Below are 59264 nucleotides of genomic sequence, written 5' to 3' on the forward strand. Positions count from 1 at the left end.
AGTCTTTACATTCACAACCATATCAACTTAACACCACACCACACTATTAGTTAAGTTTTTTATCATATACATAATATGTCAGTGTCGTAAATAGCGACAATTTATTTAACTTTAAACATGATTACTAAAATATTTGTGAATTAGTTTTGAACAATTGAATTTGAGATATAAAATTAAGCATAGTATATAAACGGATCATTCCCTTATTTATTATACAATTTTTAATTTGAAAATTATGTCTTATACATTTTTTAAATATTTTTAATAAAAAATAAATTGTACATATAATTAAATTTTTTTATATGTTAAAAAGAGATACACTTAATAAATATTGTATATGTGTACTACATATTTAGTTAAGTTATAATTAGCGTATTTCGATTTATTTCGAATTCAAAATTAGAACTTGACCAATTTTTTAAAAAATACTCGAAATTTGACTAAATGACGTGCCTGTAAATCACGTCACTAGCTGGGTTTAATTTAAATTACGAGTTCGACTAGACTATCTTACCAACAAAGAAAATTTTTGTGATATCTTATGTTGGTAAAAATTAATATCTTTGAGATTTTTATAAAAGCAATTTAATTGATAATATGTATCAAAATTACTAACTTCAAAATCAGAATTTTACCCATTTTGAAAAAATACTCGAAATTTGACTATATGATAAGCCGAAAATACATCATCACTATCTATGTTTAATAAATTTAAATTACGAGTTCGACGAGAATATCTTACCAATAAGGATAAATTTTATAATATCTTATATTAATAAAATTAATATTTTTGAGGTCTTTATACGATCAAGTCAATTGATATTATGTATCATAATTACTAACTGGCTGGTTTTATAATATTTACATCTGGAACTTGACCCAATATTTAAATTTATATTATTCAATTTGATATGGTTATTATAAATAATCATATACATAAAGTCCCTTTTTTGGAGTTCTCGAGTCCAAAATCCTAACTTTATATTACAATCCAATCTAATGGTTCATGTTTTATGTTTCCAATAATTTAAAAACTAAAATAATAAACTACATAACGTAAACGTGTGTTACATCATTAATGTTCAGCAACTTGAATATTTACTTTTTTTACAACGTGAATATGTATGTTCTTCAAACTGATCATATTTTATAAAATCATATGTTCTACAATGTTCAACCTGTCAAATGTATAAGATTTGCAAGATATTTATTAAAAGTGATATTTGTAGAACATGATTCACATTATAATACATTTTACAAAAAAAATTGTACTATTTTACTTGCAGAACATATATGGACTCCCATACTCAACCAAAAACAAAGACTCAATAGAACTTAACTCATATATATATAAATAAGAAACTTGAAAAATTATAGAAATCAATATTTTGAAAAAAAAAATTTAAAATTAGCAATAATAAATTTCAAAAAAAATATTTAGTGTTGGAAAATATTGTACAACTATTTTCAATTATTTGAAAAAGGTTAACACTATAATGTATTCTACTATTTGATTTAATCCATGTTATGCTATCTAACTAAAAAAATAATATTAGTCGATATTTTGAAGGATTAACAAGTTCAACTAATATTTAAAAAAATTCATCAAATTGAAAATATTTAATTTTATAAAAATAATATACAATGTTATCAAGTTACAATAAAAATAAATATTATAATCATAATTGAAAGAAACATCAAAATAATTTGAATGATGATATTATAACAAATTTATCTTCATATTCTTGGAAAAAACTTCTGAATATCAGTAGTTAGTCTTTGCGATATATGAATTATTTTTATGTCACATCCATGACTGATGCTCTGTTGAGTAAAAATATATATGTATGATTGTCAGTGCTACTACGACTACGGTATATAAATAATTAACGAGGTCAGGGATGAGGCCAATGCCTACAATGCAGAGCATCAACGAAGAGCCTCCCTTTATTACAATAGACGGGTTTAAGAAAGGTTCTTTCAACAGGGAGATATGGTTTTGAGGAAGATTGAGGCATCTGGAGTAGGGTAGGGAGGAAAGCTAGCCCCCAACTGGGAAGGACCTTATAAGGTCAGGAAGACACTGGGACGAGGATCATACAAGTTAGAGACCATGAATGGTGATGAAGTGCCTCGCACTTGGCATGCTTCAAACCTGAAGGTTTATTATGTTTAGGACATTCACTACAGGTTCCCAGTACTTAGTATTAAGTTTATAAATAAGGTCGACGAAACCATCTTATGTAAGGGTTGAACCCATTTCTTAGAGATATTATCTATGCAAGTTTATTTCTATCATCTTGTCTACCAATTTATTTAAGTACGAGCATATAAAGAATGCAAATCCTGAAGGACCAAATGCCGAAAATAAAAGATAAGTATGAAATGAAATTAAACGAAGTGCATAGATAAAAGATCCCAAAGGATCATAAGTTAGAGTCCCGAAGGACCAATAAGTTATAGACCAATAAGGTTCAAATCAATGAGTTCTGAAAATAAAAGCCACGTATAGCAATCAAGGCCATGCAAGGCCACGTTATTCACTCATCAGAAGAATCCTCCCCCTCGACATCCGAGCCTTCCTCAGAAGAAGAACCACTACTCCCTGGAATCGGCTCCGCAATCTTCCCATGAAGGGCTGCTCTGAGTTAGGGCTACCCGAGGGGGCCTTACCCTTAGAACCGGAACCGGAACCCCCGTGACTAGAACTCGATTGAGACCTCATACGAGGAGTCGAGGGCACAGATCCAGAAGCTTGTACGGATAGATCCATGGTAGGTAGTTTCCAGGGGCAAGATAGAAGGCTTGGATCAACCACATCCGTCCATACGCCTTGAGCGTCTTTGATTCCCATATTCCAACCCATGGCCATGTTAACAAGACGCATCTCATCATCATGTTCGTCCATCATTTTGGTGAACCTAGAGGATCTGTGATAAGCTCCCTTGAGGTCTTTCCATTCCTTCTTCCTCTTCTCCTCCGAGCTAGCATATTTCCTCTCCATAACGGCGAGCTTTCCCTCCACTTCATGAGCCTTGGATTCCCACTCCCCCACGGAGATAGTCATTTTGTTCATGGAAGTCTGCAGTGCAGCATAGTCGCCTCTCATCTTGACAGCCTGAGTAGAGGACGCAACGAAGTAGGCATTGGCCTGACAAAGAAAGTATGAGTATAGTTATAAAAAATTTAAGTATGAAGGGCCGAGCCCCCAAGGAGTGATTCCTATAATACTTTCCAAGTTCTAAAAAAAGGAAAACTTAAATAAAAATTTACCTGATAGAGGGCGTGAGCCCCCAGCATCTCGGCCTCAAGAAGCTTCTCACCAGAAGAGATGAATAGGAGGTCAGGAGGAGTGATTCAGTTCCTCGACCACTCAAGGGCAAGGCCCGGGATGCCGAATACGGAGTCGCTGGAAGAGATACCCCATCCCGGCTCAAAAGGGGTCCTGGCACTCCCGTCAAAATCTTTGGTTCTCTTCTGACCAGATCCCAACGCCTCAAGGAATGCTGGAACCTTAGGAATATGGTTGGCCTTTTTATTTGCATCTCTGGCCATCTTGCCCGTAACAGCATCGCTCGGCTTGCTTTGGCATCGAGAGCCTCTACAGCTGAAATAAGAAGAAAAGAAAGCAGATATTAAAACAAACTTGCACAAAGTTAAGGAAAACAAAGATAAATAACCTCAATAGAGAGGGAACTAAGGCCAGCTCCACAAGCTTGACTTCTGTTATGAACTCCCAATAAGGGGTTACCCCATCATCTTTAGTGAGTAGATCTCTGGCTAGAAGCTCGGCATCAGAAAGGTTGAGAATTAAGTGAGAACTATCAACTGGGCTGCTAAAGTCACGTCTGAAGTATGCCCCCCAGTCTCCATCCTTCCGCCCAACGACCACAAACTTCTTGTTTCCTTTGTGGTTCAAGTCATTGAGAAAACTGGTGTTCAACATATGAGGAATGTGGGCTCTGTGTTGTATCACAACCCAGACAGGCTGATTCAAAGGAGAAGGCTTCATCATGAAGATAATACGGAACATCGTCACACTTAAGGGGATGCCTAAGTCAAGACATCACACTATGAATCAAATTATAAAAGACCACTCATTAGGTAGAGCTGGCATGGATGAATCTTGAGTTTAGCTAGAAGTCTCAGAATGAAAGGGTGCAGGGGAAACCTTAGCCCGGACTTAAGGGCCGCCTTGAATAGAAATAGCCTTTGGTGGCAAAGGTTACAAGCCCTCTCACTTGGCTTAGCTTTACGAAACCTTAAGCAGTCGGGCCAGGAGTAAATCGACTTAATCTCCTCGACATCCTTCTCACGGAGCATACTTCTGTGATGAAACGCGTCGAAATGGACGGTACTAGGGTACTCGTCTGCCCTCTCATCTAACATACTCTTCAGACTGTTTTAACAACGGTCAATTGAGAAGGGGGAAATATGAGCTATACCTTGGAGGGAGCGGAGAGTGGGCCTCTTGTGTAGAGCTTCCTTTTGAGAAAAAGAGGACTTGCTAGGACCTTGTCCGCCACACATTCTTGAAGAGCTTGGAGAAAGATACAAGCTTGAGAGAGTTTGAGAATTTGAGAAGGTAAGGAATGAAGGTGTGAATAAAAATGAGCACTTATCATCTTCTTTTATAGAAAAAAGGTCACCTGCTACATCAGGTCGTAAGTCTGCCTGATTCGCGCTAGCAGGTACCTCCCTAAAATAACACCGGAAATGATGAAGAAGAGCGATAGAAAGGCAAGAAAGGACGACATAATAAACGAGAAAAGCGATGCATGGCATCGCTTATCGTATCAGTCTTCCAAAAAAAGCCTGGCTGAAACCAAATACAAGTCATTAGTCTTAACTAAAGGACAATTATGTTAATCACCATGATTAGAAAAATTAGTGAAAATTAAGACAAGATTATCTCTTCAGCTGAACTCACGAGTACGAGAACAAAACGTTCTCCTCCATATCAAAGCCATAATGGCCATAATTTGTATACAGGGAAGCTCCGGCCAACCAGCCAACAAACTGAGGCCTTTTAGCCTACCAGGAGCCTCCGTATCAGAGCCGTGACGGCCATCATTTGCATGCGGGGAAGCTCTGGCCGAACAGCCAATAAATTGAGGCATTTTGGCCAACCAGGAGCCTCCGTATCAGAGCCATGATGGGCACAACTTACGTGTGGGGCACTCTCGGCCGACCAGCCCACAAATGGGGGGCATATGGCCGACCAGAAGCCTCTATAGGAGAGCCGTGATGGCCACAACTTATGTGCGGGCACTCCCGGCCGACCAGCCCACAAATGGGGGGCATATGGCTGACTAGAAGCCTCTGTAGGAGAGTCGTGACGACCCCAACTTATGTGCAGAGTACTCCTGGCCGACTAGCACAAAAATAGGGGGCGTATGGCCGACTAGAAGCCTTTGTAGGAGATCCATGACGGCCACAACTTTCCCCCGGGGCACTACCAGCCGACCAGCCCTCAAGTTGAGGCCTTTTGGCCGACCAGAAGCCTTTGTAGGAGAGCCATGACTGCCACAACTTGCCCCCGGGGCACTGCCAGCCGACCAGCCCTCAAGTTGAGGCCTTTTGGCCGACCAGAAACTCCTGTAGGAGAACCATGAGGCCTTCAAAAGTTGTTCCGGAGACCCTCTTGAGAGGTCCTTAGGAAATTTCTCGAAAACCATAACTCTTAGCAAAACCAAGTTTTGTGAAGATTGGAACGTCCACGAAAACGAGCTTGTTGGAGTATAGAACATCCTACGAAGGAGTTTTGGACAAATTCGATGGAGTATAAGACTTTCTATATATACAAGTTCAATAGAACACAGAACATTCAGCAAGAACGAGTACATAACGTCCGTTAGGATGAGTACAGAACGTTCACCGAAACAGTCGTAACAGAGCCCTGCGGAACTTAAAGGCAACCATGAAGTTAATTCCATGGGCAACCATCAGAAGCAAAGGCATGAAAAGGTATGTAGAAACCGTGAACTCTTAGTGAGAAGTTCAAAAAAAAAGTTAGGGGCAGGAACCCCTGGGCAACCACCAAAAGGCCGACCAGGAGGTTCTCCTCAATGTGGCCGAGTAGCCCACATTTGAGGGCATGAGGCCGAGCAGAGCCTCCTGTAGAGTCCTGCTACAAGTGGTTCTGCACAACCCCGGTAACCCCTTTTGAAAAATTTCGAAAAAAATGAAAAAAAATCAGAAAAGTTTTGAAATTTTTTTAAATTTTAAGGTTTTAAGATTAAGGCTAGATTAGGGCCGTTTAGTGAAATTAAGCCTAGATTAGGGCTAATTAGTGTATATTAGGCGTAATTAACCCAAATTATGGGGAATTAGTGATTTTTGTGATGAAATTAGCCCAGATTATGGTCGTTTAACCCAGTCACTCTTATAATTAGTATGAATTAGGGATAATTAGTGTCTTATACATACTGATTAGTCTTAATTAGCCCCGATTAGGGCCGATTAGCCTCTATTAAGGCCAATTAGTGCATTCTAGCTTAAAATTAGGCTCTTTTAAGCCTAATTAGCGACGTGTGCATGGAAATTAGCCCATATTAGGGCCGATTAGCCCAGATTAGGGACAGTTAGCAGCTTTCACCTTATAATTAACCTTGTCGAAGGTTAAGGGGTGATAAACGCTCGGTTTTTAGCCCCGGATAGGGCCGTTTAGGGTTAAACACTATCCAAATAGCCTGTGCAAAGGCCTTAAGTGTGTGTACTTGCACTAATAAGTCGTTGTAAATATGTAGGTTGCTCCACACTTTATAATAAAACTACGATACCCATGAAAGGCTGACACACATGAAGGGCCGATACCAATGAAGGGCCGATACCCATGAAGGGCCGATACCCAAGAATGGCCGAAAGTACCCCGAGTCGCGAATAGACCATTACAACTTCCACGAAAACTCGAGCAGTATTCATGGAAGTTGGGGGGCTAATGATATGGATAGAAAATACATCCTAAAGACACATTTAATGTCGCATTAATTACACTTGGGCTTCTTGTCTGAAGTCCAGTATAGACATGTCTGGTCCAAGCTCGTAGTAAGATCAAGACAGCCCATTTAGGCAAGGCCCACCAGCTCAGGTCGTCAAGGTCCAAGAACATAAATTGTTCAAGGACTAGGCTCAATAACGGCTGAAAGAGTAGAGACATATGGTCTAAACAGACTCAAAGTCCTACACAGAAGGTTCTAGAGCTCCTTCCTCAATAGGACTCATAATCACCATCTAAGTTGGAGACTTATCAACCAAGTCTCCCAACAAAAGTCTAACACTGGACTCACCTCTATATAAAGGGCTCTACCCCTCAACCTAGAACTACGTTTTGGCTTGATTCTCTACAACACATAGATGCGTATGCATCTTGCAAGGATCGATAGTCCTGAACGCAAGAGCGACCATTAAACCTCGAAACTCACCAACCCTAGCATTGAATACTAACACACTCAGGTTTTTGTTCCACAACAATCGTGTACTATAAAACAGGTACCATAAAAAAACTTTCAATGTTTTGTCTTTTATATAATAGTAATATATATATAATTTATAAATTAATTTACATACATTATGTAAAACTAAGTTTTAACTAAAGTCAAAATACATTATTATAGTAAAATCCTCGAAACAGTTTGATGTCAGATAAAGAAGCTACTCCAATTATATACTCAAAATACTTGCAAGGATATGTCTTTTTTTAAATGAACTTTGTTTAAATCATAATAGTAGTATGATTTTTTATTTTTTTAAATAGCGAGTGATGTATAATCTTTTGAACTTTTATATACTCTTTCTACAACTCATCAAGAACTTTATGTTCGATTGTCAATTTTTTTTATTCCGGTCTTCTAGTCATACTCCCATGTGAAAAATAATTTCATTTTCGAATTATATTTTAGAATTTTCATTGGTCATGTATTAATGTTAGATTTTAATTTTCTATTCTTATTTGGGAATCGAACCATGATAAGGGGGTTTGACCTAACCTGAACCAACCCGATCCAACCCAATATATAAATAATAGGATTGGGTCAAAAGTATAGTTTTATGTTGACCCGTTAAAATTTTTACAAACCCAGGTAAGTGTGCTGGGTCATTTTTATCCTCTAACCCATCCAGCGGGTTCACCCATATCACCTATGCATCATCAGAAGAGAAAGCAAAGAAAAGGCTAAAAGAAAAGGAGTAAAATGTTAAATTGTAATGGTCTTATATTTAGGAATTTTTAATATGATCATAAATAGTAATTTATTGGCTCAAATTTTGTTAGTGCTCGATTCTTAATCTATGTGTGTAATGATAACACATATTTGGCATAAGATTTTGATTAAAACAAAGTTCATGCTACAATCTTTTAAGTACTCTTTTTTAAAATATTTTTTGAACAGTTTTAAATTTTATTTAATATCATGTTAATAATAGTACATATAATTTATAACTTATATTTAGGGTTCAATTTAAAATCATTTTAGCATTGAAATTTTAAAACTATAATTTTTCATGATGGCCGTCGTAATTGGCCTATTTTGTTGTAGTGATGTGGTGGAAATATTTCATGTAATTTTTTTGTCTATAAATGAATTTTGGCATAACTTTTTTTTTAAACTGTCATGAGAATAAAATCAATGGTGTCATATTGGTTCAAAAAAAATTAATAGAAAACTTTTAACACTAGAATTGCTTAAATACATTATATATGATTATATCATATGGGGCTAAACAATTATAGCATCTTTCTCTACCAAGGTAGTTTGCTTTGCTTATTGATATTAACCATTAATTAACAAGACACTTACATACATGTAGATTGTAATGAGTTTTTCAATAAGGAATTGGTTCAATAAGTAGAAGTTACATAGTTAATATTGGGAAACTGGTAATATTTTCTATGTTTAATAACTCTAGAATGTGATCAACATAGGCATTATCAATCATCACAATTCTTGATAAAACTAAACATATGTAAAGAAAACCAAATTGTTGAAAAAAAGTTGACATATATATGTACAAGTTGCAACCTGAAGACATGAGGGTTAAACAATCACAAAGAATTTGCAGAGTGAACTTGGAAGTGGTAGGCATCAATGAGCTTGATGGTAGTAGCAGACTAATATCCGAAATTAGTTCTGTAACAACATCAACCATCTAATTAAATTTCAAATTTGATCGATCAGTTGCAGAAGCTCATACATAAAGCACATGTATTTCATAAAGAGTACTATTAAGGGAGAGTGAGAGAGAGGGAGAGAGGAGAGAGGAGAGAGAGAGAGAAGGAGAGAGAGAGCGGGAGAGGAGAGAGAGAGATTTGTTCTGAAGTGCATGTACAGGAGATAAATGTGATTGTGTTTTGTGTTTTTACAATACCTGACAAAAAAGAAACCTCAGGAACCGAACTATATTAGCAAAGCTTCAAGTGCCTGAAATAAAATATGAGCAGGAGAATTAAAATATGAAGCAAACAAAAAGAAAGAAATGGAGTGCTTGATGGCTATGCAAGAATGAGAACAGAGGGGTTACATTTATATGTATGTAGTCACGTACACATGTATATTCCGTCAAATCTTACTATTTTTTTTAAACCTCCCGTCTCATCCAGGATTTGAGATTTAGAATCCTAATAATATATATAGTGTTGTAAGATCCCTACTAAAAGATCGTTGTTAGTTAAGTAATAACAGTACCTTTTTAGTTGATCCTTTAATCTGGATAAACTACCTTTTTAGTTGATCCTTTAATCTGGATAAACTACCAACCATTCTAAATAATTTTTCTATCTTCATATTGGCAAGAAAAGTCTAACACGTGACTATAAATTCAGAATTTATAGGCACATTGATATAAATTTATGAATTTTTTCTAATTTTCTTTAATGGACGGAGGCAGCACATGAAAAATATATAATCAATACTACAAGTTGGTTACAATATTTTTTACTTTTCAATTTTGTCTCAGCTTTTATGTATTTGTATTATGTGTTGGAATATTTGAATCTGATATTTGTGTATTAAGTTAAAACGTGTTCAAAGAAATTTGGCAACCACAATTATGTGATGACAATTACAGAGCACATGTGAAATCTAAGTAGGGATTTATAAAATAAATTTCAGAAGGAAAGCCAACCATGGATAACAACATATTTCCTAAGATATGACCAATGTTTATTATTACTAATAATTTTTGCAATACAACATGTCATATGGGTACGTATGTGTGTGCATGTGTGTGCATGATGGCGTACTCACCATTGATCATGTCCGAAAACCCCATGCTTTCCTGAATGATTGAAAGGGAAATCAGAGGACACAAACATTTTTTACTAGTAGCAGAAGGTAACAAGAACATGAAAATATGAAGTTGCATTTCCATATAATGTTCCCTAATAGCTAGCTACATATTACGACTTTGACACATATATGTCTTCGTATACTATCACACTTATTATTTTTAGTATAAAGATCAATTAAAGGTACCCCTAGATTCTTTTTTGTTGTTTATTTCTACGAACTTGATCTAGCAATCAATCCTAACTTCAGTTTACTAAGGGAGTTTTAAATTTTGTTTTTTACTTTTATTTAAACATGAATTTTTTTTAAATTTGTTTTGTCGTACTTGGCATCTTCCATCTCCCGCATTGTTTAGTAAAGGATCAAGAAACAAGTTTGAGAAATATTTTTTTCAGCATTCAAGAAATGCAAAGAGTGACATTTCGGTCATAATTCATTTCTATTCGTCCTAATGCAAATTTTGGTCAATTTTTTATATTGGGCAAAATTATATAGAAAATATTGTCCAAAAAATATAGAATAATTGTGTATATATAACTAACATCATTCCTTTTCTCATTATAATGATCCACCCAACCGTCATCTTGTTCACTATCTTCTTGTCTCCCTGAAGTAATTATCTAATTTCGGGTGCTTGTCTATTGGAGTATTTTCACGAGTAGAAAACATAATGAAAGGATACATTGATCAATTATCTCTTGTCAATAAAAATGAAAATAAAGCATATTCTTAATTAATTTATAATTGTTTCTTAGTTAATATTATTCTTAACAAGCCAAGATGAGCTACCGCAAAAATATGTATCAACCTCAAGTTTCTAAAATAATAGAGCCATACACGATCTTTCATCAAATGAAAATAAGCCAATACATATTTGTGTCGTTAACCGAACAGCTTTGTGAAAAATAACATTTATTATCTAAAAAAAGTTCAAACCCGCCCACTAGAACCACTATAATTATCACTTTCAACACAACTGAAAAAGCTTAAATTTGAATTTATTATTCTCAAATGATTTATGGATTACATATTTAAGTGTAATTTTAAACTTAAAATATTAATAATCGGGATATATGTCAATTTTTTAGATTTAACTAGCCAAGTTCAAGTCTAATGATCTCGTGCCGAGCTCAAGCCACACATGCTAATAGCTCGGCCTGAGCTCGTTAGCTTAACCCACACATTCTTATATTCGAGTTCGAGTTCCTATAAACCATGTCGTTATCAGGCCGGTTGGTTCACCATTTACACATTTATAGCCAACTCTATTTGTAATAATTCAGGTTCAATATATTGGCATGGAATTGGTAGCGTGTACATACGAGGGGTACATGTAAGGGTACATATAAGAGCAACATAATAAAAACATCTAAAGTGTAGTGTTGAAAATTTTGGCATAAATGAAAAATATATATAAGGAGTATTACCGATAGGTAAACCATGGTGCAGAGACATCCATCTTTTCTGGAGCATTTACTTCATTGTTTACTGCAAATAATTCATAAACATATAAGTAAATATGTATTGGTCACTTGAGCAATAAAGATTTTAAATCATGCTGGAATACTGGAATATTTACTATGTTATGTGTATTTTGGGGAGAAAACTCATATCAAATTGGGGTAAGGATCATGTTCAGTAATCACGTAAGGTTGATCCAAATCTCGTTACACCAATATCCAAAATTGATATCATTAAGTCACTTGACACGGTTGATGGATATTTGAAATGAATTAGAAATCGAACAAAAGAAATAATATGCTATGTATAAATAAATATTCAGATTTTCGACTAAGTTCGAATATGGATTCATTTTTTATTTAGGAGCAAAATAAATGTGAACTAAATCCTTTTCGGTTGATAAAAAGATAAATTCAGAAATTTGGTTTCAATTACACCTAACCGAGGCAATCAAAATTTATCTATACATTTATCATCCAAATTAAGAAATTTAAATATAGCTTACCTTTGAACTTGAGAAAAGTCATGATGCAATTCAATTTGCATGAAAATATTGGGGTCCCGGAATATTGAAGATCTGTAAAAAATCGCGCAAACCAGTAAAAAATATTAAATCACGTATAAATAAAAAGAACATAACATGGTGACATAATTTTTTAGATTCTTGTTGGTATAATGTTGTGTTATGTTGGATATAATCAACTGATGAAGAAATACTTACATTTGTACATAATTAATACTTCAACACATATTTCGATTTAAATAGATTGTAAAATTTGAGATACATACCAAGACGGAGATAGTCGGATGTGTACCGAGGGATAATGTAAAGAATGGAAAATGAGATTTCTTATATGGAGGGGATTGAAAGTATTCGTAAAATATGATAAACTTCTAGAGAGCAGTTTTGCAAACCTGATTGTTTGAATGGAAAAGGGAAGTGATTATATATCTCGCGATTTGACATAAAATACACATAAACAACTATCTAACCAGCCTCTTGGATGTATAAACTAGTTAAATTTTATAAATATTTGCAGAGAAATCAAGAGATTAAGCCAAGAAAGAGATGGTTGATAAGATATATGAACAAGAAGCGGCGGTAAGGGGGTGTAAAACCCTAAAATGAATACATGATGTGATAAATATATAATATAAATATCATCCCTATATCAACGGATAGATTGGTTATATTATGTATATCTACGGATGTTAACTAATCAAGGTTAACTCGATTATGGTTAAAGGAACTAATCGGGTCGGAATTATATATTTTATGTGGAAGTCTATTCAAATGAACGTCTCTAGCCATTCTCTTTTACTTTGAATGTATTAGATTAATTAACTTTAGCAATCTATTTAGATTTACAATATTGTATCTTAAGAGTATATTCTTCGCTAATTAGATTTAATATAAGTATTAGCTTAAAAGGAATTTATATTTTGGTTCTATGTAAGTAGAAGTTATGTTCTTAATATTGGGAAAATTGTTAATATTTATATGTTAAACAACATGTAACTTATCATCATATTGTTAATGCATTAAGGAATTATCAAATAAAGCATTAAAATTTATGATAAAATGAAATAGAAGAAAGGAAAACCAAACTGTAAAAAAACTTTAAAATTTATAAGCAAGTCCGGTCATAGGATAGTAGTGACCAAGGGCTTGGGCTCAAACTTACAAGGGCCCTATTTTTTTAGGTTTTATTAGTGTAGAGAAAATAAAATTTATTCTTCAAAATATGGAAAAAAAATTATTTTCACTTTTGATGCACTTAACACTCTTTACCCTATAAAAATTAAATATTCCTTTCTCTTTCTTTACCTCCGATACACACTTTTCTTATTGTCAAAATTATCTCATCCTACAATAAACAGGCCTACAATTATTTATTGTTATACAACGAAAGCAAAACCCAAGTTGAATAAATAAGAATAAGAAAATAAACGAAAATCACATAAGACAAAGATTTATGTGGTTCAGAAATTCCTACTCCACAAGCTTTGTATTGATCTCTCACAATTCGTTATGTTATGATTTTACAATTACATTAGTATTTATAAGAGAAGAAACTGGTCCTAAATCAAATAATGCTCCATATCTGAAAAGTAAACTAATCCATAATCTAAGCTGAATCTGAATCTAAATAGTCTATTTTCATGGACTTAATTAATAGACTCCACAAACCCAACAATTTCCCACTTGGAGTCTAACATCTTCACTTCACTCTTGTGAATATAGTATTATCTATACTCCAATCAATAATTCTAACTAGTGCAGCGCCTTCTCATCAATCAATTTTTAAGGCCAGTTGAAGTTACGCAAAGCTTCAACTTTTCATTGGTTACCACCTAAGTCAACATATCTGCAAGATCTTTGAACCAAGGATTTTCTTTAGGGACAAAAGTATCATTGCTTATCAACTCTCTTGCAAAGTGATATCTAGCTGAATATGCTTCATCCTAGCATGAATCACAAGATTCTTCACAAGATGAATAGCACTCACAAGATTCTTCACAAGATGAATAGCACTCTGACTATCTGCCTGTTCCTGCCCAACCTCCTCCAGAAAATTGTTCAACCAAATCATCTCCTTGCTAGCTTCAGAGATCAGGGCAGCACTCTTCCGGAGCGCCGTTTGAATCAGTACAGTAAGAGTTTAGCCATATATTCTGCTTCAGTGGTTGAAAGAGCAAACACTCTTTTGAAATCGAGACATCCAACTAACTGCGGTGCCACCCAAAGTAAAAATATAACCCATTGTACTTTTTCTTGTATCCAAACATCCACCCAAATTTGCATCAGGGAATCCTTCAAAGATAAGATTTTTCTTACTGAAATATAATACACCTTGGATGTGCCTTTCAGGTAGCGTAACAACCACTGTGACTGCTTCCCAATGCTCTCTTCCTGGATTAGACAAAAACCTACTAACGACTCCCACTGCATGAGCAATGTAGGGTCTTGTACACACTATAACATACATCAAATTGCCAACTGCAGACTCATGGGGAACTTTAGCCATATCTTTTATTTCTTGCATCCATTTTAGGTGATTGCTTCTTCATGAGATTAAAGTAACTCACAATGATGTACTTATTGTCTTCGCATCCTGGACACTGAATATTTACAACAATTTCTCAACATCTTTCTTCTGAGATAATTTCAAAGTACCTTCAGGTCTATCACTTATGATGTTCATACCAAGTATCTGTTTTTCTGCACCCATATCCTTCATCTCAAAACTCCTCAGAGATCTGTCTCTTTAGCCTGTTGATTTTCCTCATGTTTGATCCTGTTATCAACATGCCATCAACATATAACAACAATATGATATAAGATAAATTAAACTGTTTAAAGTAACAACAATGGTCCATAGCACTCCTCATGTACCCATTCTGGAACCCAGACCGAAAACATTAAAAAACACATCATAAGCTGTCAAACTTCAAGTACCGTTGTCTTGGTGCTTGCTTTAAACCATACAAGCTTTTTATAAGCTCGCAAATAAGTTTTTCTTTCCTAACTACCTGAAATCCCTCTAAATCAACCATGTAGAGTGTCCTCAAGATCACCATGTAAGAACACAATCTTAAAATCCAGTTGCTCTTGATGTAACTCCTCTATAGCCGCAATACTTAGCATAATTCTAACTGTAGTCATCTTAATAACCGGGGAAAATATATTAATATAGTCATTACCCTTTTTTTCGTTGATAGCCCTTGACTACTAACCTCACCTTGTATCTTTTGATGCCATCATGTTCTTTTTTGATCTTGAACACCGACTTATTATGTAAAGCCTTCTTCGCTGTTGGTAACTCTGTTAAAGACCATGTCTCATTCTTCTCAAGAGAAACTCATCTCTTCATCCATGGCTGATTTCCACCAAACTGAATCATCCACCTGTACTACCTCTGAATAACACTGAGGCTCTCTATCCTCTTCAATAACATATAATATACTGGAGGAGAATATCTTTGTGGTGGCCTCACAATTCTCCTAGATTTTCTTACCTCAGTCTGTCGGGTAACTGGAACCCTGTCATGGACATTCTCCGAACTCCCACTATTTCATGCATGCGATCTATTTCTTTAATATCTTCAAGCACTACTTTCAATTTCTTAGGTTGGTCCTTTATAAACTCATAACTTCTATAAGATTATAAACACTGCTTTCTCACTAAAAGTAACATCTCTACTTCAAACGATCTTCTTCGTCAGTTCATCCCAAAAGAGTAATCCATGTTATCTGAGCCATAACCAATGAAGATACACTTCTTTTCTTTTCAGATCAAGTTTATCCATGTCATAATTTACACACACATAAGAAACATAACTAAAAACTCGCAAGTGTGCCTGCTTTTCCCTGCCACTCTTCTTCAGGTATCTTGAACCCCAAAGGACTTCAAGGTCCTCTATTTATGAGATACGCTTCTATTTTAACTGCATCTTCCTAAAACATCTTTGGCAATACTGCATGTAATCTCATACTATTGGCCCTCTCATTCAAGGTTCCTATTCATGCACTCTGTAACACCATTCTGTTGTGGTGTCTCTAGAATATTTTAATCATTCTAATCCCCAAATCTATGCAATAGCTTTATACTCATTACTACTGTATTCACCACCATTATCTGACATCAACTCTTCACCTTCAAACCGGTCAGATTTTTCAACTTCAGTCTTCCACTTCTTGAAGTAAAAACACATCTGATTTATTCTTCAAGAAATAAACCCATATTTTTTAGTGAAATCAGTTAATAATAGTGACATAGTAGAGAGATTTATCCAACAACGCAACTGTTGTTGGACCATATACATATGTATGAACTAGCTCTAACTTCTTCGTCTTAAGGGTCCTCCCTGATTTTGTAAAAGTAACACATTTCTTCTTTCCAAGAAACCATGGCTCGCAGAACCCAATTTCCACATTCTTCAACTCTGGAATATCCCCTTCGAAGTTAACAACTTCATACCCTTTTCACTCATATACTAGGCCTTTTGTACCATAAACTTAAAGACCCAATTTCATCAGCATCTATATTTGCTTCATAGCTGGATTCTTCAACAATGTACAAAGTCCTTTTTTTTCTCTCCACGAGCAATAACTAGATTTCTCTTTATAACATTCCACTGTTTGACTCCGATAGTAACTCGATACCCTTCCTTATCTAACTGACTACAAATAGCAACATCTTCTTCACCTCTAGGGGTGTACCTTATATCTTTCAATATCCAGCTAGTTCTCAAAGAGGTTTTGAGATTAATATCTCCCATGCCCACAATATCTAAAGTCTTGTCATCAGTAAGACAGACTTTACCAAAATTTTGGAAATTTGAAATTTAACATTAAATCCTTGCAAGGGTAGTATGGAATGATGCACCTGAATCCATAACCATGATTCAACGGAACATTTAATACAACAAATCAAAGCATCATCATCCACCACTTCTTCAACTATGTTAGATGAATTATCCTCTTTACCTCTTTCCTTTAGGATCGCATGAGTTGTGCACTAATTCCTGAAGTGACCCTTCTTCTAACAATTCCAACAAACAATATCCTTGCGATCTTTGGTTTGTCCTCTCTTCTGTGACTTTAATCTGCTACGCCCTTATCCTGCCCCATTATGAACTTTCTTTCTCTACTCTCAGCCATTAACAAGGAACCTCACGACTCTCCTGAGTTTCTTCTACAAATATCTTTTCCCAGAATCGAATCTCGAACTCCATGAAAAGTCATCTTAACCGCTCCTGGATAAATTACTTATAGTAGTGACAAACCTGACCAACTGTCTGTAATGAGGATGCAAACAACAGTCTTATATTTCATCATGGAATTTAATATCCACTGATGTCAATCTTGCTAGGATAGAATTAAATTCGTTCATATGGTCAGCAACAGGATCGTCTTCATTCAATCTTATGGCAACTAACAAGTGATTCAAATACCCCTTATTTGAAGCAGATGGCTTCTCAAACATATTGGACAAAACCTTGATCAACCATAAGTTGTCGTTTCCTTGATGATATTTTAAGCAATGTTTTTCACCAAAGTCAGTCTGACAACCCCAGAGCCTGGCTATCTAATAGATTCCATTTTTCATCCTTCATTAAAGTTGGTTCCTTCTCTTACAGCGGTTCGTGTAGTCATCATCCTTCATTGAAGCTGGTTTTTTCATTGGTTACCTTGTATAAAAGTCTTCCTAATCGTGTACACACAACGGATTCTGTATAAATATCAGTAGTACATGATGCCAACAAATAGATTCTGGGAAAAAGACCAAGGTATTTGTAGTTATTGGTTTACGGGATAATTTGGGATGGGGGTATGTGTCAACCAAAGTACTACATCAAGAATATTAGAGAATATTCTCTTTTTTATGGAGAAGCCATATAATCCAAAAACAAATCTGCGTAGGTTCGCCTAGAATGTACAATATCATATTATTTTGGAATTATGTCTCTTCACTACTAGAAAAAGTCCATAGACATCGCTTTTTGACCGATGTCTATGTTGTTTCATAACCGATGTTGATGTCGGTGATGTCTATTCTAGACATCGGTGGATACTCGATGTCTATACTCGATCAGACATCGATTTTAGTTAAAAAATAGATGTCTATGTGTTGATATTTACATAAAATGCTATAAATAAATTATTTAATAACTAAATTACACCTAATTAAACATGTTAACATATCATGAGCTATGTTTTTTATCACAAAAACATCCATTTTAGTGAAAAATATTGATGTCTATGTGATGATTTTTTACAAAAAAATGCTATAACAAAATTATTTAATAACTAAATTACACCTATTAAAACATATTAAACATATATTGAGCTATGTTTTTGTCACAAAAACATCGATAATTTTGACAGAGGTGATGTAAAATGGCATATTAAACATCTGTTTCTTTAATGAAAGGTGATGTTCTAATTTAGCGTATAGACATCAGTTTTTTCTACAATGAAGTGATGTCTATGTATCATTTAGACTTGAACATGTTAGTCTTTCACATCAGTTGTTTGTCTGAAACTGATGTACATTGCAATTTTTTACATCAGGTTTTGTTTGGTTAAAAGTGATGTTTATAATGTCACTTGACATCAGTTTTATCTTAAACAAAGTGATTGCTATGTTTCATTTCGACTTGAACCTGGATTTCTTTGACATCATATTTTTACCTTAAAGTGATGTACATTATCTTCTTTGACATTCAGCTTTTCTTAATTGAAAGTGAGGTGTAAGAAGTTTATAGACCAAATTGTGTAAAATTTTACATCACTAATTTTCTAAAAAAGCGATGTACTCGTTACTAATAGACATTTGTTATAAATAAACTGATGTCCTTTACTACATAACCAAAACTAAAATATTGGAATAACAAGCATCCATACAAATCCAACCAGTCAATCATTCATACATTTAACCATTCAATCATCCGAAAACCACCAACACCAACCCCATCATCTGCATCAATCATCCAAAAATCACCAACACCAACCCCATCATCTGCATCAATCATTCAAAAACTACAGAATCTACATTACCAATGTACAACCCCCAGCATTTGCAAACCTATACACCAACCCCAGCATTCATACACTTATATTCTTACTACACAAAACCGTCTAAATTACCAAATGTACGACTACGCAAAAGAAAAGACCTTGAGTACGAAGAATTGATCAGATATGCTCTTAGATGAACTGCAGGGCGTCAATGCGAACTTCATCTAGCTGTTCAATGCTGTAACACGATCGAGTCTTGGCCAACCACTACAAATTCCAAACAAACAAAATTCAGTACATGATGAATGAAAGTAACCATATTGAAAAGTAACCATATCTTAGTATATAGCAAACTGGAAGCGTCAAAGTAACGCCTTTTTCAACTTGTAAACTTTTCCTTCTTGTCCTTTAATGACAAAACCATCTGGTTGATCTACATAGATTTCCTCTTCTAAATCTCCATTCAAGAAGGCTGATTTCACGTCAAGTTGATATAATTTCCATCCTTTTTGAGCTGCAAGAGCAATGAGGGTTCTGATTGTGTCTTTTCGAGCTACTGGTGTAAATGTTTCGAGGTAATCAACTCCTTTATGTTGTGAATATCCTTTGGCCACTAGACGCGCTTTATTTTTTAACCAAGAACCATCTGACTTGTGCTTTATTCTATAAATCCACTTCACACCCACAACCTCTTTATTTTTCGATCTTTCAACGAGTTGCCATGTCTTATTTTTTCAATCATGTGAAACTCCTCTTCCATTGCCTTCTTCCAAACATCTTCTCTAATTGTCCTCCTCAAAACTCGTTGGTTCAATCATGCAAAAATTACACGACTCATAAATATCAGCAAGAGACCTCATTTTCAGCGGAGTACTTCCTGAACTTGACGATCTTGCACTATCACTTGAAGGTGATGATGGATCAGTAGGTGAAGATGGATCAGATGGTGATGATGCTGGTGATGACTGATCATTATTTTTGTCTTCATTTTGAGCTTCTACTTCAAATGTAATAGTTTGATTTTGACATGCTTCTTTCCTCCCAATTCCAGCTAGCTCCTTCATCAAACAACACATCTCTACTTATGATTATTGATTTCTTCTTTTAAACTATACAACCTATATCCTTTTGATTTTGAGTGTAACCAAGAAGAATGCATTTTTCACTCGTGTCTTCCAGTTTATGTCTTTTTTCTTTCGGAATATATGCATAGCAAATGCAACCAAATATCTTAAATGGCTTACCGAAGGCCTTCTTTCTGCACCATGCTTCTAATGGAGTCATTTCTTTAACTGCCTTAGTTGGACATCTGTTAATTAAGTACACAGCAGTATGAATTGCTTTAGCCCAGAATGAATTTGGCAACCCTTTCTCCTTTAACATTGATTTGGCCATATTCACTACAGTTTTGGTTCTTTCTTTCAGAAACTCCATTTTGTTGAGGTGAGTAACCAACCATGAGTTGTCTATCAATTCCTTCATCTTCACAAAATTTATCAAACTCTCTAGAGGTATATTCTTTACCCCTATCACTTCTCAAAACTTTTAGTAAGAACCACTTTGTTTTTCTACAATTTCTTGAATTTTTGAAAATGCTAAAGGCCTCAGACTTATATTTCATAAAATAAACCCACGCCATTCTTGAGTAATCATCAATAAATAAACAAAGTACCTATTTTCAGCAAGTGAAAGGAGTCCTCATTGGTCCACACACGTCAGTGTGAACAAGCTCCAGCAGTCCCCCAGCTCTCCACGATCCTCCTTTTGGAAAAGAATTTCTATGGTGCTTTCCCATGGACAACCTTCACACACTTCATTATTATCTTCAACTTGAGGCAGCCCATACACCATATTTTTCAGTTCCTTCAGCCCTTGAGAATGTATGTGTCCAAGCCTTTTATGCCAAAGCAAGGGATTCATCTTTCAGGTGTGCTTTTAAGGCCAAATCAGCATCATAATTGAATATTAGCTGAAAACTTCTGCCCCTTTTCATCTGTATTTTTGTAACCAATTTTCTGCCTTTATTTTTGTCAAAAATTGTGCAAGTACCATTCTCAAAATAAGCAGCATATCCATTTTCTATGAGCTGACCGACACTAAGTAGATTCTGATCTAAATCAGGGACTAATAAAACATCATTAATGTATCGTATGCCATCTTTTGTTTGAATACATATCGTACCTTTGCCTCTTGCCTGAACCAATATGCCATTTACCATTTTCACTTCAACGGTAATACTTTTATCAATCTTTGTAAATATTGTGTTGTCTCCGGTCATGTGATTGCTACATCCGCTGTCCAATAACCAAGTAGTGCTACTTTTCTCATTTGTGACCTGACAATTTGCATAAAAGACTGCATATCCAATCTTCTTTTTCTTCAGATACATTCACTTGCTGCTGATTTTTGAACCTGCAATCTTTTTGCAAATGTCCAAATTTCTTACAATGATGACATTGAGGGCTTCCCTTTTGAACCAGCAATCCTTCTCTGTATGGCTACTTCGTTTGCATATTTCACACTTGTTTGATTGACTTGCATCACCTAAATATCTGTTATAATTACTTTTTCCTCTTCCTCTTTGGCCTCTTCCTCTTCCTCTATTGAACATTCCACCTCTTGATGATACTCCTCCATTATAACTCTGAGACGGTGATTCCTTTTTGTTTAGTTGAGCTTACATTGCAAAGCACTTTCAATGGATTTTTCGGAGTGTCTCATCAATCTTTGTTCATGGGACTGTAATGATGCCATCAACTCACCAGATTTTAATGTGTTAATATCTTGGTTTATTCAATAATGGACACCATAGCATCATATTTATCAGTCAAGCTAATCAGAATTTTTTCAACAACTTTCTTATCGGTAACCACTTCACCGTACAAAGCCATTTGATTGACAATTTCATTTATTTTTGAATAATAATCCTTCAAACTTTCAGACTCATTCATCTTCAAGTTCTCAAAATCTCTCCTGAGGGATTGTAGCTTAATAGATCTTACCTTGGAATTTCCTTGGAATTCTTCTTGCAAAACTTCCCAAGCTTCTTTTGCCGTTGCAACCCTCATAATTCTGGGAAACAAGCTCTCTGATATAGCTTGTTGAATAAAGAAGAGGGCTTTTGCATCTTTCTTTTTAGTCTCCTTTAAGGCCTCCTTCTGAGCATTTGTTAAATTTGCTTGATTCATCATATTCCACTTTTCACTAAATCCCACAAGTCTTGAGATTGGAAAAGTGTTTTCATCTTCAAACTCCAATAATCCATAGTTTTCACCATTAAAAATGGGCATTGTAGGTTGTTGAATATTCACACCTTGATTTGTTGCAGCCATTGTTGACGTGTTATTTCCGCCTACTGCTGTTCTTTACGCCCAGTTTCTAATCGAATCTAGCTCTGATACCAATTTGTTAAACATATCATGAATTATATAAGAGAAAAAAAGGTACTGGAAGAGTATGTGATATTTCATTAGATAACAACCTTATATACTACAAGGTTGTGGCTTGTTGAGTTACATAACCACCACGGAAAGAAGTGTTTCATTTTCCTGGATATTAAAAGCAGATTTATATAGGATAACTTACGTCTTTAAAAACACATTACTTCTAACATTATGCACATAGGAATTTCATCCATAGTTAATTCGTATGAAGAAACAGTTCAAGTGTTCCGAAAGGAAGAAAAATGTAACAGTACTAATATTACATCAATATAACAATCATGAAAGAGTATTATCAAAATTAGGAGGCACCAATCAGTCCAATAATCACAAACCTTTACTTATTCCTGAATTTCTAGCCACGTCTTTGTTCTTGGTTTAGATATGTCCATAGAGTGTTACTCTATTTTTAGGTATGACACCCTCTTGATCATAGGTAAGACAGAACAAAGAGCATTGAAATACTAGACGACTGCTCCAGTTTAATCTCTATGTAAATCCTCTAATAAGATAACGTATTTGCAACCCATACATACTGCATTGGACGACACTAGCTATTAGATATAAGGAACAAAGAAACACATAAAAGTAACTATGATATCGTAGACTCTAATGCCTTTTATCTACGGTCCATATAGTGCCTTCAAACCCAAACTGTTTGTGCGTCAGGGATACATCTTTAAACTAAAGTATAACTTCCAAACTATACTTCTTAAACTAAAGCATAACCTCCATTAGGATAGCTAGGACTTAATAGAATCCTTGATCAGTACAAAAATAAGCTCCTAATCATAATATTCTTCCTGTATCTTAAAGTATCGTAACAAACCCCAATTATGCACAAGTACACTCTTGCTAACAAACCGTCATCTCCCTTGACAAGTGTCCCAATTCCAACAATTTCTTTTTCCTATGCTGTAACAATCAAATATAAAATTTGTAATTACCCAGCAAACGAAACCATCATGTAATAATTACTTTGAAAAAACAACAATCAATTTATTTATTCAAACATTATTAGAATTTATTTTAAAACAGTATTCAACCAGAATATATTGAGCAATATAAATCAGGATTTTCAATTACTTTTGAGATTTTGAAATTTCAGATTTGTTCAATTTGGATTTTAGAATTTTATTTTTTAATTTGGATTTTTACGAATTCTAATACCGGCCTAAAACCCGTGCGATATACGGATTATTTTAATATTATATAATTTTTTGAATTCAATTTGAAGTAAAAATTTAAGTTACGAAAACTTATTTATTTAAAATTTTAATAATATGATTTCATTATACTTTTAACATACACATAGGGGTATAAGTTAGTGATACTATAGTTTTAAAAATAATGTAATGATTGAAATTTATATTTTATTGATATTTATAGGTGTTTTTATGAAAAAATATTATATTTAATTAAAAGATAAATTTTATATGAGATCAGTAGTATACGAATTGTCATTAGTCGACCAAATTCAACCAACTATATTCACATTTATGTTAGCTTAATATGTTTAAACCCGAATCAATGATAAAATTTTATGTGTTAATGACAAAAAATTATATTAGCTTAAGACCCGTTATATCAACCAAATCCAGTTAATTACACTTACTGTTTTATTTAATTTTACTCTAGCTCGGGATGATTATTATTTTATTTTAGACCGAGACGAATATTATGGATTATTTGCTTTAATTTGATGATATTATATCGACCCTACGAATTTCCTTTCAAATGTATATTTTGTTATAGTCTGATCCAATAATATAATGTTTTTAGCGAGGATCAATAATATTATTATTTATTTTAGCCCGCTTATTCAAATTCAACTAACTAAATGTAGTGTTTTTCGATCAATACTATAATTTTGTTTAGCCCGCCGGGTGAATTTAATATAATTATTTTGTATAATCCAAATCATTAGACATGTTTTAACTTTGTTATGAATATTTATCTATTTATGAGAGTATTTTATGTTAAAATAATTATTATAATTACGGTGACCAGACCGACTACCAACCAAATTTAAAGGTTGTTGGGAAGAATGAACCCGAGTCTTACATTCCCAACCATATCAACTTAACACCACAACCACACTATTAGTTAAGTTTTTTATCATATACATAATATGTCAGTGTCGTAAATAGCGACAATTTATTTAACTTTAAACAGGATTACTAAAATATTTGTGGAATTAGTTTTGAACAATTGAATTTGAGATATAAAATTAAGCATAGTATATAAACGATCATTCCCTTATTTATTATACAATTTTTAATTTGAAAATTATGTCTTATACATTTTTTAAATATATTTTTAATAAAATAAATTGTACATATAATTAAATTTTTTTATATGTTAAAAAGAGATACACTATATAAATATTGTATATGTGTACTACATATTTAGTTAAGTTATAATTAGCGTATTTCGATTTATTTCGAATTCAAAATTAGAACTTGACCAATTTTTTAAAAAATACTCGAAATTTGACTAAATGACGTGCCTGTAAATATCACGTCACTAGCTGGGTTTAATTTAAATTACGAGTTCGACTAGACTATCTTACCAACAAAGAAAATTTTGTGATATCTTATGTTGGTAAAAATTAATATCTTTGAGATTTTTATAAAAGCAATTTAATTGATAATATGTATCAAAATTACTAACTTCAAAATCAGAATTTTACCCATTTTGAAAAAATACTCGAAATTTGACTATATGATAAGAGCCGAAAATACATCATCACTATCTATGTTTAATAAATTTAAATTACGAGTTTGACGAGAATATCTTACCAATAAGGATAAATTTTATAATATCTTATATTAATAAAATTAATATTTTTGAGGTCTTTATACGATCAAGTCATTGATATTATGTATCATAATTACTAACTGGCTGGTTTTATAATATTTACATGCTGGAACTTGACCCAATATTTAAATTTATAGTTATTCAATTTGATATGGTTATTATAAATAATCATATACATAAAGTCCCTTTTTTGGAGTTCTCGAGTCCAAAATCCTAACTTTATATTACAATCCAATCTAATGGTTCATGTTTTATGTTTCCAATAATTTAAAAACTAAAATAATAAACTACATAACGTAAACGTGTGTTACTCATTAATGTTCAGCAACTTGAATATTTACTTTTTTTACAACGTGAATATGTATGTTTCTTCAAACTGATCATATTTTATAAAATCATATGTTCTACAATGTTCACCTGTCAATGTATAAGATTTGCAAGATATTTATTAAAATAGTGATATTTGTAGAACATGATTCACATTATAATACATTTTACAAAAAAATTGTACTATTTTACTTGCAGAACATATATGGACTCCCATACTCAACCAAAAACAAAGACTCAATAGAACTTAACTCATATATATATAAATAAGAAACTTGAAAAATTATAGAAATCAATATTTTGAAAAAAAAATATTAAAAATTAGCAATATAAATTTCAAAAAAAATATTTAGTGTTGGAAAATATTGTACAACTATTTTCAATTATTTGAAAAAGGTTAACACTATAATGTATTCTACTATTGATTTAATCCATGTTATGCTATCTAACTAAAAAATAATATTAGTCGATATTTTGAAGGATTAACAAGTTCAACTAATATTTAAAAAAATTCATCAAATTGAAAATAGTTAATTTTATAAAAATAATATACAATGTTATCAAGTTACAATAAAAATAAATATTATAATCATAATTGAAAGAAACATCAAAATAATTTGAATGATGATATTATAACAAATTTATCTTCATATTCTTGGAAAAAACTTCTGAATATCAGTAGTTAGTCTTTGCGATATATGAATTATTTTTATGTCACATCCATGACTGATGCTCTGTTGAGTAAAAATATATATGTATGATTGTCAGTGCTACTACGACTACGGTATATAAATAATTAACGAGGTCAGGGATGAGGCCAATGCCTACATGCAGAGCATCAACGAAGAGCCTCCCTTTATTACAATAGACGGGTTTAAGAAAGGTTCTTTCAACAGGGAGATATGGTTTTGAGGAAGATTGAGGCATCTGGAGTAGGGTAGGGAGGAAAGCTAGCCCCAAACTGGGAAGGACCTTATAAGGTCAGGAAGACACTGGGACGAGGATCATACAAGTTAGAGGACCATGAATGGTGATGAAGTGCCTCGCACTTGGCATGCTTCAAACCTGAAGGTTTATTATGTTTAGGACATTCACTACAGGTTCCAGTACTTAGTATTAAGTTTATAAATAAGGTCGACGAAACCATCTTATGTAAGGGTTGAACCCATTTCTTAGAGATATTATCTATGCAAGTTTATGTCTATCATCTTGGCTATCAATTTATTTAAGTACGAGCATATAAAGAATGCAATCCTGAAGGACCAAATGCCGAAAATAAAAGATAAGTATGAAATGAAATTAAACGAAGTGCATAGATAAAAGATCCCAAAGGATCATAAGTTAGAGTCCCGAATGACCAATAAGTTATAGACCAATAAGGTTCAAATCAATGAGTTCTGAAAATAAAAGCCACGTATAGCAATCAAGGCCATGCAAGGCCACGTTATTCACTCATCAGAAGAATCCCTCCCCCTCGACATCCGAGCCTTCCTCAGAAGAAGAACCACTACTCCCTGGAATCGGCTCCGCAATCTTCCCATGAAGGGCCTTGCTCTGAGTTAGGGCTACCCGAGGGGGCCTTACCCTTAGAACCGGAAACCGGAACCCCCGTGACTAGAACTCGATTGAGACCTCAATACGAGGAGTCGAGGGCACAGATCCAGAAGCTTGTACGGATAGATCCATGGTAGGTAGTTTCCAGGGGCAAGATAGAAGGCTTGGATCAACCACATCCGGTCCATACGCCTTGAGCGTCTTGATTCCCATATTCCAACCCATGGCCATGTTAACAAGACGCATCTCATCATCATGTTCGTCCATCATTTTGGTGAACCTAGAGGATCTGTGATAAGCTCCCTTGAGGTCTTTCCATTCCTTCTTCCTCTTCTCCTCCGAGCTAGCCTATTTCCTCTCCATAACGGCGAGCTTTCCCTCCACTTCATGAGCCTTGGATTCCCACTCCCCCACGGAGACAGTCATTTTGTTCATGGAAGTCTGCAGTGCAGCATAGTCGCCTCTCATCTTGACAGCCTGAGTAGAGGACGCAACGAAGTAGGCATTGGCCTGACAAAGAAAGTATGAGTATAGTTATAAAAAGTTTAAGTATGAAGGGCCGAGCCCCCAAGAGTGATTCCTATAATACTTTCCAAGTTCTAAAAAAAGGAAAACTTAAATAAAAATTTACCTGATAGAGGGCGTGAGCCCCCAACATCTCGGCCTCAAGAAGCTTCTCACCAGAAGAGATGAATAGGAGGTCAGGAGGAGTGATTCAGTTCCTCGACCACTCAAGGGCAAGGCCCGGGATGCCGAATACGGAGTCGCTGGAAGAGATACCCCATCCCGGCTCAAAAGGGGTCCTGGCACTCCCGTCAAAATCTTTGGTTCTCTTTCTGACCAGATCCCAACGCCTCAAGGAATGCTGGAACCTTAGAATATGGTTGGCCTTTTTATTTGCATCTCTGGCCATCTTGCCCGTAACAGCATCGCTCGGCTTGGCTTTGGCATCGAGAGCCTCTACAGCTGAAATAAGAAGAAAAAGAAAGCAGATATTAAAACAAACTTGCACAAAGTTAAGGAAAAACAAAGATAAATAACCTCAATAGAGAGGGAACTAAGGCCAGCTCCACAAGCTTGACTTCTGTTATGAACTCCCAATAAGGGGTTACCCCATCATCTTTAGTGAGTAGATCTCTGGCTAGAAGCTCGGCATCAGAAAGGTTGAGAATTAAGTGAGAACTATCAACTGGGCTGCTAAAGTCACGTCTGAAGTATGCCCCCCAGTCTCCATCCTTCCCGCCCAACGACCACAAACTTCTTGTTTCCTTTGTGGTTCAAGTCATTGAGAAAACTGGTGTTCAACATATGAGGAATGTGGGCTCTGTGTTGTATCACAACCCAGACAGGCTGATTCAAAGGAGAAGGCTTCATCATGAAGATAATACGGAAAATCGTCACACTTAAGGGGATGCCTAAGTCAAGACATCACACTATGAATCAAATTATAAAAGACCACTCATTAGGTAGAGCTGGCATGGATGAATCTTGAGTTTAGCTAGAAGTCTCAGAATGAAAGGGTGCAGGGGAAACCTTAGCCCGGACTTAAGGGCCGCCTTGAATAGAAATAGCCTTTGGTGGCAAAGGTTACAAGCCCTCTCACTTGGCTTAGCTTTACGAAACCTTAAGCAGTCGGGCCAGGAGTAAATCGACTTAATCTCCTCGACATCCTTCTCACGGAGCATACTTCTGTGAGAAACGCGTCGAAATGGACGGTACTAGGGTACTCGTCTGCCCTCTCATCTAACATACTCTTCAGACTGTTTTAACAACGGTCAATTGAGAAGGGGGAAATATGAGCTATACCTTGGAGGGAGCGGAGAGTGGCCCTCTTGTGTAGAGCTTCCTTTTGAGAAAAAGAGGACTTGCTAGGACCTTGTCCGCCACACATTCTTGAAGAGCTTGGAGAAAGATACAAGCTTGAGAGAGTTTGAGAATTTGAGAAGGTAAGGAATGAAGGTGTGAATAAAAATGAGCACTTATCATCTTCTTTTATAGAAAAAAGGTCACCTGCTACATCAGGTCGTAAGTCTGCCTGATTCGCGCTAGCAGGTACCTCCCTAAAATAACACCGGAAATGATGAAGAAGAGCGATAGAAAGGCAAGAAAGGACGACATAATAAACGAGAAAAGCGATGCATGGCATCGCTTATTGTATCAGTCTTCCAAAAAAAAGCCTGGCTGAAACCAAATACAAGTCATTAGTCTTAACTAAAGGACAATTATGTTAATCACCATGATTAGAAAAATTAGTGAAAATTAAGACAAGATTATCTCTTCAGCTGAACTCACGAGTACGAGAACAAAACGTTCTCCTCCATATCAAAGCCATAATGGCCATAATTTGCATACAGGGAAGCTCCGGCCAACCAGCCAACAAACTGAGGCCTTTTAGCCTACCACGAGCCTCCGTATCAGAGCCGTGACGGCCATCATTTGCATGCGGGGAAGCTCTGGCCGAACAGCCAATAAATTGAGGCATTTTGGCCAACCAGGAGCCTCCGTATCAGAGCCATGATGGGCACAACTTACGTGTGGGGCACTCTCGGCCGACCAGCCCACAAATGGGGGCATATGGCCGACCAGAAGCCTCTGTAGGAGAGCCGTGATGGCCACAACTTATGTGCGGGGCACTCCCGGCCGACCAGTCCACAAATGGGGGGCATATGGCTGACTAGAAGCCTCTGTAGGAGAGCCGTGACGACCCCAACTTATGTGCAGAGTACTCCTGGCCGACTAGCACAAAAATAGGGGGCGTATGGCCGACTAGAAGCCTTTGTAGGAGATCCATGACGGCCACAACTTTCCCCCGGGGCACTACCAGCCGACCAGCCCTCAAGTTGAGGCCTTTTGGCCGACCAGAAGCCTTTGTAGGAGAGCCATGACTGCCACAACTTGCCCCCGGGGCACTGCCAGCCGACCAGCCCTCAAGTTGAGGCCTTTTGGCCGACCAGAAACTCCTGTAGGAGAACCATGAGGCCTTCAAAAGTTGTTCCGGAGACCCTCTTGAGAGGTCCTTAGGAAATTTCTCGAAAACCATAACTCTCAGCAAAACCAAGTTTTGTGAAGATTGGAACGTCCACTGAAAACGAGCTTGTTGGAGTATAGAACATCCTACGAAGGAGTTTTGGACAAATTCGATGGAGTATAAGACTTTTCTATATATACAAGTTCAATAGAACACAGAACATTCAGCAAGAACGAGTACATAACGTCCGTTAGGATGAGTACAGAACGTTCACCGAAACAGTCGTAACAGAGCCCTGCGGAACTTAAAGGCAACCATGAAGTTAATTCCATGGGCAACCATCAGAAGCAAAGGCATGAAAAGGTATGTAGAAACCGTGAACTCTTAGTGAGAAGTTCAAAAAAAAAGTTAGGGGCAGGAACCCCTGGGCAACCACCAAAAGGCCGACCAGGAGGTTCTCCTCAAAGTGGCCGAGTAGCCCACATTTGAGGGCATGAGGCCGAGCAGAGCCTCCTGTAGAGTCCTGCTACAAGTGGTTCTGCACAACCCCGGTAACCCCTTTTGAAAAATTTCGAAAAAATGAAAAAAAATCAGAAAAGTTTTGAAATTTTTTTAAATTTTAAGGTTTTAAGATTAAGGCCAGATTAGGGCCGTTTAGTGAAATTAAGCCTAGATTAGGGCTAATTAGTGTATATTAGGCGTAATTAACCCAAATTATTGGGAATTAGTGATTTGTTGTGGTGAAATTAGCCCAGATTATGGTCGTTTTAACCCAGGTCACTCTTATAATTAGTATGAATTAGGGATAATTAGTGTCTTATACATACTGATTAGTCTTAATTAGCCCCGATTAGGGCCGATTAGCCTCTATTAAGGCCAATTAGTGCATTCTAGCTTAAAATTAGGCTCTTTTAAGCCTAATTAGGACTTGTGCATGGAAATTAGCCCATATTAGGGCCGATTAGCCCAGATTAGGGATAGTTAGCAGCTTTCACCTTATAATTAACCTTGTCGAAGGTTAAGGGTGATAAACGCTCGGTTTTTAGCCCCGGATAGGGCCGTTTAGTGTTAAACACTATCCAAATAGCCTGTGCAAAGGCCTTAAGTGTGTGTACTTGCACTAATAAGTCGTTGTAAATATGTAGGTTGCTCCAAACTTTACAATAAAAACTACGATACCCATGAAAGGCTGACACACATGAAGGGCCGATACCAATGAAGGGCCGATACCCATGAAGGGCCGATACCCAAGAATGGCCGAAAGTACCCCGAGTCGCGAATAGACCATTACAACTTCCACGAAAACTCGAGCAGTATTCATGGAAGTTGGGGGGCTAATGATATGGATAGAAAATACATCCTAAAGACACATTTAATGTCGCATTAATTACACTTGGGCTTCTTGTCTGAAGTCCAGTATAGACATGTCTGGTCCAAGCTCGTAGTAAGATCAAGACAGCCCATTTAGGCAAGGCCCACCAGCTCAGGGTCGTCAAGGTCCAAGAACATAAATTGTTCAAGGACTAGGCTCAATACGGCTGAAAGAGTAGAGACATATGGTCTAAACAGACTCAAAGTCCTACACAGATAGGTTCTAGAGCTCCTTCCTCAATAGGACTCATAATCACCATCTAAGTTGGAGACTTATCAACCAAGTCTCCCAACAAAAGTCTAACACTGGACTCACCTCTATATAAAGGGCTCTACCCCTCAACCTAGAACTACGTTTTTGGCTTGATTCTCTACAACACATAGATGCGTATGCATCTTGCAAGGATCGATAGTCCTGAACGCAAGAGCGACCATTAACCTCGAAGCTCACCAACCCTAGCATTGAATACTAACACACTCAGGTTTTTGTTCCACAAACAATCGTGTACTATAAAACAGGTACCATAAAAAAAACTTTCAATGTTTTGTCTTTTATATAATAGTAATATATATATAATTTATAAATTAATTTACATACATTATGTAAAACTAAGTTTTAACTAAAGTCAAAATACATTATTATAGTAAAATCCTCGAAACAGTTTGATGTCAGATAAAGAAGCTACTCCAATTATATACTCAAAATACTTGCAAGGATATGTCTTTTTTTAAATGAACTTTGTTTAAATCATAATAGTAGTATGATTTTTTATTTTTTTAAATAGCGAGTGATGTATAATCTTTTGAACTTTTATATACTCTTTCTACAACTCATCAAGAACTTTATGTTCGATTGTCAATTTTTTTTATTCCGGTCTTCTAGTCATACTCCCATGTGAAAAATAATTTCATTTTCGAATTATATTTTAGAATTTTCATTGGTCATGTATTAATGTTAGATTTTAATTTTCTATTCTTATTTGGGAATCGAACCATGATAAGGGGGTTTGACCTAACCTGAACCAACCCGATCCAACCCAATATATAAATAATAGGATTGGGTCAAAAGTATAGTTTTATGTTGACCCGTTAAAATTTTTACAAACCCAGGTAAGTGTGCTGGGTCATTTTTATCCTCTAACCCGTCCAGCGGGTTCACCCATATCACCTATGCATCATCAGAAGAGAAAGCAAAGAAAAGGCTAAAAGAAAAGGAGTAAAATGTTAAATTGTAATGGTCTTATATTTAGGAATTTTTAATATGATCATAAATAGTAATTTATTGGCTCAAATTTTGTTAGTGCTCGATTCTTAATCTATGTGTGTAATGATAACACATATTTGGCATAAGATTTTGATTAAAACAAAGTTCATGCTACAATCTTTTAAGTACTCTTTTTTAAAATATTTTTTGAACAGTTTTAAATTTTATTTAATATCATGTTAATAATAGTACATATAATTTATAACTTATATTTAGGGTTCAATTTAAAATCATTTTAGCATTGAAATTTTAAAACTATAATTTTTCATGATGGCCGTCGTAATTGGCCTATTTTGTTGTAGTGATGTGGTGGAAATATTTCATGTAATTTTTTTGTCTATAAATGAATTTTGGCATAACTTTTTTTTAAACTGTCATGAGAATAAAATCAATGGTGTCATATTGGTTCAAAAAAATTAATAGAAAACTTTTAACACTAGAATTGCTTAAATACATTATATATGATTATATCATATGGGGCTAAACAATTATAGCATCTTTCTCTACCAAGGTAGTTTGCTTTGCTTATTGATATTAACCATTAATTAACAAGACACTTACATACATGTAGATTGTAATGAGTTTTTCAATAAGGAATTGGTTCAATAAGTAGAAGTTACATAGTTAATATTGGGGAAACTGGTAATATTTTCTATGTTTAATAACTCTAGAATGTGATCAACATAGGCATTATCAATCATCACAATTCTTGATAAAACTAAACATATGTAAAGAAAACCAAATTGTTGAAAAAAAGTTGACATATATATGTACAAGTTGCAACCTGAAGACATGAGGGTTAAACAATCACAAAGAATTTGCAGAGTGAACTTGGAAGTGGTAGGCATCAATGAGCTTGATGGTAGTAGCAGACTAATATTCCGAAATTAGTTCCTGTAACAACATCAACCATCCTAATTAAATTTCAAATTTGATCGATCAGTTGCAGAAGCTCATACATAAAGCACATGTATTTCATAAAGAGTACTATTAAGGGAGAGTGAGAGAGAGGGAGAGAGGGAGAGAGAGAGAGAAGGAGAGAGAGAGCGGGAGAGAGAGAGAGAGAGAGATTTTGTTCTGAAGTGCATGTACAGGAGATAAATGTGATTGTGTTTGTGTTTTTACAATACCTGAACAAAAAAGAAACCTCAGGAACCGAACTATATTTAGCAAAGCTTCAAGTGCCTGAAATAAAATATGAGCAGAGAATTAAAATATGAAGCAAACAAAAAGAAAGAAATGGAGTGCTTGATGGCTATGCAGAATGACAACAGAGGGTTACATTTATATGTATGTAGTCACGTACACATGTATATTCCGTCAATCTTACTATTTTTTTTAACACTCCCGTCTCATCCAGGATTTGAGATTTAGAATCCTAATAATATATATAGTGTTGTAAGATCCCTACTAAAAGATCGTTGTTAGTTAAGTAATAACAGTACCTTTTTAGTTGATCCTTTAAATCTGGATAAACTACCAACCATTCTAATAATTTTTCTATCTTCATATTCGCAAGAAAGTCTAACACGTGACTATAAATTCAGAATTTATAGGCACATTGATATAAATTTATGATTTTTTCTAATTTTCTTTAATGGACGGAGGCAGCACATGAAAAATATATAATCAATACTACAAGTTGGTTACAATATTTTTACTTTTCAATTTTGTCTCAGCTTTTATGTAATTTGTATTATGTGTTGGAATATTTGAATCTGATATTTTGTGTATTAAGTTAAAAACGTGTTCAAGAAATTTGGCAACCACAATTATGTTATGACAATTACAGAGCACATGTGAAATCTAAGTAGGGATTTATAAAATAAATTTCAGAAGGAAAGCGAACCGTGATAACAACATATTTCCTAAGAGATATGACCAATGTTTATATTACTAATAATTTTTGCAATACAACATGTCATATGGGTACGTATGTGTGTGCATGATGGCGTACTCACCATTGATCATGTCCGAAAACCCCATGCTTTCCTGAATGATTGAAAGGGAAATCAGAGGACACAAACATTTTTTACTAGTAGCAGAAGGTAACAAGAACATGAAAATACGAAGTTTGCATTTCCATATAATGTTCCTAATAGCTAGCTACATATTACTGACTTTGACCACATATATGTCTTCCTTATACTATCACACTTATAATTTTAGTATAAAGATCAATTAAAGGTACCCCTAGATTCTTTTTTTATTGTTTATTTCTACAAACTTGATCTAGCAATCAATCCTAACTTCAGTTTACTAAGGGAGTTTTAAATTTTGTTTTTTTACTTTTATTTAAACATGAATTTTTTTTAAATTTGTTTTGTCGTACTTGGCATCTTCCATTCTCCCGCATTGTTTAGTAAAGGATCAAGAAACAAGTTTGAGAAATATTTTTTTCAGCATTCAAGAAATGCAAGAGTGACATTTCGTCATAATTCATTTCTATTCGTCCTAATGCAAATTTTTGGTCAATTTTTATTGGGCAAAATTATATAGAAAATATTGTCCAAAAAATATAGAATAATTGTGTATATATAACTAACATCATTCCTTTTCTCATTATAATGATCCACCCAACCGTCATCTTGTTCACTATCTTCTTGTCTCCCTGAAGTAATTATCTAATTCGGTGGCTTGTCTATTGGAGTATTTTCACGAGTAGAAAACATAATGAAAGGATTACATTGATCAATTATCTCTTGTCAATAAAAATGAAAATAAAGTATATTCTTAATTAATTTATAATTGTTTCTTAGTTTAATATTATTCTTAACAAGCCAAGATGAGCTACCGCAAAAATATGTATCAACCTCAAGTTTCTAAAATAATAGAGCCATACACGATCTTTCATCAAATGAAAATAAGCCAATACATATTTGTGTCGTTCACGAACAGCTTGTGAAAAATAACATTTATTATCTAAAAAAAGTTCAAACCCGCCCACTAGAACCACTATAATTATCACTTTCAACACAACTGAAAAAGCTTAAATTTGAATTTATTATTCTCAAATGATTTATGGATTACATATTTAAGTGTAATTTTAAACTTAAAATATTAATAATCGGGATGTATGTCAATTTTTTTAGATTTAACTAGCCAAGTTCAAGTCTAATGATCTCGTGCCGAGCTCAAGCCACACATGCTAATAGCTCGGCCTGAGCTCGTTAGCTTAACCCACACATTCTTATATTCGAGTTCGAGTTCCTAATAAACCATGTCGTTATCAGGCCGGTTTGTTCACCATTTACATATTTATAGCCAACTCTATTTGTAATAATTCAGGTTCAATATATGGCATGGAATTGGTAGCGTGTACATACGAGGGTACATGTAAGGGTACATATAAGAGCAACATAATAAAAACATCTAAAGTGTAGTGTTGAAAATTTTGGCATAAATGAAAAATATATATGAAGGAGTATTACCGATAGGTAAACCATGGTGCAGAGACATCCATCTTTTCTGGAGCATTTACTTCATTGTTTACTGCAAATAATTCATAAACATATAAGTAAATATGTATTGGTCACTTGAGCAATAAAGATTTTTAAATCATGCTGGAATACTGAATATTTACTATGTTATGTGTATTTTGGGGAGAAAACTCATATCAAATTGGGGTAAGGATCATGTTCAGTAATCACGTAAGGTTGATCCAAATCTCGTTACACCAATATCCAAAATTGATATCATTAAGTCACTTGACACGGTTGATGGATATTTGAAATTGAATTAGAAATCGAACAAAAGAAATAATATGCTATGTATAAATAAATATTCAGATTTTCGACTAAGTTCGAATATGGATTCATTTTTTATTTAGGAGCAAAATAAATGTGAACTAAATCCTTTTCGGTTTGATAAAAAGATAAATTCAGAAATTTGGTTTCAATTACACCTAACCGAGGCAATCAAAATTTATCTATACATTTATCATCCAAATTAAGAAATTTAAATATAGCTTACCTTTGAACTTGAGAAAAGTCATGATGCAATTCAATTTGCATGAAAATATTGGGGTCGCGGAATATTGAAGATCTGTAAAAAATCGCAAACCAGTAAAAAATATTAAATCACGTATAAATAAAAAAGAACATAACATGGTGACATAATGTTTTTAGATTCTTGTTGGTATAATGTTGTTTTATGTTGGATATAATCAACTGATGAAGAAATACTTACATTTGTACATAATTAATACTTCAACACATATTTCGATTTAAATAGATTGTAAAATTTTGAGATACATACCAAGACGGAGATAGTCGGATGTGTACCGAGGGATAATGTAAAGAATGGAAAATGAGATTTCTTATATGGAGGGGATTGAAAGTATTCGTAAAATATGATAAACTTCTAGAGAGCAGTTTTGCAAACCTGATTGTTTGAATGGAAAAGGGAAGTGATTATATATCTCGCGATTTGACATAAATACACATAAACAACTATCTAACCAGCCTCTTGGATGTATAAACTAGTTAAATTTTATAAATATTTGCAGAAGAAATCAAGAGATTAAGCCAAAGAAAGAGATGGTTTGATAAGATATATGAACAAGAGAGCGGCGGTAAGGGGGTGTAAAACCCTAAAATGAATACATGATGTGATAAATATATATATATAAATATCATCCTATATCAACGGATCAGATTGGTTGATATTATGTATATCTGACGGCTGTTAACTAATCAAGGTTAAACTCGATTATGGTTAAAGGAACTAATCGGGTCGAATTAATATATTTTTATGAGAATATCATATTCAAATGAACGTCTCTAGCCATTCTCTTTTACTTTGAATGTATTAGATTAATTAACTTTAGCAATCTATTTAGATTTTACAATATTATCTTAAGAGTATATTCGCTAATTAGATTTAATATAAGTATTAGCTTAAAAGGAATTTATATTTTGGTTCTATGTAAGTAGAAGTTATGTTCTTAATATTGGAAAATTGTTAATATTTATATGTTAAACAACATGTAACTTATCATCATATTGTTAATGCATTAAGGAATTATCAAATAAAGCATTAAAATTTATGATAAAATGAAATAGAAGAAAGGAAAACAAACTGTAAAATAAACTTTAAAATTTATAAGCAAGTCCGGTCATAGGATAGTAGTGACCAAGGGCTTGGGCTCAAACTTACAAGGGCCCTATTTTTTTAGGTTTTATTAGTGTAGAGAAAATAAAATTTATTCTTCAAAATATGGAAAAAAAATTATTTTCACTTTTGATGCACTTAACACTCTTTACCCTATAAAAATTAAATATTCCTTTCTCTTTCTTTACTCCGATACACACTTTTCTTATTGTCAAAATTATCTCATCCTACAATAAACAGGCCTACAATTATTTATTGTTCTACAACGAAAGCAAAACCCAAGTTGAATAAATAAGAATAAGAAAATAAACGAAAATCACATAAGACAAAGATTTATGTGGTTCAGAAATTCCTACTCCACAAGCTTTGTATTGATCTCTCACAATTCGTTATGTTATGATTTTACAATTACATTAGTATTTATAAGAGAAGAAACTGGTCCTAAATCAAATAATGCTCCATATCTGAAAAGTAAACTAATCCATAATCTAAGCTGAATCTGAATCTAAATAGTCTATTTTCATGGACTTAATTAATAGACTCCACAAACCCAACAATTTCCCACTTGGAGTCTAACATCTTCACTTCACTCTTGTGAATATAGTATTATCTATACTCCAATCAATAATTCTAACTAGTGCAGCCTTCTCATCAATCAATTTTTAAGGCCAGTTGAAGTTACGCAAAGCTTCAACTTTTCATTGGTTACCACCTAAGTCAACATATCTGCAAGATCTTTTGAACCAAGGATTTTCTTTAGGGACAAAGTATCATTGCTTATCAACTCTCTTGCAAAGTGATATCTAGCTGAATATGCTTCATCCTAGCATGAATCACAAGATTCTTCACAAGATGAATAGCACTCACAAGATTCTTCACAAGATGAATAGCACTCTGACTATCTGCCTGTTTCCTGCCCAACTCCTCCAGAAAATTGTTCAACCAAATCATCTCCTTGCTAGCTTCAGAGATCAGGGCAGCACTCTTCCGAGCCCGTTTGAATCAGTACGTAAGAGTTTAGCCATATATTCTGCTTCAGTGGTTGAAAGAGCAACACTCTTTTGAAATCGAGACATCCAACTAACTGCGGTGCCACCCAAAGTAAAATATAACCCATTGTACTTTTTCTTGTATCCAAATATCCACCCAAATTTGCATCAGGGAATCCTTCAAAGATAAGATTTTTCTTACTGAAATATAATACAACCTTGGATGTGCCTTTCAGGTAGCGTAACAACCACTTGACTGCTTCCCAATGCTCTCTTCCTGGATTAGACAAAAACCTACTAATGACTCCCACTGCATGAGCAATGTATGGTCTTGTACACACTATAACATACATCAAATTGCCAACTGCAGACTCATGGGGAACTTTAGCCATATCTTTTATTTCTTCATCCATTTTAGGTGATTGCTTCTTCATGAGATTAAAGTAACTCACCAATGATGTACTTATTGTCTTCGCATCCTGGACACTGAATATTTACAACAATTTCTCAACATCTTTCTTCTGAGATAATTTCAAAGTACCTTCAGGTCTATCACTTATGATGTTCATACCAAGTATCTGTTTTTCTGCACCCATATCCTTCATCTCAAACTCCTCAGAGATCTGTCTCTTTAGCCTGTTGATTTTCCTCATGTTTGATCCTGTTATCAACATGCCATCAACATATAACAACAATATGATATAAGATAAATTAAACTGTTTAAAGTAACAACAATGGTCCATAGCACTCCTCATGTACCCATTCTGGAACCCAGACCGAAAACATTAAAAAACACATCATAAAGCTGTCAAACTTCAAGTACCGTTGTCTTGGTGCTTGCTTTAAACCATACAAGCTTTTTATAAGCTCGCAAATAAGTTTTTCTTTCCTAACTACCTGAAATCCCTCTAAATGAACCATGTAGATGTCCTCAAGATCACCATGTAAGAACACAATCTTAAAATCCAGTTGCTCTAGATGTAACTCCTCTACAGCCGCAATACTTAGCATAATTCTAACTGTAGTCATCTTAATAACCGGGGAAAATATATTAATATAGTCATTACCCTTTTTTCGTTGATAGCCCTTGACTACTAACCTCACCTTGTATCTTTTGATGCCATCATGTTCTTTTTTGATCTTGAACACCGACTTATTATGTAAAGCCTTCTTCGCTGTTGGTAACTCTGTTAAAGACCATGTCTCATTCTTCTCAAGAGAACTCATCTCTTCATCCATGGCTGATTTCCACCAAACTGAATCATCCACCTGTACTACCTCTGAATAACACTGAGGCTCTCTATCCTCTTCAATAACATATAATATACTGGAGGAGAATATCTTTGTGGTGGCCTCACAATTCTCCTAGATTTTCTTACCTCAGTCTGTCGGGTAACTGGAACCCTGTCATGGACATTCTCCGAACTCCCACTATTTCATGCATGCAGATCTATTTCTTTAATATCTTCAAGCACTACTTTCAATTTCTTAGGTTGGTCCTTTATAAACTCATAATCTTCTATAAGATTATAAACACTGCTTTCTCACTAAAAGTAACATCTCTACTTCAAACGATCTTCTTCGTCAGTTCATCCCAAAAAGAGTAATCCATGTTATCTGAGCCATAACCAATGAAGATACACTTCTTTTCTTTTCAGATCAAGTTTATCCATGTCATAATTTACACACACATAAGAAACATAACTAAAAACTCGCAAGTGTGCCTTCTTTTCCTGCCACTCTTCTTCAGGTATCTTGAACCCCAAAGGACTTCAAGGTCCTCTATTTATGAGATACGCTTCTATTTTAACTGCATCTTCCTAAAACATCTTTGGCAATCCTGCATGTAATCTCATACTATTGGCCCTCTCATTCAAGGTTCTATTCATGCACTCTGTAACACCATTCTGTTGTGGTGTCTCTAGAATATTTTTAATCATTCTAATCCCAAATTCTATGCAATAGCTTTTATACTCATTACTACTGTATTCACCACCATTATCTGACATCAAACTCTTCACCTTCAAACCGGTCAGATTTTCAACTTCAGTCTTCCACTTCTTGAAAGTAGAAAACACATCTGATTTATTCTTCAAGAAATAAACCCATATTTTTTTAGTGAAATCGTTAATAATAGTGACATAGTAGAGAGATTTATCCAACAACGCAACTGTTGTTGGACCATATACATATGTATGAACTAGCTCTAACTTCTTCGTCTTAAGGGTCCTCCCTGATTTTGTAAAAGTAACACATTTCTTCTTTCCAAGAAACCATGGCTCGCAGAACCCAATTTCCACATTCTTCAACTCTGGAATATCCCCCTTCGAAGTTAACAACTTCATACCCTTTTCACTCATATAACTAGGCCTTTTGTACCATAAACTTAAAGACCCAATTTCATCAGCATCTATATTTGCTTCATAGCTGGATTCTTCAACAATGTACAAAGTCCTTTTTTTCTCTCCACGAGCAATAACTAGATTTCTCTTTATAACATTCCACTGTTTGACTCCGATAGTAACTCGATACCCTTCCTTATCTAACTGACTACAAATAGCAACATCTTCTTCACTCTAGGGGTGTACCTTATATCTTTCAATATCCAGCTAGTTCTCAAAGAGGTTTTGAGATTAATATCTCCCATGCCCACAATATCTAAAGTCTTGTCATCAGTAAGATAGACTTTACCAAAATTTTGAAATTTGAAATTTAACATTAAATCCTTGCAAGGGTAGTATGGAATGATGCACCTGAATCCATAACCATGATTCAACGGAACATTTAATACAACAAATCAAAGCATCATCATCCACCACTTCTTCAACTATGTTAGATGAATTATCCTCTTTACTCTTTCCTTTAGGATCGCATGAGTTGTGCACTGATTCCTGAAGTGACCCTTCTTCTAACAATTCCAATAAACAATATCCTTGCGATCTTTGGTTTGTCCTCTCTTCTGTGACTTTAATCTGCTACGCCCTTATCCTGCCCCATTATGAACTTTCTTTCTCTACTCTCAGCCATTAACAAGGAACCTCACGACTCTCCTGAGTTTCTTCTACAAATATCTTTTCCAAGAATCGAATCTCGAACTCCATGAATAGTCATCTTACCGCTCCTGGATAAATTACTTATAGTAGTGACAAAACCTGACCAACTGTCTGTAATGAGGATGCAAACAACAAGTCTTATATTTCATCATGGAATTTAATATCCACTGATGTCAATCTTGCTAGGATAGAATTAAATTCATTCATATGGTCAGCAACAGGATCGTCTTCATCAATCTATGGCAACTAACAAGTGATTCAAATACCCCTTATTTGAAGCAGATGGCTTCTCAAACATATTGGACAAAACCTTGATCAAACCATAAGTTGTCGTTTCCTTGATGATATTTTAAGCAATGTTTTTCACCAAAGTCAATCTGACAACCCCAGAGCCTGGCTATCTAATAGATTCCATTTTTCATCCTTCATTAAAGTTGGTTCCTTCTCTTACAGCGGTTCGTGTAGTCATCATCCTTCATTGAAGCTGGTTTTTTCATTGGTTGCCTTGTATCAAAAGTCTTCCTAATCGTGTACAGACAACGGATTCTGTAGAAATATCAGTAGTACATGATGCCAACAAATAGATTCTGGGAAAAAGACCAAGGTATTTGTAGTTATTGGTTTACGGGGATAATTTGGGATGGGGGTATGTGTCAACCAAAGTACTACATCAAGAATATTAGAGAATATTCTCTTCAGAAACTCCATTTTGTTGAGGTGAGTAACCAACCATGAGTTGTCTATCAATTCCTTCATCTTCACAAAATTTATCAAACTCTCTAGAGGTATATTCTTTACCCCTATCACTTCTCAAAACTTTTATGTAACAACCACTTTGTTTTTCTACAAATTTCTTGAATTTTTTGAAAATGCTAAAGGCCTCAGACTTATATTTCATAAAATAAACCCACGCCATTCTTGAGTAATCATCAATAAATAAAACAAAGTACCTATTTTCAGCAAGTGAAGGAGTCCTCATTGGTCCACACACGTTAGTGTGAACAAGCTCCAGCAGTCCCCCAGCTCTCCACAATCCTCCTTTGGAAAAGAATTTCTATGGTGCTTTCCCATGGCACAACCTTCACACACTTCATTATTATCTTCAACTTGAGGCAGCCCATACACCATATTTTTCAGTTCCTTCAACCCTTGAGAATGTATGTGTCCAAGCCTTTTATGCCAAAGCAAGGATTCATCTTTCAGGTGTGCTTTTAAGGCCAAATCAGCATCATAATTGAACATTAGCTGAAAACTTCTGCCCCTTTTCATCTGTATTTTTGTAACCAATTTTCTGCCTTTATTTTTGTCAAAAATTGTGCAAGTACCATTCTCAAAATAAGCAGCATATCCATTTTCTATGAGCTGACCGACACTAAGTAGATTCTGATCTAAATCAGGGACTAATAAAACATCATTAATGTATCGTATGCCATCTTTTGTTTGAATACATATCGTACCTTTGCCTCTTGCCTGAACCAATATGCCATTTACCATTTTCACTTCAACGGTAATACTTTTATCAATCTTTGTAAATATTGTGTTGTCTCCGGTCATGTGATTGCTACATCCGCTGTCCAATAACCAAGTAGTGCTACTTTTCTCATTTGTGACCTGACAATTTGCATAAAAGACTGCATATCCATCTTCTTTTTCTTCAGATACATTCACTTGCTGCTGATTTTTGAACCTGCAATCTTTTTGCAAATGTCCAAATTTCTTACAATGATGACATTGAGGCTTCCCTTTGAACCAGCAATCCTTCTCTGTATGGCTACTTCGTTTGCATATTTCACACTTGTTTGATTGACTTGCATCACCTAAATATCTGTTATAATTACTTTTTCCTCTTCCTCTTTGGCCTCTTCCTCTTCCTCTATTGAACATTCCACCTCTTGATGATACTCCTCCATTATAACTCTGAGACGGTGATTCCTTTTTGTTTAAGTTGAGCTTACATTGCAAAGCACTTTCAATGGATTTTTCGGAGTGTCTCATCAATCTTTGTTCATGGGACTGTAATGATGCCATCAACTCACCAGATTTTAATGTGTTAATATCTTTGGTTTATTCAATAATGGACACCATAGCATCATATTTATCAGTCAAGCTAATCAGAATTTTTTCAAAAACTTTCTTATCGGTAACCACTTCACCGTACAAAGCCATTTGATTGACAATTTCATTTATTTTTGAATAATAATCCTTCAAACTTTCAGACTCATTCATCTTCAAGTTCTCAAAATCTCTCCTGAGGGATTGTAGCTTAATAGATCTTACCTTGGAATTTCCTTGGAATTCTTCTTGCAAAACTTCCCAAGCTTCTTTTGTCATTGCAACCCTCATAATTCTGGGAAACAAGCTCTCTGATATAGCTTGTTGAATAAAGAAGAGGGCTTTTGCATCTTTCTTTTTAGTCTCCTTTAAGGCCTCCTTCTGAGCATTTGTTAAATTTGTTGATTCATCATATCCACTTTTCACTAAATCCCACAAGTCTTGAGATTGGAAAAGTGTTTTCATCTTCAAACTCCAATAATCATAGTTTTCACCATTAAAAATGGGCATTGTAGGTTGTTGAATATTCACACCTTGATTTGTTGCAGCCATTGTTGACGTGTTATTTCCACCTACTGCTGTTCTTTACGCCCAGTTTCTAATCGAATCTAGCTCTGATACCAATTTGTTAAACATATCATGAATTATATAAGAAAAAAAGGTACTGGAAGAGTATGTGATATTTCATTAGATAACAACCTTATATACTACAAGGTTGTGGCTGTTGAGTTACATAACCACCAGGGAAAGAAGTGTTTCATTTTCCTGGATATTAAAAGCAGATTTATATAGGATAACTACGTCTTTAAAAACACATTACTTCTAACACTCCCTCCTAATGTGTTGTTCCTGAACTCCCAGCAGATTACGCAGCATCTGAAACTTCTCTTTTGGAAGTGCCTTTGTGAATATATCAGCAACTTGCTCCTCGGACTTGTAGTAGACTAATTTTATCTCATTTTCCTCGATCTTCTCACGAATGAAGTGATGTTTCACAGCAATGTGCCTTGTACGACTATTGTAGATAGGATTCTTTGCCATAGATATGGCTGACTTATTGTCACATAGCATCTCTGTTGCGTTTCTTTGCCTTTCATCAATATCCTCCAGAATTCTTCTCAACCAAATAGCTTGTGATGTTGCCAGGGCAGCAGCTACGTACTCAGCTTCTGCGGATGACTGTGCAACTGAATCTTGCTTCTTTGATTGCCATGAAAATGCTCCTGAATCAAATGAAAACACAAAGCCTGTTGTGCTCTTCATGTCATCTCTGGAACCTTCCCAATCACTGTCACAAAAACCAATTAATTTTAGCTCTTCACCTTTAAAATATTTGATTCCATATGCCACAGTTCCTTTTATATAACGAAGAACTCGTTTGGCTGCTCCAAGGTGAACCTCGCTAGGATCTTGCATATATCTGGACAACAAACTAGAAGCAAACATAATGTCCGGCCTAGTTGCCGTAAGATACATTAAACTTCCAACAATGCTTCTATACAAAGTCCTGTCTACTTTTCTTCCACCGTCATCTTTCATCAATTTTTCATTTGCTGCAAGAGGTGTTGCCATTGCTTTGCAACCATACATATTAAACCTTTTTAACATCATTTCAGCGTATTTGTGCTGACAAATAAACACTCCATCACCTTGTTGGTGGATCTCAATCCCAAGAAAATGGTGTAGCAGTCCCATATCACTCATTTCATACTTCTTCATCATATCACTTTTGAACTGATTTATCATATGCTCATCATTGCTAGTAAAAATCAGATCATCAACATAAATTGCAACGATAAGAATTGACATACCTTGCTTCTTCACATAGAGAGTTGGCTCACTCTTACTTTTGACAAATCCATTTTCCAGGAAGTAGTTGTCGATATGGGTATACCATTGACGAGGTGCCTGCTTTAACCCGTACAACGCCTTTTTCAACTTGTAAACTTTTCCTTCTTGTCCTTTAATGACAAAACCATCTGGTTGATCTACATAGATTTCCTCTTCTAAATCTCCGTTCAAGAAGGCTGATTTCACGTCAAGTTGATATAATTTCCATCCTTTTTGAGCTGCAAGAGCAATGAGGGTTCTGATTGTGTCTTTTCGAGCTACTGGTGCAAATGTTTCGAGGTAATCAACTCCTTTATGTTGTGAATATCCTTTGGCCACTAGACGCGCTTTATTTTTTAACCAAGAACCATCTGACTTGTGCTTTATTCTATAAATCCACTTCACACCCACAACCTCTTTATTTTTCGATCTTTCAACAAGTTGCCATGTCTTATTTTTTTCAATCATGTGAAACTCCTCTTCCATTGCCTTCTTCCAAACATCTTCTCTAATTGCCTCCTCAAAACTCGTTGGTTCAATCATGCAAAAATTACATGACTCATAAATATCAGCAAGAGACCTCATTTTCAGCGGAGTACTTCCTGAACTTGACGATCTTGCACTATCACTTGAAGGTGATGATGGATCAGTAGGTGAAGATGGATCAGATGGTGATGATGCTGGTGATGACTGATCATTATTTTTGTCTTCATTTTGAGCTTCTGCTTCAAATGTAATAGTTTGATTTTGACATGCTTCTTTCTCCCAATTCCAGCTAGCTCCTTCATCAAACAACACATCTCTACTTATGATTATTGATTTCTTCTTTAAACTATACAACCTATATCCTTTTGATTTTGAGCTGTAACCAAGAAGAATGCATTTTTCACTCGTGTCTTCCAGTTTATGTCTTTTTTCTTTCGGAATATGTGCATAGCAAATGCAACCAAATATCTTTAAATGGCTTACCGAAGGCTTCTTTCTGCACCATGCTTCTAATGGAGTCATTTCTTTAACTGCCTTAGTTGGACATCTGTTAATTAAGTACACAGCAGTATGAATTGCTTTAGCCCAGAATGAATTTGGCAACCCTTTCTCCTTTAACATTGATTTGGCCATATTCACTACAGTTTGGTTCTTTCTTTCAGAAACTCCATTTTGTTGAGGTGAGTAACCAACCATGAGTTGTCTATCAATTCCTTCATCTTCACAAAATTTATCAAACTCTCTAGAGGTATATTCTTTACCCCTATCACTTCTCAAAACTTTTATGTAACAACCACTTTGTTTTTCTACAAATTTCTTGAATTTTTTGAAAATGCTAAAGGCCTCAGACTTATATTTCATAAAATAAACCCACGCCATTCTTGAGTAATCATCAATAAATAAAACAAAGTACCTATTTTCAGCAAGTGAAGGAGTCCTCATTGGTCCACACACGTTAGTGTGAACAAGCTCCAGCAGTCCCCCAGCTCTCCACGATCCTCCTTTTGGAAAAGAATTTCTATGGTGCTTTCCCATGGCACAACCTTCACACACTTCATTATTATCTTCAACTTGAGGCAGCCCATACACCATATTTTTCAGTTCCTTCAACCCTTGAGAATGTATGTGTCCAAGCCTTTTATGCCAAAGCAAGGATTCATCTTTCAGGTGTGCTTTTAAGGCCAAATCAGCATCATAATTGAACATTAGCTGAAAACTTCTGCCCCTTTTCATCTGTATTTTTGTAACCAATTTTCTGCCTTTATTTTTGTCAAAAATTGTGCAAGTACCATTCTCAAAATAAGCAGCATATCCATTTTCTATGAGCTGACCGACACTAAGTAGATTCTGATCTAAATCAGGGACTAATAAAACATCATTAATGTATCGTATGCCATCTTTTGTTTGAATACATATCGTACCTTTGCCTCTTGCCTGAACCAATATGCCATTTACCATTTTCACTTCAACGGTAATACTTTTATCAATCTTTGTAAATATTGTGTTATCTCCGGTCATGTGATTGCTACATCCGCTGTCCAATAACCAAGTAGTGCTACTTTTCTCATTTGTGACCTGACAATTTACATAAAAGACTGCATATCCATCTTCTTTTTCTTCAGATACATTCACTTGCTACTGATTTTTGAACCTGCAATCTTTTTGCAAATGTCCAAATTTCTTACAATGATGACATTGAGGCTTCCCTTTGAACCAGCAATCCTTCTCTGTATGGCTACTTCGTTTGCATATTTCACACTTGTTTGATTGACTTGCATCACCTAAATATCTGTTATAATTACTTTTTCCTCTTCCTCTTTGGCCTCTTCCTCTTCCTCTATTGAACATTCCACCTCTTGATGATACTCCTCCATTATAACTCTGAGACGGTGATTCCTTTTTGTTTAAGTTGAGCTTACATTGCAAAGCACTTTCAATGGATTTTTCGGAGTGTCTCATCAATCTTTGTTCATGGGACTGTAATGATGCCATCAACTCACCAGATTTTAATGTGTTAATATCTTTGGTTTATTCAATAATGGACACCATAGCATCATATTTATCAGTCAAGCTAATCAGAATTTTTTCAACAACTTTCTTATCGGTAACCACTTCACCGTACAAAGCCATTTGATTGACAATTTCATTTATTTTTGAATAATAATCCTTCAAACTTTCAGACTCATTCATCTTCAAGTTCTCAAAATCTCTCCTGAGGGATTGTAGCTTAATAGATCTTACCTTGGAATTTCCTTGGAATTCTTCTTGCAAAACTTCCCAAGCTTCTTTTGTCATTGTAACCCTCATAATTCTGGGAAACAAGCTCTCTGATATAGCTTGTTGAATAAAGAAGAGGGCTTTTGCATCTTTCTTTTTAGTCTCCTTTAAGGCCTCCTTCTGAGCATTTGTTAAATTTGCTGATTCATCATATCCCTTTTCACTAAATCCCACAAGTCTTGAGATTGGAAAAGTGTTTTCATCTTCAAACTCCAATAATCATAGTTTTCACCATTAAAAATGGGCATTGTAGGTTGTTGAATATTCACACCTTGATTTGTTGCAGCCATTGTTGACGTGTTATTTCCACCTACTGCTGTTCTTTACGCCCAGTTTCTAATCGAATCTAGCTCTGATACCAATTTGTTAAACATATCATGAATTATATAAGAGAAAAAAAGGTACTGGAAGAGTATGTGATATTTCATTAGATAACAACCTTATATACTACAAGGTTGTGGCTGTTGAGTTACATAACCACCAGGGAAAGAAGTGTTTCATTTTCCTGGATATTAAAAGCAGATTTATATAGGATAACTACGTCTTTAAAAACACATTACTTCTAACATTATGCACATAGGAATTTCATCCATAGTTAATTCGTATGAAGAAACAGTTCAAGTGTTCCAAAGGAAGAAAAAAATGTAACAGTACTAATATTACATCAATATAACAATCAATGAAAGAGTATTATCAAAATTAGGAGGCACCAATCAGTCCAATAATCACAAACCTTTACTTATTCCTGAATTTCTAGCCACGTCTTTGTTCTTGGTTTAGATATGTCCATAGAGTGTTACTCTATTTTTAGGTATGACACCCTCTTGATCATAGGTAAGACAGAACAAAGAGCATTGAAATACAGACTATGCTCCAGTTTAATCTCTATGTAAATCCTCTAATAAGATAACGTATTTGCAACCCATACATACTGCATTGGACGACACTAGCTATTAGATATAAGCAACAAAGAAACACATAAAAGTAACTATGATATCGTAGACTCTAATGCCTTTTATCTACGGTCCATATAGTGCCTTCAAACCCCAAACTGTTTGTGCGTCAGGGATACATCTTTAAACTAAAGTATAACTTCCAAACTATACTTCTTTAAACTAAAGCATAACCTCCATTAGGATAGCTAGGACTTAATAGAACCTTGATCAGTACAAAAATAAGCTCCTAATCATAATATTCTTCCTGTGTCTTAAAGTAATCGTAACAAACCCCAATTATGCACAAGTACACTCTTGCTAACAACCGTCATCTCCCTTGACAGTGTCCCAATTCCAACAATTTCTTTTTCCTATGCTGTAACAATCAAATTTAAATTTGTAATTACCCAAGCAAACGAAACCATCATGTAATAATTTACTTTGAAAAAACAACAATCAATTTATTTATTCAAACATTATTAAGAATTTATTTTAAAACATTATTCAACCCGAATATATTGAGCAATATAAATCAGGATTTTCAATTACTTTTCAGATTTTGAAATTTCAGATTTGTTCAATTTGGATTTTAGAATTTTATTTTTTAATTTGGATTTTTACGAATTCTTAATACCGGCCTAAAACCCGTGCGATATACGGATTATTTTTAATATTATATTTTTTTGAATTCAATTTGAAGTAAAAAATTTAAGTTACGAAACTTATTTATTTAAAATTTTAATAATATGATTTCATTATACTTTTTAACATACACATAGGTGTATAAGTTAGTGATACTATAGTTTTAAAAAATAATGTAATGATTGAAATTTATATTTTTATTGATATTTATAGGTGTTTTTATGAAAAAATTATATTTAATTAAAAGATAAATTTTATATGAGATCAGTAGTATACGAATTGTCATTAGTCGACCAAATTCAACCAACTATATTCACATTTATGTTAGCTTAATATGTTTAAACCCGAATCAATGATAAAATTTTATGTGTTAATGACAAAAAATTATATTAGCTTAAGACCCGTTATATCAACCAAATCCAGTTAATTACACTTACTGTTTTATTTAATTTTACTCTAGCTCGGGATGATTATTATTTTATTTTAGACCGAACGAATATTATGGATTATTTTGCTTTAATTTGATGATATTATATCGACCCTACGAATTTCCTTTCAAATGTATATTTTGTTATAGTCTGATCCAATAATATAATGTTTTAGCGGGATCAATAATATTTATTATTTTATTTTAGCCCGCTTATTCAAATTCAACTAACTAAATGTAGTTTTTTGGATCAATACTATAATTTTGTTTAGCCCGGCCGGGTGAATTTAATATATTATTTTGTATTAACCAAAATCATTAGACATGTTATAACTTTGTTATGAATATTTATCTATTTATGAGAGTATTTTATTTAAAATATTATTATAATTACGGTGACCAGACCGACTACCAACCAAATTTAAAGGTTGTTGGGAAGAATTGAACCCGAGTCTTTACATTCACAACCATATCAACTTAACACCACACCACACTATTAGTTAAGTTTTTTATCATATACATAATATGTCAGTGTCGTAAATAGCGATAATTTATTTAACTTTAAACATGATTACTAAAATATTTGTGGAATTAGTTTTGAACAATTGAATTTGAGATATAAAATTAAGCATAGTATATAAACGGATCATTCCCTTATTTATTATACAATTTTTAATTTGAAAATTATGTCTTATACATTTTTTAAATATATTTTTAATAAAAAATAAATTGTACATATAATTAAATTTTTTTATATGTTAAAAAGAGATACACTTATATAAATATTGTATATGTGTACTACATATTTAGTTAAGTTATAATTAGCGTATTTCGATTTATTTCGAATTCAAAATTAGAACTTGACCAATTTTTTAAAAAATACTCGAAATTTGACTAAATGACGTGCCTGTAAATATCACGTCACTAGCTGGGTTTAATTTAAATTACGAGTTCGACTAGACTATCTTACCAACAAAGAAAATTTTTGTGATATCTTATGTTGGTAAAAATTAATATCTTTGAGATTTTTATAAAAGCAATTTAATTGATAATATGTATCAAAATTACTAACTTCAAAATCAGAATTTTACCCATTTTGAAAAAATACTCGAAATTTGACTATATGATAGAGCCGAAAATACATCATCACTATCTATGTTTAATAAATTTAAATTACGAGTTCGACGAGAATATCTTACCAATAAGGATAAATTTTATAATATCTTATATTAATAAAATTAATATTTTTGAGGTCTTTATACGATCAAGTCAATTGATATTATGTATCATAATTACTAACTGGCTGGTTTTATAATATTTACATCTAGAACTTGACCCAATATTTAAATTTATATTATTCAATTTGATATGGTTATTATAAATAATCATATACATAAAGTCCCTTTTTTGGAGTTCTCGAGTCCAAAATCCTAACTTTATATTACAATCCAATCTAATGGTTCATGTTTTATGTTTCCAATAATTTAAAAACTAAAATAATAAACTACATAACGTAAACGTGTGTTACATCATTAATGTTCAGCAACTTGAATATTTACTTTTTTTACAACGTGAATATGTATGTTCTTCAAACTGATCATATTTTATAAAATCATATGTTCTACAATGTTCAACCTGTCAAATGTATAAGATTTGCAAGATATTTATTAAAATAGTGATATTTGTAGAACATGATTCACATTATAATACATTTTACAAAAAAAATTGTACTATTTTACTTGCAGAACATATATGGACTCCCATACTCAACCAAAAACAAAGACTCAATAGAACTTAACTCATATATATATAAATAAGAAACTTGAAAAATTATAGAAATCAATATTTTGAAAAAAAAATATTTAAAATTAGCAATAATAAATTTCAAAAAAAATATTTAGTGTTGGAAAATATTGTACAACTATTTTCAATTATTTGAAAAAGGTTAACACTATAATGTATTCTACTATTTGATTTAATCCATGTTATGCTATCTAACTAAAAAAAATATTAGTCGATATTTTGAAGGATTAACAAGTTCAACTAATATTTAAAAAAATTCATCAAATTGAAAATATTTAATTTTATAAAAATAATATACAATGTTATCAAGTTACAATAAAAATAAATATTATAATCATAATTGAAAGAAACATCAAAATAATTTGAATGATGATATTATAACAAATTTATCTTCATATTCTTGGAAAAAACTTCTGAATATCAGTAGTTAGTCTTTGCGATATATGAATTATTTTTATGTCACATCCATGACTGATGCTCTGTTGAGTAAAATATATGTATGATTGTCAGTGCTACTACGACTACGGTATATAAATAATTAACGAGGTCAGGGATGAGGCCAATGCCTACAATGCAGAGCATCAACGAAGAGCCTCCCTTTATTACAATAGACGGGTTTAAGAAAGGTTCTTTCAACAGGGAGATATGGTTTTGAGGAAGATTGAGGCATCTGGAGTAGGGTAGGGAGGAAAGCTAGCCCCCAACTGGGAAGGACCTTATAAGGTCAGGAAGACACTGGGACGAGGATCATACAAGTTAGAGACCATGAATGGTGATGAAGTGCCTCGCACTTGGCATGCTTCAAACCTGAAGGTTTATTATGTTTAGGACATTCACTACAGGTTCCCAGTACTTAGTATTAAGTTTATAAATAAGGTCGACGAAACCATCTTATGTAAGGGTTGAACCCATTTCTTAGAGATATTATCTATGCAAGTTTATTTCTATCATCTTGTCTACCAATTTATTTAAGTACGAGCATATAAAAATGCAAATCCTGAAGGACCAAATGCCGAAAATAAAAGATAAGTATGAAATGAAATTAAACGAAGTGCATAGATAAAAGATCCCAAAGGATCATAAGTTAGAGTCCCGAAGGACCAATAAGTTATAGACCAATAAGGTTCAAATCAATGAGTTCTGAAAATAAAAGCCACGTATAGCAATCAAGGCCATGCAAGGCCACGTTATTCACTCATCAGAAGAATCCTCCCCCTCGACATCCGAGCCTTCCTCAGAAGAAGAACCACTACCCTGGAATCGGCTCCGCAATCTTCCCATGAAGGGCTGCTCTGAGTTAGGGCTACCCGAGGGGGCCTTACCCTTAGAACCGGAACCGGAACCCCCGTGACTAGAACTCGATTGAGACCTCATACGAGGAGTCGAGGGCACAGATCCAGAAGCTTGTACGGATAGATCCATGGTAGGTAGTTTCCAGGGGCAAGATAGAAGGCTTGGATCAACCACATCCGTCCATACGCCTTGAGCGTCTTTGATTCCCATATTCCAACCCATGGCCATGTTAACAAGGCATCTCATCATCATGTTCGTCCATCATTTTGGTGAACCTAGAGGATCTGTGATAAGCTCCCTTGAGGTCTTTCCATTCCTTCTTCCTCTTCTCCTCCGAGCTAGCATATTTCCTCTCCATAACGGCGAGCTTTCCCTCCACTTCATGAGCCTTGGATTCCCACTCCCCCACGGAGATAGTCATTTTGTTCATGGAAGTCTGCAGTGCAGCATAGTCGCCTCTCATCTTGACAGCCTGAGTAGAGGACGCAACGAAGTAGGCATTGGCCTGACAAAGAAAGTATGAGTATAGTTATAAAAAGTTTAAGTATGAAGGGCCGAGCCCCCAAGGAGTGATTCCTATAATACTTTCCAAGTTCTAAAAAAAGGAAAACTTAAATAAAAATTTACCTGATAGAGGGCGTGAGCCCCCAGCATCTCGGCCTCAAGAAGCTTCTCACCAGAAGAGATGAATAGGAGGTCAGGAGGAGTGATTCAGTTCCTCGACCACTCAAGGGCAAGGCCCGGGATGCCGAATACGGAGTCGCTGGAAGAGATACCCCATCCCGGCTCAAAAGGGGTCCTGGCACTCCCGTCAAAATCTTTGGTTCTCTTCTGACCAGATCCCAACGCCTCAAGGAATGCTGGAACCTTAGGAATATGGTTGGCCTTTTTATTTGCATCTCTGGCCATCTTGCCCGTAACAGCATCGCTCGGCTTGGCTTTGGCATCGAGAGCCTCTACAGCTGAAATAAGAAGAAAAGAAAGCAGATATTAAAACAAACTTGCACAAAGTTAAGGAAAACAAAGATAAATAACCTCAATAGAGAGGGAACTAAGGCCAGCTCCACAAGCTTGACTTCTGTTATGAACTCCCAATAAGGGGTTACCCCATCATCTTTAGTGAGTAGATCTCTGGCTAGAAGCTCGGCATCAGAAAGGTTAGAATTAAGTGAGAACTATCAACTGGGCTGCTAAAGTCACGTCTGAAGTATGCCCCCCAGTCTCCATCCTTCCGCCCAACGACCACAAACTTCTTGTTTCCTTTGTGGTTCAAGTCATTGAGAAAACTGGTGTTCAACATATGAGGAATGTGGGCTCTGTGTTGTATCACAACCCAGACAGGCTGATTCAAAGGAGAAGGCTTCATCATGAAGATAATACGGAACATCGTCACACTTAAGGGATGCCTAAGTCAAGACATCACACTATGAATCAAATTATAAAAGACCACTCATTAGGTAGAGCTGGCATGGATGAATCTTGAGTTTTAGCTAGAAGTCTCAGAATGAAGGGTGCAGGGGAAACCTTAGCCGGAACTTAAGGCCGCCTTGAATAGAATAGCCTTTTGGTGCAAAGGTTACAAGCCCTCTACTTGGCTTAGCTTACGAAACCTTAAGCAGTCGGGCAGGAGTAAATCGACTTAATCTCCTCGACATCCTTCTCACGGAGCATACTTCTGTGATGAAACGCGTCGAAATGGACGGTACTAGGGTACTCGTCGCCCTCTCATCTAACATACTCTTCAGACTGTTTTAACAAACGGTCAATTGAGAAGGGGGAAATATGAGCTATACCTTGGATGGGAGCGGAAGAGTGGCGCCTCTGTTGTAGAGCTCCTTTTGAGAAAAAGAGGACTTGCTAGGACCTTGTCCGCCACACATTCTTGAAGAGCTTGGAGAAAGATACAAGCTTGAGAGAGTTTGAGAATTTGAGAAGGTAAGGAATGAAGGTGTGAATAAAAATGAGCACTTATCATCTTCTTTTATAGAAAAAAGGTCACCTGCTACATCAGGTCGTAAGTCTGCCTGATTCGCGCTAGCAGGTACCTCCCTAAAATAACACCGGAAATGATGAAGAAGAGCGATAGAAAGGCAAGAAAGGACGACATAATAAACGAGAAAAGCGATGCATGGCATCGCTTATCGTATCAGTCTTCCAAAAAAAGCCTGGCTGAAACCAAATACAAGTCATTAGTCTTAACTAAAGGACAATTATGTTAATCACCATGATTAGAAAAATTAGTGAAAATTAAGACAAGATTATCTCTTCAGCTGAACTCACGAGTACGAGAACAAAACGTTCTCCTCCATATCAAAGCCATAATGGCCATAATTTGCATACAGGGAAGCTCCGGCCAACCAGCCAACAAACTGAGGCCTTTTAGCCTACCAGGAGCCTCCGTATCAGAGCCGTGACGGCCATCATTTGCATGCGGGAAGCTCTGGCCGAACAGCCAATAAATTGAGGCATTTTGGCCAACCAGGAGCCTCCGTATCAGAGCCATGATGGGCACAACTTACGTGTGGGGCACTCTCGGCCGACCAGCCCACAAATGGGGGGCATATGGCCGACCAGAAGCCTCTATAGGAGAGCCGTGATGGCCACAACTTATGTGCGGGGCACTCCCGGCTGACCAGCCCACAAATGGGGGGCATATGGCTGACTAGAAGCCTCTTGTAGGGAGTCGTGACGACCCCAACTTATGTGCAGAGTACTCCTGGCCGAACTGCACAAAAATAGGGGGCGTATGGCCGACTAGAAGCCTTTGTAGGAGATCCATGGACTGGCCACAACTTTCCCCCGGGGCACTACCAGCCGACCAGCCCTCAAGTTGAGGCCTTTTGGGCCGACCAGAAGCCTTGTAGGAGAGCCAATGCCTTCACAACTTGCCCCCGGGGGCACTGCCCAGCCGACCAGCCCTCAAGTTGAGGCCTTTTGGCCGACCAGAAACTCCTGTAGGAGAACCATGAGGCCTTCAAAAGTTGTTCCGGAGACCCTCTTGAGAGGTCCTTAGGAATTTCTCGAAAACCATAACTCTCAGCAAAACCAAGTTTGTGAAGATTGGAACGTCCACGAAAACGAGCTTGTTGGAGTATAGAACATCCTACGAAGGAGTTTTGGACAAATTCGATGGAGTATAAGACTTTCTATATATACAAGTTCAATAGAACACAGAACATTCAGCAAGAACGAGTACATAACGTCCGTTAGGATGAGTACAGAACGTTCACCGAAACAGTCGTAACAGAGCCCTGCGGAACTTAAAGGCAACCATGAAGTTAATTCCATGGGCAACCATCAGAAGCAAAGGCATGAAAAGGTATGTAGAAACCGTGAACTCTTAGTGAGAAGTTCAAAAAAAAAGTTAGGGGCAGGAACCCCTGGGCAACCACCAAAAGGCCGACCAGGTACCATAAAAAAACTTTCAATGTTTTGTCTTTTATAAAATAGTAATATATATATAATTTATAAATTAAATTTACATACATTATGTAAAACTAAGTTTTAACTAAAGTCAAAATACATTATTATATAAAATCCTCGAAACAGTTTGATGTCAGATAAAGAAGCTACTCCAATTATATACTCAAAATACTTGCAAGGATATGTCTTTTTTTAAATGAACTTGTTTAAATCATAATAGTAGTATGATTTTTTATTTTTTTAAATAGCGAGTGATGTATAATCTTTGAACTTTATATACTCTTTCTACACTCATCAAGAACTTTATGTTCGATTGTCAATTTTTTTTATCCGGTCTTCTAGTCATACTCCCATGTGAAAAATAATTTCATTTTCGAATTATATTTTAGAATTTCATTGGTCATGTATTAATGTTAGATTTTAATTTTCTATTCTTATTTGGGAATCGAACCATGATAAGGGGTTTGACCTAACCTGAACCAACCCGATCCAACCAATATATAAATAATAGGATTGGGCAAAAGTATAGTTTTATGTTGACCCGTTAAATTTTTACAAACCCAGTAAGTGTGCTGGGTCATTTTTATCCTCTAACCCATCCAGCGGGGTTCACCCATCACCTATGCATCATCAGAAGAGAAAGCAAAGAAAAGGCTAAAAGAAAAGGAGTAAAATGTTAAATTGTAATGGTCTATATTTAGGAATTTTTAATATGATCATAAATAGTAATTTATGGCTCAAATTTTGTTAGTGCTCGATTCTATCTATGTGTGTAATGATAACACATATTTGGCATAAGATTTTGATTAAAACAAGTTCATGCTACAATCTTTAAGTACTCTTTTTTAAAATATTTTTTGAACAGTTTTTAAATTTTATTTAATATCATGTTAATATAGTACATATAATTTATAACTTATATTTAGGGTTCAATTTAAAATCATTTTAGCATTGAAATTTAAAACTATAATTTTTCATGATGGCGGTCGTAATTGGCCTATTTTGTGTAGTGATGTGGTGGAAATATTTCATGTAATTTTTTTGTCTATAATGAATTTGGCATAACTTTTTTTTAAACTTCATGAGAATAAAATCAATTGGTGTCATATTGGTTAAAAAAACAAAATTAATAGAAAACTTTTAACACTAGAATTGCTTAAATACATTATATATGATTATATCATATGGGGCTAAACAATTATGCACTTTCTCTACCAAGGTAGTTTTGCTTTGCTTATTGATATTAACCATTAATTACAAGACACTACATACATGTAGATTGTAATGAGTTTTGCAATAAGGAATTGGTTCAATAAGTAGAAGTTACATAGTTTAATATTGGGAAACGGTAATATTTTCTATGTTTAATAACTCTAGAATGTGATCAACATAGGCATTATCAATCATCACAATTCTTGATAAAACTAAACTATGTAAAGAAAACCAAATGTTGAAAAAAAGTTGACATATATATGTACAGTTGCAACCTGAAGACATGAGGGTTAAACAATCACAAAGAATTTGCAGAGTGAACTTGGAAGTGGTAGGCATCAATGAGCTTGATGGTAGTAGCAACTAATATTCCGAAATTAGTTCCTGTACACATCAACCATCCTAATTAAATTTCAAATTTGATCGATCAGTTGCAGAAGCTCATACATAAAGCACATGTATTTCATAAAGAGTACTATAAGGGAGAGTGAGAGAGAGGGAGAGAGGGAAGAGAGAGAGAGAGAAGGAGAGAGAGAGCGGGGAGAGAGAGAGAGAGATTTGTTCTGAAGTGCATGTACAGGAGATAAATGTGATTGTGTTTTGTGTTTTTACAATACCTGACAAAAAAAGAAACCTCAGGAACCGAACTATATTTAGCAAAGCTTCAAGGCCTGAAATAAATATGAGCAGAGAATTAAAATATGAAGCAAACAAA

The 59264-nt window shown here is 34.9% G+C and overlaps 3 protein-coding genes and 2 long non-coding RNA genes across 5 annotated transcripts; all 5 read right to left on the minus strand.

The window, feature by feature from the left end:
- Positions 1-10199: 10199 nt before the first annotated feature.
- On the minus strand, positions 10200-12335 carry LOC141704627 (uncharacterized). The gene is made up of 3 exons (XR_012568024.1): positions 12253-12335; positions 11714-11774; positions 10200-10275 (listed from the first exon to the last, which is right to left on the minus strand). It is a non-coding gene; the product is annotated as an uncharacterized LOC141704627 (long non-coding RNA).
- Positions 12336-22060: 9725 nt separating this feature from the next.
- LOC141704623 (uncharacterized) lies at positions 22061-22603 on the minus strand. The gene has a single exon (XM_074507831.1). It carries the CDS (start codon positions 22601-22603, stop codon positions 22061-22063), a length of 543 nt encoding a protein of 180 aa, XP_074363932.1.
- A 12372-nt stretch (positions 22604-34975) lies between these two features.
- On the minus strand, positions 34976-37084 carry LOC141704628 (uncharacterized). Its single transcript, XR_012568025.1, has 3 exons — positions 36988-37084; positions 36447-36507; positions 34976-35007 (listed from the first exon to the last, which is right to left on the minus strand). It is a non-coding gene; the product is annotated as an uncharacterized LOC141704628 (long non-coding RNA).
- A 3852-nt stretch (positions 37085-40936) lies between these two features.
- LOC141704625 (uncharacterized) lies at positions 40937-44773 on the minus strand. Its single transcript, XM_074507832.1, has 3 exons — positions 44447-44773; positions 43161-44182; positions 40937-41666 (listed from the first exon to the last, which is right to left on the minus strand). The coding sequence occupies exons 1-3, from the start codon at positions 44771-44773 to the stop codon at positions 40937-40939; spliced, it is 2079 nt and encodes a 692-aa protein (XP_074363933.1).
- Positions 44774-48565: 3792 nt separating this feature from the next.
- Positions 48566-49104, minus strand: LOC141704626 (uncharacterized). Its single transcript, XM_074507834.1, has 2 exons — positions 49086-49104; positions 48566-49017 (listed from the first exon to the last, which is right to left on the minus strand). Exons 1-2 carry the CDS (start codon positions 49102-49104, stop codon positions 48566-48568), a joined length of 471 nt encoding a protein of 156 aa, XP_074363935.1.
- Positions 49105-59264: the final 10160 nt, after the last annotated feature.

The sequence above is a fragment of the Apium graveolens genome, unplaced genomic scaffold (genome assembly GCF_009905375.1).
Source record: "Apium graveolens cultivar Ventura unplaced genomic scaffold, ASM990537v1 ctg8062, whole genome shotgun sequence".
Lineage (NCBI taxonomy): Eukaryota > Viridiplantae > Streptophyta > Magnoliopsida > Apiales > Apiaceae > Apium > Apium graveolens.

Bases quoted from the DNA above. Each gene is read 5' to 3' on its own strand.
- LOC141704623 (XM_074507831.1), bottom strand. From the start codon at position 22,603: ATGGCTGCAACAAATCAAGGTGTGAATATTCAACAACCTACAATGCCC.
- LOC141704625 (XM_074507832.1), bottom strand. From the start codon at position 44,773: ATGGCTGCAACAAATCAAGGTGTGAATATTCAACAACCTACAATGCCC. The intron at 44,183-44,446 runs GTAAGATCTATT...GCATCATTACAG, and splicing joins AATTCCAAGGAAATTCCAAG to TCCCATGAACAAAGATTGAT. The intron at 41,667-43,160 runs GTGTGTGGACCA...TGCTATTTGTAG, and splicing joins TGGAGCTTGTTCACACTAAC to TCAGTTAGATAAGGAAGGGT.